Source organism: Vidua macroura, chromosome 12 (genome assembly GCF_024509145.1).
Source record: "Vidua macroura isolate BioBank_ID:100142 chromosome 12, ASM2450914v1, whole genome shotgun sequence".
NCBI lineage: Eukaryota > Metazoa > Chordata > Aves > Passeriformes > Viduidae > Vidua > Vidua macroura.
Window position 1 is genome coordinate 17,746,217 of NC_071582.1, and position 72,089 is coordinate 17,818,305.

The following is a 72,089-nucleotide window of genomic DNA, read 5'->3' on the forward strand; positions in this document are numbered from 1 at the left end:
TTCATGCTACCCTGACTGCTATGTCTCTTTTTTGTTTCTTCTCAGACATGTCCTCTGACACCAAAAACATTCTCTGCTGAACGCGACATATCATCAATTTGTGTATGAGAGCTGAGGTTTCTTAAAAATTGCTCATTTAAAGGCGTTGGACCTCCCCATATGATTTTCTTTACTGCTTCTGTTCTGCACTGAACAGACACAAACAGAGAATGAAGAAGGCAGATGTGAGGAGGAAAAGATATTTTATAGTGGAAAATATCTCTGTGGAAATGATGAAGGTGTCCATCATCAGGAAGAAAAGCGAGCTGAATTTTTGATGTATAAACCTGAGATACAGTTCTGCATGTGTCAAATGGATATGTCAGAAAAAGTGACAGTGGTATTTTTTCACTTTATGACCCAATCTGATTCTTATCAAAGTCACATCCAGCCCATAAAGATCATGGACATCAGCTACTCGATAGACCTAATAAGGCAGCTTTAATCTCACAGTCTCAAATGCATTTTATCATTGAAGACCTAAAGCACACTTTAAAAATGTTGCATATAAAGCAATGTAAGCCCAGGGTATAATTTGATAAGACATGCTAATGCTGGCAAGATCCTCACTATGCAGACAATTTGTTTGTAACAGATAATTTCACAACACAGAGGTTTGGTGGAATAGCTGTGGTGCTAAACCAAAACTGATTAACCTTTAAATACAGAGAATGCTTGAGTTTGGTACCACATTTGTGCTACTTTTCCACTCAACTCAAGGTCCAAGTTTTACATTTAGTTATTATTCCCTTTTCTCCAGAGACACAAACAGGGACAGGCCATCACCATGTGAATTAATGAATTGCTGCAATAATTACAGTTATAGTTGACAGTCACACTATGGTGTTACTCATCATGGCACTATGAACAATACCTGAGAGGAAGAATTAAATTCTCCAGAAAGGAAAGAATGGGTTAAAAAGCCATATGGAAATTTACACTAGGGATAATTTAAAGCAACTGCTAAGATTAAAAAATAAAAAAAAGTATAATCACAAAATGTCCACCAATTAAGCCTCAAGAAAATATCCTTTTTTTTTTTTTTTTACTTTTGTGTTTCGAGATGCAGAGTTCACCCTAGAGCGCTGAATTTCCATTCATGAGCATAGTACATACATAATTAATGCAATCTGCTGTCTGTTATGACTAGAGATGACAGAAATTTATGTGACAGCTACCAAATATGTATATATTTGGTTGTTGTGTATATGGCTGTTAATAGGTTTGACTGTATCTAGCATTGATAATATGCCACCAATGTGGTGAAGTTAAACCCATCCCACGTCTTCCAGGCCTGGTGTGTGGTAGGGCTATCCAATTTGAATGGCTCCTTTATGTTCTTTTTCAAACCAAACGTTTTTATTTTTGTCAATAAACTGTGTCATTTATTATAGTTAAGAAAACTCATGTTGTTTGAGGTCTTTATCAGAGTTCCTACAAATCAGGTTAATTGGTGATCAACAGAGCTTTTCTGCCTTTAATGAGCCCTGGTAGCCCAAGGCAAGGCCCAGCTCTTGATAAGGGACTTTCCCTTTCCTTATTCAGGACTCTTTGATCACTTTTTTTTAACTGGGAGAACAACCACCGGGAATGTCATTGTTTTTTAATTGCCTGATTACCAAATGTTGGAGATAAAAGATAGATGTTCTCAATTAATAACATTTACATAGATTAGCATCACTAACAAGCCTCATTAGTAGCTGCTGACTTTTGTTTAGACTGCGTCCCATGTCAGTTGTGTTCTGATAGTGCACTGGTAACTCCATTCTCCATATTAAAATATATTTCTTTCTAACCTCTTTCCATTAATCAGGCTATATATATGACATTTTAAAGCAGAAACAGGCTTTCATTTAAAGTTAACTCTTATTTCCCAGAGCATTCAGAGAAAAACTGGATATATTAGGAGGCTTTGCATCAAAAAAGCCCTGCCTTCAGGAATGGGAGTCAGGCCTGAGGTATGTTAATGTATTTAGAATAATAAACAAGCCACTGCAGCCAGTTGCTTGTGCTCCTCTGCAACTTGTTTTGCTGATTTAGTTATTAATTTTGAACTGTCAGATCATTAGCTTTTGCTGTGCCTCGGTCTACTCATCCATGAACTGTTTACAGTGAAACATGTTCTCCTTAAAGGTGCTTTGAATGCAAGGGCAGAAAATACACTGGTGGCACACACAACATATTGAACAAATATCTGTAGTGAGAAAATAAATCTCCTTTGCACCATTCTGTTGGTGCAAGTGTTATCCTTGAAATCTGACCTCCTCCTGAGGCTGTTCCTCAGCAGAGAACCTCGGTCCTAATGATTAAATCATAGATGTCAAGGTCCTTCAGGTTTGCACTCCTTGGATCTCACCCTGAGATTGGCTTTTCCATCGGCCAACGACATCATGAGGGCTGTTGGGGTAGCAGGAGAAAGCTCTCTCTCCCCTTCAAGCAAACCCTCATCAAGTTGGCTGTACTTTAAACACACTTGATTTTTGGCAACAAAAATCTTTTTGAGAACTTGTGCTTTTCTGCTTCAAGAGCAAAGCAAGGCACATATCATGCAAAAGAAAGAATACAACATGAGAGCTCTGTTAAAAAAAAAAAAGGCTTAACATGTATAGTTTTTCACAAGGGAAGGGAGAATGATATTCTGACTGAACTGTCAATGAAATCAAGCTAAAAGCTGAACTATATATAGAATGCCAAATACTTTGGGAGTTAGAGACACACTTCTGCATGTCTTTGTGTGTGTGTGTGTAGAGAATTGGAGATACAAACAGGTATGGACTTGTGCAGATTAAAAAATGCTTCTATCTATTATTTTGATCAATGGTCCTCTTTTTTTTTTTTGTTATATTTTCAACAACTATTGCACTGATAAACACAAACCCAATATCTTTTACTCCATCAGCTTGAAAATCTCTAGTGTCATGGCCTTTGCTTCAATGTTGAAGCTGATCTCAGGGTTGCATAAAAAAAGTAAGCTCTATAGTTCAGTCAAGCAGCAACAGTAAAGTGCTAAAGCAGAAGCTTCTGTGCTATCAGTGAATGGATTAAATAAAGAAATCAATCAATAAAGGATATAATCTTTAAAAAAATCTCTCTTTTCAGTAAAAACCAAGACATAGAGTCCTCTACCTATAGTCTTTAAGAGAGAAATATCTTTGTTGACTTCCACTGTGATGTAAGATATTTCTCCCTTGTCAGCAAAGGATATCAAGATATAAAATCAAACAGAACTCAGGAGGGATAGCGTGTTTTGATTTGTCCAATTTTCAGCCTTTTGGTCACGTATATTTAACTTTAATATTTTTTAATAAGGAAGAAAATAGTCCTGATCTTTGTTTTATTAATGCACGTTTCAAAGGGCAATACAAAGATTGGAGCAGAAAACAAAGACAAGAAAGATATGAGATATTCCATTTGTGGGTTTGCAGCATAAGATGACAGAACTGTGATTGCAGGTATGCACATGTACTTATTTTTTAATTAAGCACCAGTTTGAGAGGAGAAAAGGCAGTACCAACATCCCTCGTGTGCACACTACCACGACTGCTAAGCACCATCATGCAAAGTGTCAGAGCCTTAAGATGACAGATGTGTTCAGAGAGTGAAATTCATCTTTGTTTGTAGGGCCAATGCGGAGCCTGTGAACCACTGAAACCCCGATGTGGGGAGGGACACGGCCCACAGACCCACCAGCCCTGGGCCCCTGGGCAGCCTGCGATGGCCACTGCTCCCCACTCCGGCTGGGCTCAAGCTGTTTTCCCAGGGGAACTGCTTTTGTGCCATTATCTGTCTCCTGGACTATCTACTCCACAAACACAAGTTGTCATTCTTTATATTTTAGTACTTTGTGACCAACAATAAAAAAAGAAAGTTGAGAGGAAGATACGTCTAAATAAGCAAACCAGGCCCTTTTCTATCCCTACTTTTTGAGACCAGGTAATTCCAGCATTCTGGTCCTCCAAATATTTTGATTCATGCTCAGTCAACCAGAATATTTTCTCTCTTGACAAGGTATAATTCCAATGGAGCTGTGTTTTGTCTCTGTATGATGCACTTCATATTTTTCATGATTTTGCATCCCTCACACAAGACTCTGTCAATTAAAATGATAGCTACTTATGTGGGACAATAAGTGACTATGAGGGAAGGGATTTGTGGAGGCAATTTACAACCTCTAATTCAGCTCCAGGGATGTGCTCCAGCACAGCTACCCTGCGGTGGCTGTGCCAGGTAATTTGCTGGAACACTCCACTGAGGCATCAGCCTGTTGATTGCCTGATGTGTAAGAGGCCTCAGACTGGGTCATATTCCACAATTAGTTACAGTGAAAAAAATTGAGAATATCTCTTTCAACGTTTGTTTCAAACTATATTAAATGCTTCCACATTGCAAGGGTTAAAACATGCAGAAAGTGGGAAGCTGAAATAGAACACTAAATAAATTAAATCACTGCTTTGGTTGAAACAAAACATTGGAGATTTACCTAAGATCATGTTGTTTGTTGCACTGCAATAAACCTTTACATCTGTCCTTAAGTACTGACGCAAATCCTATTTAAATCTTGACCTTCAGATGCAGGAGAAAGAAACCCCAAACAACTATTTATCACCTAGATCTAATTTTGTCCACATTTTCTCCTTAGCTAGTAGAAAAGAAACTGATTTCTAAAAAGAAACAGATGGTTTTAACCATCTTTCCAGTACCAAAATATAAAACTGGTTTAATTAGTGTGCAAGCAGTCACGGCCATGCGCTGCATGTGCAGCTTCCCACAGCATCTTCTCTCCTCCGTCGGTGAAGCGCCGCTGAAATCCTCCCGTTCCCATTATTCCCATAAACCTTTAGCCCAAATCTTCGATTATATCTTCTCTGATATAAATCAGAGAAGCTCCACTGAGCTGGATGGAGTTGTGCCAATTCGTGGAAGTTGAGGCTCCGTGCTCATGGCTTAATTTTTTGCTTATTTCCCCCCCCGCCTCCCCCGCCAAATGTATTAAGAAAAAAGGGGAATATAGATGGAATTCCGAATGTGGTAGCCTTCGTTCATGGTTTGGCCCTTTCCACAAATGCAAATAAATGCACCAGAATGTTTTTTCTTTTCCCCTGAATACTGTTCTCATTTACATATGGACTTTTAAATAAAACAGGAGATTTGCTAATGAAATGATGCAATTAGAAGCATATTCTCAGAGAATCTACAGCAAGGAGAACAGCAAAGATGATCAATTAAAACAAAATAGCTTTTGTAATTGTATTTTTCTCACAGTATTTTATCCTTTTCTGGTTTCTATGGAAATTATGGGGTTTTTTTTCACCGAAACAAACTGTTCCAATTTAAACCTCACGCCGATTCGGGGCAGCTTAATAGATAAGGCAGCCAGAGCTCACGGCCAGGACCTGGGCTTGAACCAAGTGCAGGTTATAACCTAATTGGCTTCCTCTGCTGAGCTCAGTGTCTCCAGGTTGGGCCATGGAGTGATGCCAAGGCATTAGGGAAACTTGCAGCAGAGTTGTGTGGCCTGGAGATAGACAACTTCACTTACAAGCTGTGCCTGGCCTGACCCTGATCCTTCCCTTGCATGAATATCCTCTGCCTGCTTAAAAGAAGAAAGAAAATCCACGCTCTCCCCAGATCAAAGCTGTCGTTTCTCTTTGCTTTGCAAGGGATCCGGACGAGGGAGAAGAATTAAAAGATGGTTTCGGTTTGTTTGGTTGGTTTTATTTTGAATAAGGGGCAGAGCTCTGGAAAAAAGTAATAGAAGTTAAATCAAATTGGTGGAAATATAATGTTTATGTAGTGGCTTTAAGGCAATTGGACCCACGTCATCAAAGATTTATGGTTTATAGGAAAGAAATAAAAGAATAGGTCTAAGAAGTGGGACAAATCCAGAGTCATCCATTATCCCAGCTGGAGCTTATTCTTATTATTCAAAAATAAACAAAAAAGGAAATCATAGGATCATTAAGGTTGGAAAAGACCTCTAAGATATCCAAAAATTAACCTAAAATAATTCATTAATTCTTCTCCTTAAATTTTGCTATAATTGGACTACATCCATGATGGAACTGGTTTCAATGGAGCATAAAATTTGACACTCAACAGCAGAAGATTGACACCAAAAAGGTGTCAGCAGAGAGGGACATGCAGTAGATATTGTTTTTTTAAGAAATCAAAATTTTTAATTTAGTCCCCTGAAATATCTCTCTTGGTATATTAATTTTTTCTCCTAAATGAATAGTTACCCAGTGAAGTCTTTCCATGTTCCTTCATGGAAGGGCTCTCTTTCAAAAAATCTTCTATTTTTTTTTTTTTTGGGTCTGTACATTAAAAAAGTAGATTAATCTCTTCAGCAAACTAGTACATAATTTAAGACTGATTATAATTTGGATTTTTTAGGCACTTCTTTTTTCTTAAAGTATCTTTTGAGGACTATTTTTAATAGAGGCTATGTACTTATGAGTGAATAGGCTGGCATTCAAAAAATACTTCATTTTCTACAGAACAGTAGAATATAACTACAAAGCCATCACTTGAAGTTGAAATTTTAAAATTCTATTATCAAAGTGTGATTTTAAAAAATATTCTGGAGTTTTATATCTGCATGGGAAAAAAAATGTGCAAAAGCATGTTAGTGATTTATTTTTCCTTATTTTAAACTCTTTTTTCCCCAAATTTCTTTTTGCTCCTTCAGAATTTTTAAGTATTTTCTGGCTCTTAGAAAGTGGCTAGAGGAAAGAGGAAGATATAGTTTAGTCAGAATCTATTTCTTTCCAAACTGAGGGAATATTGAAGTTTATGGAGTAGAAAAACAGAGGTGAATAAGAAAGTAACAAAGTAGAGCCTTTCAAATAAACAACACCAAACCCACCACATAAAAACAAAACAAAAAAGCCAAACCACAAATCATGTTGTTTCAGATGCTCTAAAAAGAAAATAAATGCCAAAAAGGGGAGGAAACTTTTTTTTTGTATTTTTACAATAATAAGTTGCAGGATGTGAACTAGGGTGACAAATATTTTGGGGAAAAAAAAAAAAAGGCAAATTAAGCTATGAACAGGGTCTCATTTTACATTTTTCCTAAATACTTTTTCTCTCCCCTCCAGCATTCTCTTCTTGCAACTCTTTTGCTTTGTACTGCTTCTAATGACAGTGATGTTCAGTTTTACAGGGTCAGGTGTGCCCCAGTTTAACCAGTTTATACTGGGACATGGAGCACGACTCCACCATTGCATGCCCTGGGACAGCCACCACCACAGAGCACATCCTGTGAGAGCACTGGGACAGGTGATGTGGGGATGGAGCTCCTGGTAATTCACCCAGTGGTCATCCCAAAGTTGGCATAGCTGGACACCAGTCACAATAATAGTTTTTGGCAGCCTCAGCATCACGTGGAAGTCATATCTGCGAGATCTCAGCCCTGACCTCTGCACCAGCTGAGAGGTGAGTTAGACTCCCTAAATCCCTGTTTTCCCCAGAAACTGAAAAGGAGGAAAATTCTCAGTGAGTGAGAAATGCCTGCCATGCCATGGCTCTGTTCCGTACAAATCCTCCTGGAAGACACCAACAGGACACTTCAAATCAAAACCTAACAGGTAGCGGGTGCCTCTTACAGTCTTTAATCCCATTATCAGCCAGGTTTGGCATCTCAGCCCTGTGCCCTTGGCACGGGCACGCTGTGACAGCACTGCCAGGTGCACATGCCACGGGCTAAGAGTCATCTGTCATCCACTCGCCTGGAATCAGACAGAAATTATCTTTTGTTACATTTGGAATCTGTCATTTGTTAAAACCAGACACGCTTCCAGGCTGGGAATTTTCTGAGTTCTGTTAGGAATATTTTTTTGAGTAATTTTGCATCATTTACAATTTCTGATGTATTCAAATACTACACTAGGTCCCCAGAGCAAAACCTCTCTGTCAGTACACCTCATCTGACAGCAATCGTGGAAGGGAGCTTTAAAACTCAAGCACTACTTCTGAATGCTGGAAAAAGCTGCCCAAGAGATAAGAAAAGAGGAGATAACTGGTAGTTCTCTTAAAAGTGCTTCATGTCACCCTGAGAATCTCTTGAATATTTTATAAAAGAAAGAAAAACCATAGCATGAATCAATTCAAATTAAATACCATAGAAAACATTTTCTAGATAAATCAGAATGCCTCTTACATAAATTCGAACACCTCAAACCAATTTTTCCATTGTGTGTTTTTCACCATATGAGTGGGTATAAAATGCTCCATGGATACTTCTGTCATGTTTCCCTATCACATTGCAAATATATTTATACATGAGACTTTCTTTTCCTACAATGAAAATAAATAGCGAATGTTCTTTTCTATTCACCATGTTATGTGTTTTAGAAACTTCCAGAAATAAGTCAGAACAGCAATATTTATATAGTTAGGCCTGGCATATTTGTGTATATTAGGTAAACATGGTTATTTGGAACCAAGCTGTGCCTGTATGGTTTCTTCATGCTGTTTTGTTGTCTAGAGGCACAACGAGGCCAATTTTTTAGAAGAAAAATGTGCCATATAATTGCCACTTTGTGATGCATTCAGCTAAAATTATGGAAAAAAAGAATCTCAGTTCCCCCTTTGATGCATTGTGCTGTTGTTCCACTCTAGCTTTTACCAGCTTCCCAATGCAACTGTCCTGTTCAGTAGGAGAAAATACCTGAATTACATACACAAGTGCACGCACATACACACACAAGCATACTGATAAGGTTTGTCTAACCCCTGACTTGAGCACACAGCTCAAAAATTGCCACAGAGAATAGGATATATTTGTTTGAAGGGGAAGAAAAGCAACACTGTTAAGAAAGGTGCAGCTGACATGGTAAATAAAAGCAACACAAGTGAAGACACAGTTGGAGCGGGAAATAGTTGGGAGATGTGATGCAGCACTCAGGCTGGGAGATTATGTTTAACATGAAGAATGGGAAATGTAAGGCAGTTGCTCCTGCTGTATATCCATTCTAATATGGCAAATGGAAAAATGAGGCACCAAGCTCCTTTTGAGACCAGTGTTGAGGCCAGTGCCACAAAAAGAAAAGCCGTGTAGCCCCAGGTTTTCCACAGCACCATTAGAACTGCAGGAAAACCAAAGGACTCTGTCACTGGTGCAGTAAATCACTCAACACATCCACCCAATGCTCTGTGGCACCAGGATGATATTTTAAAAGGGTGCAATTACGTTTTCTGCAAGACAAAGATGGCCCTCTGCAAAACACTGAGCATGGCTTTTGTTTGACGCTGTCACAACAGAAAGGCAACAGCGAGTACCTCTCCCCTCTGCCCCTAGACACTTTATTTATGCACAGAGAAAATAGGAGCAATGTTTGGATATTTATGTTTAACATCAAATAAAATTCAGGTTCAGGCCAGCAGACAGGAAAAAATTGCTGAAAATCTGCTTGTCATGGAGAGGTTATCTCTGCAGTGCTGCCCAAGGCAGGAAAACATTGTGTTACCTGTGATGTGATTGCCATCGGAGTGAAGGGATGGAGGTACCTTGGCTATGCTGCTATTTCTGCCAAAACACTTGGTGCATTTGTGGTGGTTTTACTTCCCTCTTTTTCTGGCTTCTTTGCCATTTTCCCTTGCAGATCATGCTGGGAAATGCCTTCAATGTATCCACAGTCTTCCCAAAAATGTCACCAGAGTTCCAGTACCTGCATTTTGTTCCAGCAGGATGGTCCAATACCTGTGGACTAAAAATTGAGAAAATGTCTGTAAACCTGGAATTTAAATGCCATTTTGTTTCTTCCTAATTTGGGATGAAAATGCAGAATTTCAAATCTCAAAAAAAAATGGACACATTGCAAATATTTACCTTTGAAGGCATCAACGTAACTGTCTTACAACAAACACTGAAACAAAACTTTCTGTGTTGAAAGCATCATCTGAATGTTTTCTGGTTTAGAATTGAATATCCTTTTAATAGAATATATTTGAAAATTCCTGGTTGAAAACGTAACATTTTTCTTTCCTAATTATTGAAAATTTTCATGCAGATATATTGATATGGCATCATCTCATTAAAGTGCTACAGGAAAAAAAAATCTCTGCATGTGGCATCATATGCCAGAGGATATGTAATTTAAAACCAAAATATTAACATTTAATCAGAATGGTGAAGTCAAAGTGAAACAGGAAAATCTGACAGATGATACATAAATAAGAATAAAATGAAGTATGATTGCATTTTATAACCAGTCATGAGCACTGTTGATAGAGCTGGTAAAACTTACAAGCTGGTTCAGCTGAAATGAAATGACATTCTTTGCATAATTTTTTTCTGAAATTGTGCAGGAAGTTATATGAATTTAATTTCATATGAAAATGAAATTCCCCTGAGTCCAGAATCCTGCTCAAAGCACATACTCATCTCTTGTCACGAAACACGAAGACATGAAAGACCATTGGACTAGTTTCAGCAACCGGAATTTTTTCCTGATGGCTGGACTCTGACCACAAAGAAATGCACATTTCTAATGGAAGAACCATTCTTTAATAAACAGTTTATTTTGTTTTTCTTTTCTAATTACCTGTAATTTTCCAAATGCATGAAATGAGAACAACTTCCACTCCTTGCCATTGGAGAGGAGTAGCCATGTCTTAATTTTGTAGGGAGGATGGCTTGAGCTGTCTGCCAGTAATTTCACAACCCACTTTAGATCAGCCACATCAAGGAAAACTTATGCTTAAATTATTTTTCATATTTGAAGAGACAAGGTTTATGATATTCCTTGTTCACAGGTGGTCAGTTCAAGGACTCATTAAAAGTTATACAAGTTTCCTATTGATGAATATGTGGGAATTATAGTCAAACTGTCTTAAGAAGTCACAGCCATTAAAGAACATGTGCAGCATTAAGGGAAATAACAAATTATTATTTAATGAGATGACTAGTCTTGCTATTGTTGCTTTATTTTCAAGCAACACTGAAATGGGCTCCCTGGTGTTTGTAGTTTCTGGCTATCCTTTTTTTCCTCCTCATTATTAATTCCTTTTTCCCCATGCTAATCAGCCAAAGCACTGTGTGTTTGGAAGACTGATTTTCATACTCCATTCCCTTTGGATTTAAGGGTTACTTGTCAGCCTAGCCAAAAACTTCAGCAGTAGGTAAAGCCAAGGGCACTCCTCGTGACCACGGCGACACCGCTCACGCGCAGAGTTTATGCGGCCGCCACACCTCCGGGTCAGAGCTCACCGAGGATTTCCATAAATCCAATGGGTAATGTGCCAAATAAGATTAGAGAAGACTTCACATTATTGTACAATCCAATGAAAATATCATCTGCTAAGCTCCTTCTGGTGGCGACGGGGAGGAGGTGGCTAATATTAGCAGGTGTTTGTCTCAGAGGCAAAGAGGAGGCAGGAACACCTGCCCGTGCCCGTGCACGTGCACAAGGTGGGAGCAGCCATCGTGACTTCACCTGTGGCAAAGTCTTCAGTAAAATTGCAGTTTTTAAGAGCTGAAACTCTGATCACTGCCATGTTGTGTCAAATTGTTTTCTCTACCTTTTACTACATTATATTTAATCTCACACTGTTTCGTATTCCCAAATGTATCTCTATTCAAAATTCTTTTTAAATTTATCTAGCTGTACTTTTATATGCTACCTAATTCCTGACACTGTATTTTCACATGTAGAGTTGCATTAATAAATGGAGCAGGTGGATTTTTGCATCTGATCTGTGCCTATTTTATCTATACACATATTTTTCTTTCAAACCTTGACCTGAAAGAAAGCAAGAAGGAAGAGTCATCTGGCAATTAGGCAATAATCATTCAATATGTTTGTATTTGAGAATAAAGGAAAATGATTTTTTTTTGTTCCATGAGGCAATAGCAGAGGGAGCCTCAAAGAGGCAAGTGCATTTGCATTCTGTATTTGTCTTCTTCATAAATGTGGTTAACTAATTGCCTCTCCTTTCATCAGTTATCAATCCTTTGTTCCTGAACACAAGAAGAATCAGATTCTGATGCCATCACTGAACTTGATGAGCTCCTGACTCCATTAGTTATCCTCTTGAACTCAATGGTCCAGATTCTCAAATGGAATAAATCAGCATAGCCCATCCCAAAATCAAAAAAAGCTGATTTATGGAGATAATCTGGGGAATAAAGTCCTACATGATGAGAGTAACAAAATCAGAATCATAATGTTCTAAAATTTTATGAAAAATCCTTATCCATAGAACCTGACGAAAGTAAAGTGGGAATAAAAACATTTGGAAAAATTGTGTCATTCTTAGTTAACGTGGTTTGATAGAACATGATCTGCACTTCTGCTCAGGAGTAAAATGAATATATAACATGTATAATATGCTGACACTCATGCATTTAACCTGTTTAAAGATTGTCCATTTTTTTCAATACAACATTTCTTTATAACTGTTGGATACAGTGTTACTAAATGTTACTCAGTATCTGTAAATTGTGAATGTTGCATTCTGAGACCCCCCCAGAACTGAGATGCATGGCAGATGCAAATAAATGATACTGTTACAGCAGCCTGTTTAGATGGACTTTATAAATTGCTGTGTTTGCATAAAAATGAGTTTTGCTTCACTGCAGCACAAACCTGACTTCAGGCTGCCCACTGGCTGGTAGCTTGTAACTGTACCAAGAGTGCAGCTGTAGCAATGTTCACAAAAAGTTGAATGGAGCAGGCTGAGTACAAGATCCTGTCTAGAAGTGACCAAAATGTTGGAGTCACAATAAAGGAACAGTGCCCAAGCCTTAATCCTCTGATGTTGACATGGAGGAATGATGAATTTCCACAGTTGGTGTGCAAAAGTAATGTCCCCAACCACGGCCTTGGCAATCACTCAGACCTCAGAGCAAATTAATGCAGTCTACAGCTGTTCTAAATTTTGCCAAATCAAAAAACATGAGGAAAAAAAAAACAAAAAAAAACATGTATCCCATTTCTGGCAGGATTCTCATTTGCTTGTTCTCCTTCTGGCTCACTGCCATTTGCCTTCCAGTGACTCTTACAACAAGGAGGCATGGAAAACATCTCTCATCTCCACTTCTCCCAGACCTTTAATAGTGCAGTGGCTGGGAGAGACATGCAGAAAGGGAGAGATTAGATTTTAGTCTCTGCAGGCTCAGGAAGAAACAGACTTCAGATCTCCCTTTGGAAGCTCCCAGAAAAGGGCTGCTGTCCCCAGGGCCATGGTCTGTGGACTTCAGCTCGGATGGAGGGTGTGGAGCTGCTCGGCCAGCACAAAGACACCGCGGCACTCACGCGAGTCACAGTCACGTGTCCCTGCGCTTGGGAATCTGTCCCCTCGTGTTTTGAACTACAGAACAGATACTACACAATTCAACATCGTTGACTACTCTAGAAACACAGTTAATCCACTACTGAGTGTTTGTAAAAGACCAACCTGGTGCATGGTGAGGAAATGCTACAGAAATAGAGTTCTGCTCTTTTCAGCTGCTTCCAAAAGTGCCATCCTATCAGTGAAAGTGGGAAAGGTCTGCCAAGGTAACACATCCCACATCAGGCAGAGATGGAGATTCATGAGACACAGGATGAACTTTATAAAACACTTTTAATCTTTGGCCTTTAAGCAGCATAGCCAACAACAGGTTCACATCAGGGTAGTGGCATTAGCCAAGACAAGTTTACAAATCCCTCAGTGCGCTTCCGTCATCCTGAGCTTGAGATATCTGTCAGTCCATAGCAGATGCTGCTGTTGCTGTGCATGTGTCATGTTACTGAAACCCCTAGATAATGATTACGACCGATTATACAAGATGCCATGTTCCTTAATCATATCACTTACATTTCTGCTGAACGGCAGTGACAAGGTTTTGAAAGGAGAAGATCACAGCTGTCCAACAAAAAAAAAAAAAAAAGAAAAAAAAAAAAAAAAAAAATCAGATAAACCACACAGTGTTTGCAGACAGAAGATTATGCTAACCTGAAAAGTAGCTTTAGTGCTGTTGATATTTGCACTCTCCCTAACTGAGCTGAACCCTCATTCATCCTCTCTGTTTGGCACCATGTCTGAAATGGAGGCAATTGATGCATGAGCAGGTATATTTCTGATTTTTTTTTTAATATGTGTGTTATTTACAATTTTCTTTTCTCCTAGTGGGCATGTGAGCGGCTATTTACTTTTTTCTATATTTCCCCCCACCCTTTCCCTCACCAAGATTGCAGGTCTCAGAGTACCAGGCACTGAATACCAGTCCCAAAGCAGACAGCTGGAGTGAGAAAATCCCCTCCTTGCCCTAGAGGTAACCCCAGCTCTAAGCTGAAGACATTCCTCTCCTTCATACGCTGGCTCATTTTGGAGTCTTGCTTGTGCAGAGGCTGCCAACTGTCCTGAATTAAATGCAGTGCATTTTGATATGAGTAAGTGCCTACTAATGACTGAGCAAAACCAGTGTATTCATCTAAGCAAAGGGTTCAAGCAGGGTTCCAGGAACGAGGAGCCGTGTGCCCTGCTAACAAAGCTATCTAGTTCAGTGCACAATCTCAACTATGCAAAAGAAAGGACCTTCTTCATTTAAGCAGTTTTAATGCAGTTCTACAGCACTTAGAGTTTTTGGTGGAAAAGTCAGATGTAATTACTGCTCAACACAAAGGGATTTTTTTTTTCCCTAGCTCTGCTGACGTTCTATTCTAAATAATTAAAAGTATAATTTAAAACTTAAATTGATCGTTTCAATAGACCTGATCCTGTCCTCAGAGGGAGCCTCTTGTGTCATAGTTAAACTGTTGATCAGCCCAGTGTCACTGTTTCTCCTTCATCAGAACATGTACCATCAGATCTATAATTCTTTTTTCCTTATGATGGCAGAGCTCCAACATGGGTGTAGTTTGACCCAGGTTAAGCAGATTTAGCTAAATGCATAAATTGTTCACATTCTGTCATGTGAAAGATGTAGGCCTTGAGCCAATGTTGGGAAGAGATAGCTCACCCAATGAAGAAAGTAATGTGTTTACTAATTTTCACACGTCTGGACATTACTCTCTTTGACTCCTAATTGTCCAAAGGAGCTATAAGTTCTAAAACAATGTCTTTGATTTTTAGAAGAGCTTCGATGACTGTGTGTTCTGACATTAACATTCCTTGGAAGCAAATTTCCAGGCTGTACAACTCTCTGAAAGTGAGCTTTCCATCCTCTTTTGGTTCTCCTGGCCCATTTCCACCAATAAAATCACATGAAGAGTAAACCCATAAGCCAACTAGTAACTTAAAGGATTTTCATGGCATAAATCACAAATCTAACAGGATGTCAATGCCCTGCAGAGCAGGTCCATTCCTCTGGATTTTTTGCACCATAATATGGAATCTGTGTGTTTTCAGTGCACTTCTTTGGTGGAATTGTGCAATCAGACATGTCCTCCAACACCTGTACTATATTTTCACACTAGCTTTCATGAATGCAAAATGAAATTATATTTATCCACACAGCATAACTTCCAGAAAACAATACTGAGCCATGAAAGCATCATTTATTTGTGCCTTAAGCTACAACATTAAACTATTTTATGTTATACTTTCAGTTTGATGAGTTTCATTCTCCATCATTTTCGTTCTATAGAGCTTACTAAGGAAACTTCTTGTCCAAATGTCCAAGTCATAATGTAAACATCTATAAAAAAACCTGCATTTAACCTGCGATAATGATTGAACTTGTTGATCTTAGAGGACTTTTCCAACCCAAAGTATTCTATAATTCTATAAGCATTAAAACATTCCCCCCCAAAAACAATGTTCCACATGATGAAGATTTGCTCTTTTCCCCTCATCTCTGGATTCTGGACTTCACTAAAAATCAGGAATATGTATCTACATTAAGATATATAGCCCTGTAATTGCTCTTAAGGAGGTGAGTTAAACCCTCCTAAATAAGGGAAGCTGCTTGCCTATGGTTTTCCTAAACCCCCTAAGATGACATCTACAGCCCATATGTGACCACATGTGGTATAAATAAAATGGAAGTTTAAAAGAGAAAAGAGATAAACATATAATTAAAACCAGCATAGCAAACACTTGTGCTCATTCATTTTAATGACTGCGTGCTCCAGTTTACAGAGCAGTTGCAGACCCAGGCCATAATAGCTGGGTTGACCACATGCCATAAAATACATCAGTGTAGGCTGGGTCCAAATTATCCAACACTTGTAATAAATCCATCCCATTAACTGGATAAATATGCACAAGCAACAACTCTGGAGATAATGCTGCGAAGTGGCCTGTTGTTATTTAGCAGCAATGCCAGCTCACAGGACCTGACAAATAGCAATGCTATTGCATTTTATTATGAAACAAACAAACAAAAAAAAAGATCAATTTAGCTTTTAAGATCTCATAACTATGTCCCTCCTTCCGTTATCTGTAACTGGAACTGAAAAAAGAGATTGTGGCCTTGAAAGCTTCAGTTCTGATTAATTTTTTGTAAGCCTAATAAAAGGCATCAGTCACACCATGTATTTGTGAAAATGAAATCTTCATATATAGAAGGTCAATTTTAGTTGAACTAATATAATCAGTAAAAGTCAAGGTTCCTTTACCATTAAAATTGTCCATGCTCTGAGTCTTTTGATATTCTGTGCTTAACCTTGAATCATGCTGTGTGTGTGGTATGCAGGGAGGATGGTGAATTCAAGTTATAGTATAATGACTGAGTCATCCTGGCCTTGATTTTCAGCTGGGCAAAGCAGATATCCAACAAACACAAGACTTCTTTAAAATTATTTTGAAATTAATACACCCTTGAAGCACTTCCTCTTGCCTCAGAATAAGCAGCAGGTCACCCAAAGTCTGCAAACATCTCTTTGCTACAGTTTTATGAAATATTTAATATCACTCCTGAATATATTTCTGGAAGTTGAAAGACGATTACATGTAACTAGAGCAAGTATTGATATTGAGAAATGCTTTGAGGTTTGCACAGAAGAAATCATCACACAATAATCCTGATGGGAAGGTGTAGCCAGGTAGGAGTTGGTCTCATCTCCCAAGTAAGAACTGACAGGACAAGAGGAAATGGCCTCAAGTTGCACCAGGGAGGTTTAGGTTGGATATTAGGAAAAATTTCTTCCCTGAAAGACTTAAGCACTGGAACAGGGTGCCCAAGGAAGTGGTGGGGTCACCATCCCTGGAAGCATTTGATTGGTTCCAAAACTTTTCCCTCTCTCTACCTCTTCCCTTCTCAGTACAACCATAAAATAGGAACCTGATAATTTGCACTGAGGAATGAAAAGGCAAATCAGTGTGATACTGCCAGCCCCAGATCAGGGCAGGGTCAGGCTGGATGTGAAGGACATTGACCTGAGAGCACTGGCAGGGCAGGGATCATCACAAGCATGAGTGCCACCTGATTTTTGAAACAGAGCTCTAATTAAAGAACACATTCAAATCAGTTGGCTCAGAGATGTGTTAAAAGCATCACACACAAAACTGCCAAAAGTAAGAAGCAGGGCAGGTTTTCAGCAGTGCCACGCTGCTCACTCCAGTGGAATAAATTCTGATTTTGATCTGTGCAAATGGGATTAGACCAAGGCCTGAGTCTTATCTCTCTGGAACTGGATATATGGAGATGACATAAAAATATCTATTTTTGATTTTGAAAGAAGTCCTGCATCAAGAGAGAGTTTGAGGGATTTATGTGCTGAAAGACCTAGAGAAAAGGTGTACAATGGGAAGTGAAAACTAAAGATATGGATGTACAGGATGAAGTGGTCATTCTATTAATGATGGCTCTGTTATAGCAAAAGTAATTTTTAACCTGATTCCTTAATTTGTTTTTTCTTTCCCAAAAGCCATTCCTGTTCCTTCTGAGTAAATGATTAACTAGAAGCAAAGGATATGTTGATTTTAGTATTGATTATCCACTTCTAAATTTTAACTTTCTTTTCAAAGTGTCAAGTTTAATGGAAGGTCAGAAGAATACTTAATGACAAACCCCAAGCCATCAAAGACAAGTTTCTGATGCAGAACTGAGAGTTAATCAGAAAACAACTCTTTGAAAACCTTTTTCAAACTGGCTCAAACTTATTATTATTATTATTATTATTATTATTATTATTATTATTATTATTACTTTTCTTCCCCCAGGATATTTCACTGAAGAAGAGGCAGTGTCAGCAGTCTATAAATAGCTCAGGACAGTATAAACTTTTGAATTGTGAAATCTGGGGGATGTAATCTTCCTGCTAAACAGAGGCTTACAGCAGATATTTAATACTCTGATAGGAATGTCACCAGTGTTTGAACTATGAGAGGAAGGGAAATTCTGAATTATTGTTAGCACTGTGCACTGGTGTGGTAGTTCAGGTTGGTTTGGAATCCCTTGTCCCAGCTGAATAAGTTTGTTTTTCTGGGTGCAAATTTGTGCATAAACATACTGCAGCCCAACAACAGCATTACCTGCCTTGGATCTAGAACAATTAATTTAGCAGACATTTAGATATTATAACATACTCCTTAAGCAGCACATTTGTTTGAAGAAACAGCCTGTATTGCTGTTTTCATCACTTTTTGTGGAGCAGTGCTGGTTTTCATCAGCTGAGAGTTTGTCCAACGGGAAGTACCACTGGTAAAAGCTCACAGAAATTTCCCTGGTGCTCTTGGGCTCCTGCCTGTCACACTTGGAGCAGATGCAGGACAGTGCCACCTTCTACACAAAAGGAGGCTGAAAAGCAACATCACTTCCCAATATGAGTATCATGCTATAAATTAACGTCCCTGTCATGGCTAATTCCACAGAGCACTTGTGCTGTATGGAGAAGCTGCTTTTCAATGACATGGGCACTTTGTGGGAAAGAGAAATGACCCCACACTGGGGTTTGGTTGTGTAAAAAATGAAAAGGCAAGGGTGGCAAGTGTAATCCTTTTTTTTTTTTCTCCCCCCTCTGGTAGCACCTCTGTGTTTTTGGAGAGAAATATTTTTTCAAGTAACCACCAAGGGATGAACTGGACTGTAAACACATAGACCTCTTGACTCTGGAGCTGGGAGTGTCCACAGCAAGATGATGCAGTGTGGGGGACATCTCCCCTTTATGGGGCCAACAGCAATTGGAAACACCCCCTTTCTGCTCCCACAGCTGCCATGTGGGTGGGAGGTGCAGGGTTTTAGCTGAGACCCCACCCTGGCCTGTCATAAAGGAGGTGAAATGAGTTCCAGGATGGTTTGGCTGCTAGAGGTGGGGGTTGTGGTGCTCCCTACTGAGTGTGGACATTTGTGGGGTTGCAGCAGGATCCTGTTGGGGCTGGGCTGCTCAGTTCTCCCAGAAGTCTCCAAAAGGAAGAACTGTGAACAGATAGAGCAGAGCTTCCTGCAAGGCCTGGTTCCCTCCATGGAGAGATGCGCCAAACGTGTGAGTAACCCAGAGTATACAAAGACTTTTTGAACCTCTTGGTTGTGTGAGGGGCTGAACGTGCCGGGGTTGTTGCTGGGCTGAGGGCTCTGGGCAGGGCAGGCTGGAGGTGCTGAATGCTTTCCCAAAGCCAGCAGCAGCTCTGGGTGCTCCTACCCTTGAGATGCTCATTTTTGGTTATGCAAAGTGCTTTAGTGAGAAGTGGTGGGGGCTTAAAGCTGGCACACAGCTGTTGGAGACATGGTTGTTGGTGGCTCTGGTGGGGCAGAGACAGCAACCTTTGTGTTTTCAAGCTGAATGTTTATTTGTCCTCTTACACAAGTCTTTGGGTTGTGTTTTCTGTTTGGCCTGGTGTTGTGGCCATGGTGGTGCCTGTGGTGGCCCTGTGACACTGAGTTGTGTGGCTCACCCTGCCAGGGAGGGCATTTGCCACTCCCACACAGCTTATGGCCATCGTGTTCATAAGGGCCTCAGGAAAAGGTTTTTTTGGGGAAGATGATCAAGTTCTCCCTTTGTGAACTGAAGCTTTGTGATGAAGGGCAGCGTGAGTAAGGACCTCCCCTCGTTAGTGGGCCAGGCAGGGATTTCTGTCTGGTACAACGGTGTCCTTTGGGTGCTGGGTTTCCTTGGTGGGCTACAAGTAGAAAACAAGTCAGATGTGACACAATCATGCCTAAACCTCAGCTTTGGAAATCAGTAATGGCTCTGCAGACCTCTGAAATATGGTCCTAAGAAGTGAATGCTGATCTCTCCAGTGAATTTGCCCTGCAAATTGCTAGAGACAGGGTTTTACTTACTTTACTTCTGTAGCTGTATTGATTTTTTTTCCATCTTTCTTTTTAAACCTGAAGGAAAAATTCAAATAAAACCTAATGATGTCTCTCTATTTCTGAACAGTTTTGGAAATTGCAGAGCAATCAATATTAAGTACACTTTACACCAATTTAGAGCCCTATTCTGTTCAGACATGTGCTTTACAGAGCTCTGATTTTTGAGTAATTTAGGCTGAAAAGTAGGGTAATGTGGATTTTCTAATTAGCTCATGTTAAGTCAGTGTTCTTCCACCTGAATATTTTTAATAGCTTGGTTTTTAAAAGCATGTGTGTATATATCCAAAGCAGGCGAATAAAAAGGAAGATAATCTTTTCAGAAGGATGAAAGACAAGTGGATTAATGCAGAGTTTGAGATTTTGTGAGAAATTCAGGCACACAGGCTGCTGCTGCAAGGAGAGCTTCTACTTGTGAAACTGTCACTTGTTAATTAAGTTAATGTCTACGGTGCTCTGAAAATGTAAAGCAGTATGTAAGTGCTAAGTATTATTATTAATGGTGCCAATTTTGACAGGTTTACTGGAATAGGCTTTGCAGTACAATATAAGCTAATGTTCTAATGCTTTACTCATTTACAAAAAGACTGTTAAAAATAAGAAAGTGGGAATAGAAGGCCAGCAAAGGCCAGCAGAATAGATGGAGTCCCTCATTTGGTGTTGTCCCCAAGTGCTGCCTGGGAATGAGGTCAAAGATAGCGTGGGGCTGTCTCTCCATCTTGTAAAAAACTCTTGAGGGAAAACCTCAGGTGTGTGATGGTGGGCTGCACCAGATTATGGTGGCTTCCAGTTGTCCTTTTAGGACGTGTGCTGGCCCTTGGAAGCTGTAACACAGGGTGTAGTATCCATATGACCTGTGTGTCCTGCCTGTCACCTAAAGACTCGTTCCTGTCACGGGCTGCAAGAGGGGAACGGAGAAAGGTGTCAGCCCTGTGTTCCCTAAGACTGCTTGCTCCTCTAAGGGAAATCCCCGCTGGCCAATTAATTTGGTTTGTGGCCCCTGCCTCCCTTGCCCCAAGCTGCAGAAGGAAACAGTTCTGGTGTTGGCTGTATTGGTATTAGTGCCTGAATAGGTGCAGAGAGCTTGTCAGTTATATATATATATATATATATATATATATATATATATGTAAAAGCACATATTAAAAGAAGTGACTAAATTACCTTTCACATTGCATGGAGATGTAGTAGTTTGCATGTCATTTGGATATGGAAGCACAGCTGCACGTAGGCATCTGACCCAGTAAATGGAGTAGTTTCCTAAATGTCTTTGGTGTGTTTTCTTTCATGCTTTTTCTCTGAGCAAAGCTATCAAATCTGCCCTGTAAAAGGGACAGCCTAATTTTCAGATGTTTTAGATGCTATTTAATTAATTTTCTTCATTACCAGGCTCAATTCTCTCCTGTCTTTAATGGCCTCCAAGTGAAGAAAGCATTTAAGTTGTATAGGAGTTGTATACTTCTGTATCCAGGTCGTATAGGAATTGGAACTCAGTGTTTTCCTGCAGGTGTGTCTTTCTGTGTGTTCCCATTCAACCATACAGTAGTTTCCCCACAAGTCCAGTCCAGTGGATGTTCTGTTGGCACAGTCAGGGTGGTCTGTTTGGCTTAATTGCTGCAGGAGAAATCGATGGATTCTCTTGCAGTCGGGCTGAGTTCTGCTAATATGTCAAGAGTGCACGTGCACACACACCTACACTCAACAGTTCCAGCCATATGAGACCAGCACTCCAGTGCCTAATTAAATTCATTTACTGGCTGGCAGACACTCCACCTTTCAGTGCCATGTGGATCCTGGTTGCTGGAAGAACTTCAGGGCCAGTTGTTTTGTTGTGTGTTAGAGACTGAATTGTTGTGTCCTCATGTAATATGAACTTTGGTATTGTGCTGCATTAGTCAAACAGTGCAGGCAGTATTGGAAGAGGGATGCTATGGTTACTTTGGGGGCCTGAAAACTTATTTCTTCAAAATGGACTCTAATAAAACTATCTTCTTGCCTCTTGCTATGTTGTCAGTTACTTTAGTGTTGGGCTTGACCAAAGGCTGCTGGAAACCAGCCAGGACTCTGTCCTCATGCATCCAGAAAAGTGAGAAGTTGTATTTTTTTCTTTTTAATGTTGGTCACTGATGAAGTGTTATGAGAATATTGCACTCTTCACAAGATGGATCAGTGATCTGAGTAGAAATGGCTGTCTAGAATCAATGCTTTGATCTGTCAAAGTATCTAGAAAATAAGTCCTCCTCTGCAGGCAGGTAACAAGGAATGCCTTGGGTAGAAAGGTCTATCAGTTCACCCCATTTTCTTCCCATCAACCACCTGTCAGGTGTTAATCACCTGATTAACATAAAATAGTCCTGAAATCTTCTGAGGGCAGCTTTGAACTGCAGCTGCTTGGGCCACAAAGAGGGGTTTCTGCCTTGGCCTCCTCGGACTGGCTCAGCTCTTGATACCCGGCTGTCTCCTGAGCCAGTTGGTTTCCTAATCACAGAATTGCAGTGCTGGGGTTTGCAAACTAAGTAGGTTCACACTATCCAAACTCTATAGCCTATTCCCCATGCAGAAAAGAAAGCAAAGCAACACAACAGAAATAAAAGAACAGACTCCAGAAGTTGCTGCCTTTTTAATATGGAAGAAGAGGTTTAAAAATCTAGGGTCGATGACTGGATGTTGATCCTGGAACTATATTAAATATCAGTTGTATTGAGAGCTGAGACTTTCGAGACACAACCTTAAAAATTATAACCTTAAAAATGTAACAAGGGCAAGCTTCTTGCCCTTTTCTAAAGTGCAGTAATAGGCAGTAATTCTAAAGGAGGTATATGGGTATCTTCTTTGGAGGCTCTAGTTACAGAAAACGGTGCAGGTAGTACATCAACCCTGTCATGAAAGCACAATAGTCAGAATAGAGTCCTTAAGGCATCACTGTCTATTATAAATCAGTTAGAATAATTCATGCTATAGATTTCCCAATGCTGCAAAGCCTCTTATTCAGCAGCGTACAAACATATATCACATCTTATAGATTTTTTTCCCTCCCTTCTTGGCATGAAACAGACGTAAAAGAATTATGCAAGAGAACAATGCACTGTACAGACAATTCCCTAAAAACTTTCATAAATAGGAGGTGGAATGGAAAGATATTATTTATCTCCAGGATCATTTTAACAGCTCCAGTCACACCTTTGTTATTAAGTTTGGAGCATGTTGTGTAGGAGCCAACAGTAAGCCTGTATGTGGAGCATACAGGGGCTGTGTCTGGAATCAGGCTGAAAATGCAAATAGGACTATCTTTTCTGGTTTGGTTTCTCAACACAAGTTAGAGCAGCTTGCACCAACTGGTAAAGGCTGCAAAGGGCCATTTTGCCAGCTGGGAGGTGCAAGGGTGTAATAATGCTGCTGGCTCCTTGCCTGTGCCAGCCACAGGGAGGAGAGTGGCAGAGAAGCCAATGTATGTCTCAGTGCCACAAACCAGGCTTAAAGACAGCTTGTACCACTTGGGAGTGGGGCATTATGGATCTGAAGTATCCAAAGGCCTGCCACGAAATATTTATGCTGCAACTTCCCATATTCTTCATATCACTTACAGATCCCTAACATTTCCAGAAGCCCCCATTAAAAGGATCTGATTTAAGTCACGAAGCGCTGGCTGATGCACGGTTCTCTGGGTTCTGATAAATGGCCTCGGGAGTGAAGGAGTTAACTGACCATCATCAATTACAGCATCAGAGGGGGTGATTAGGACTGAAATTGCAGGGAGGTTTTTAATTTAGCAGAGTAGAGGAGACTCCCCCAGCTTAGCCAAGCTCATCAGATCATGCACGTCTTCCTGCTTCATCCGCTTACCACGCGCTGCCACTCAGGGCTATTGTGCATGGAGAGGGCACTGAGCAGACTCCAGCATATTATATTATTCCCTTGTCCAGAAATCCACCTGAGGCTCACTGACACTCTGCCTGCCTCACAAGTGCCTAGTGTGCAAAATTCTCAAAGACCCCAACTCAGGAATCAATCAGCAAATTATGTGAAGGAAAAAAAAAAAAGGTGAAATTTAAAGCTTAATATGACCTAATTTGTCTGATTTTTAAAAGTTTTTGAAGTAGGACTGTTTCTAGGACTAAAGATGCATTTAGGATTATGTGTTAGGATCAGGGATGAGTCTGTTGAACTGGTGTTTTGCCTGGCTCTGTGTGTACCAATACCAAATAAAGTCTATGGAATGCAATGTATAGACTGCTTTAACTTCTCTGCTCTGTTTTCCTGGTAAAAGTGGTTACCTGGGATGCTTTGGTCATTGCCTTGGGAAAAGGGCAGAAGGCTTCAGGCCTGAAGAGTCACAGGAGTGAAAGGAAAGGACCTGTAGCCCTGACATTAAGTTTTTTGGGGAGGTGTAGTCACAGGCTGCTGATGGGATGAGCCTCCTTTGCCTGCTAGGACCCTCTTGGTCCCCCTGGGGCTGCTTTGTTCCCAGGACTGGGGGTACCAGCTCCATCCTGGGGACTGTCTTGGCACATGTTGCTTGTCAGAGCTGTGAAATGCAGGAGAAAACTGTCCTTGACATGTACCCAACCCCATGGTTTTCATCTGCTCTTTGTATTTCTGGTTTCTACTGCTATTACTATTTTCCTTGAGTATTTTGCCTCTGGATTTTAGAAAACTGGGGGGTTTGTAGGACGAACTACGAGTGGGCACTGTTGATGGAGGCAGACTTCATGCTCCTCATGTGGCTTGGAGGAAAGGGGAAAGGAGGACAGCAGTAATCCAGCTAGAAAATGTTCAGGATGGTCCTGACTCAAAATTCAAAGGTAGCTGGGCTTTGGTGATATAAAGATAAATTTTTATCTGCTTTTGCATTCTGAAGTCTTGAAACAAACCCTCTCTTCTAGTGGAAACTTGAGAATAAGAAGAATTGGGAACAGGGAGGTGCTGGTGCTGTGTTAACGGTGTGGAAGCAGTGGGAAGCAGCAGCCCTGTGTGCTCCTTCCCTTGGGTTTTGTTGCTTGTAATGTTGCAGAGCCCCTGCCATTGAAGCTAGAGTTTTCTATATGATCATGTAATTAAAGATTGACTCATAGTGTGCAGGCATATGGAGGCTAAAACAGTTGCCCGTGAAGCGCTCGGCAGCATTTTGTGTGGTGTTTGACAAACCATTTTTATTTTGATTTTTGTTAATATGGCACTTTGTGCAATCACGGAGACACTTAGCATAGAACATCAGTCACCTGTGTAATCCTAATGAACTCATGTAAATGGAAATAAGGGGCTTCTGAAGACTATTAACAATGAGGTGCCATGATGCTGGAGGAGACTTGGCAGCCCTCTCAGCCCACCCCTGATTTTGAAATGTGAGAGCATAGCTTTCCCCATTGCTGTGGAAGAATAATCAGACCTAGTCCTTGAAATGGTCTGTAGTGAAGCAATGGATATTTTAACTCCAGGGTTATCATCCTTACTCAAGCAAGTTCCTATTGATTTCAGAGGAGTTATGCCTGAACACAGAGAAGTGCAGGGCTTGAGTAAGCCTTGGTGTGACTGCTTCTGTTGTGTTTCTCCTCCAGCCTGCAGTGGCTGTGAATGCTTGTGTTATTAATACAATAATTTGGATATATTGATCACTGTCAGTTCCCCTTGTGTGGTAAAATCTACATTATTCATATGAGGCAGCTGGAAAGGAAAATCTACCTCCCAAACCTGAGAGCAGCTTGTGGGGCCACAGTTGCTTTGCTTTGGGAGTGCTCTGAGCACTGTCTCTGTATTGTTGTTTCCTTTTTCTGTGCTCTTTGCACAGGTGGGAAGCAGATCCTTGCGTAGGCAGGTAGAATTTAGGGCTATTCAAGCTTTTTGCCCAGGGCTGAGTGATCCACTGGATGTGGGAAATTTTATAGCTAGAGGATGTAGAAGTGTTTTCTATGTTAGAAGTAAAGAGTGAATTTTCTGGGAATTGCTACGAAACAGGCTTAATGCAAAAAGGGTTTCAAAGTTGTTAAAGAGTCTGAAGTGGAAATTAGAGGTGTGAAGTGTTTTCTGGAGACTTGAGCCATTTCTTCTTTCGTCTGGCATTTAAGTTACATTTTGTAAGAAAACATGACTGCTTTGTGCCATTGGACACCTTGTGGGTCCTCTGCACTTCCTAATGCCCCCAGGAGGTTTTGCAGACCCCCCCAACACAAAAGCCACAACATTTCTGGGACTCACCAAGGAGCCTCAGCGAGTGAATCTTTGACAGGTCCATGCCCAAAGTTGCTGCTGGCTGTTTTTCAGCTGTCTGCTTTTATTGTAGTCTGCCTTGCTGCCCTGAGAGCTACTGCATGTCACAGCCCTGGTGTGATGTGTGCACCAGCTGCTTCTCCAGACCTGTCACATTTTGTGGTTTTTTTTTTTTTTTGGGGGGCTGCAGCTATTTTTGTGCTGCTGTTGAGTAGGAGGGAGTTGCACCCTGGGCTAAAGCCAGCAGGGACCTCTCTGTGCAGGTTGATGTTGTGTATTTGGGGAAAGCTCCCTGGGCACCAATATTTCTGCAGAGGGACAAGGAGGAAAGAAGCCACAGTGTGCCCCAAACTACTCAAAAGGGTGTTTCTGTAAGGGCAGCCTCCTAGAGATTGTTCCCTACAGAGCCTTAATGTACAATGAAAAGTAGGACTCTAACCCTGGGAGCAGGCACATCCTCTCATGCTGTTTAATGTCACTGATGCTCAGGCAGTGATAGCAATTATTATTATTAATCCTAAAATAGATTATAAGAAAAAAAAAATGAAGCTACTGCCTGAAAATTAAAGTAATTGTGGCAGAAAGTCAAGCTGCTGCAGTTCTTCAGTTTGAGAGTAGCTCAAATCAAAGGAAAGAAATTCTGTGAGCCTGTTGAGGATCCTGGTCTGAGCCCTGCTGAATTCAGGGGCACTGTTAGAAAGATTTTGGTCAGATTGCAGGACAGGGACCCAGTGAATATTTTTGTTTTGTCAGAAAGGATTTTTGCATCTTAGTTTGCCAAATAGATTAATACTTGCATTTTCTAATACCAGCATATTAGGCATCCTATACATTTTTCATCTTTTCTAATTTATCTTATTAGGAAAAATGGGCAAATAACAAATATGTAAATATATAATGGTATACTTTAATATAAGCTGTATGCTGCCTTCAATAATGAATGTTGTTGACTACAGTAATTAAGTATGATTCCAGCTCCAGTTATTTACTGGAATTGGGTTCATCTAAAACTGCAGGCAGCTTTCTGTTTCCCATATATTGTCTAAGTATTTGCTAAAATATTATTTAAGCCTAAAATCAGGATTGCAAGTGTATTTCAATAATCTAGTTAATTTACTTTAATTTTGGAATTCTGTCTCTGCATGGGAAGAGAAATATGAAAAGTAATTTCATCTCTGTATAGTTGATTTAATTGTATGTACTTTTGATGGATTAAGTTTCCAGCTAATTGTGGAAAATGCAACAACATTATAAAAAGAGGTTTAAAATAAAACAATTGCTGTCTGCTTTGCATGCCATTTAAAAAAAATGTTTAACATTATTAATTTTACAATGGTAATTTATAAATATTCGTTACATCTTCCCACTAAGCCCCCCCCCAAGTAGATGATTTTAATCATACTTATTGATATTATCTACCTAATTATTTTTCATTATGCAAATATGTCTCAATTGCTGTGTAATAATGTGATGGAAACAGTTTTCAGTGCTTTAAAACACTTGCTTAACTAAATGCAGGAGACAACGGAAAACTGGTGTGAAAGCCAGAAAAAATTGGGCAGAGATATTTTTTTTAATGGCAACAGTGTTTTTATACCTTTAATATTTTATATTTTGAAATCACCTGAAAATTCAGTAAACAATGTAAATGTGAATGAGCAGTAATGGGAATTTAAGCTTTTAGTCATGCTACTTTCTATCCTCAGTTAAAAATGACACTCGATTAAAACCTAACAGATTTCTAGTAAGTGACAGGTTTTGTTACTTTGTACATTTGCAAAAAATGTAAATAACCAGTTTCTAATTCACATGCATTTCTTAAAACATCGAGGGTGTCTTTTCCCAGGGAGAAGTGATATCCAGGGTAAGAAGATTCTGAAAAGTTTATTTGGAAGTATAATTGACAGAGCATATTAAAAAAAAAAAAGGACATTCAAAAATAGAAAGAATTAATTTTACAGATTCCTCTGCTTGGAATTTAAAGATTGTTGGGAGAAATATAATTAAGGGGGTTGCTCAGGACAAAATTACAGCATTAGATCTAAGTTCTCTGACTTTTCAGGATAACTGTATGATTGTGAGCTTAAATAATGTAGGCAGTGCTTTCTTTTGTTAGAACAAATTATTATAATTTCTAGCACTTGGTAACTTGCAGTTTGTACTTTTTTTTTTTTTTGGTGCAGACAGTTAAATAAGCAAATAAGACAGCTTTGTGTTTTTATTTTTTTTTGTATATGGACTGTAATGAATTCAGGGGAGTTTTAGTTTTAAAACAAAGTAAATGGTTATTACTCCTGGTGAAAAAAGCCCAGGGTTGTCTGAAAAAATTGATTGGACATATATTCCTAGTGCATTTTTCTTATAAAACGTTGCATTAGTGCTTTATTGTTTTGTTAAAGAAATGTATACATTTATGTAAAACCCTCCACATGAAAGTGTTGCTTCAGCCTTTATTGGAGCATCACTGTCTGCAGCTACAATTTCAGCCCTAAGCTTAACTTCTTTTTTTTTTTTTGCAAAGTATGTGGTTTTCCTTAAACCTGTAATTAGTATAATTAATAATTATTCCCTAATTGAAACGCAGGTTAACAAACTTCCATATGTAAAAAGTAAAGGGGGGAAAAATGTCATTCATTCACACTGAGCTTTATAAGCCTATAAAACTCTTCAAAGGACTTCAAGATATCAAGCAATCTTTTATTCAGCTAAACCTACCCCCCACCTTCCCTCTTACACACACTTAAATACGCAGTATGCTCACAGCTTGGAAAAAAGCAAGAAAAGCCTTAATGGATCACTGATTTTAAGCAAAGAGGTAGGTATGTATTCCATATAAATGGTTTCCAAACCATTTTGGTGTTAGTATTAATAATTTTCATCAAATGCAAACAAGCGTCTGGGCGCTATAGAAAGCGAAGCTTTCAGCTGTGCACTTATTAACACAGCTTTTATTTCAAGCTCCAAACATCTAAAACAATTACACTGGAGCAACTGTGTAATTTGCTCCTTTCTTTGCTACACAGGTAAAGCCTTTTAGACAGAGGCTAATAAAGATTTAGGGGTAAAGTGGTGAGTTGAGGTCCAAATTTTGTTCGTCTTTATGCCCGTGAGTAATTAAACTCAAAATGAATAGACTGAGACAAATAACATCAGGAGAGGAATTCACATGTGCATAGGTTGCAGTGCCCAGTTTGAGTTAGATACTTTACAACTGATATAATAAATCAAAGAACAGAATAATTATTTCCCAATTTGCCGTGACACAGCTATCTTGTCATCACCCTGGTTATATGTACCTTTAAGAAGTGGTGAATGCTAAAAATCTATTTAGCCACATCAGTGAAACAGAGCTAACACAGCAGGAAATATTACTTTGTCTTTTTTTTTTTTTTTTTTTAATGTAAAATCACTTGTCAAGATATTTGCTCATATTAGAAACCAAATATTTTCTATGGGGAACTGAGGATCAGATTTTTGTACCTAGGACATGACTATTTGTTTTTAGGTGTTAACTTATTTAAATTATTTAAAACATTTTGCTGTTGGGGATATTTTATGTTCCTAGAAAAAAAACGAGAAAAGTCCTATATTTAGTTATGTGCTTTGTGAGCTGATATTTTTATTTGCAGTTTAAAAATAGATTGTCTTAAAATTTGCACAAAATATTTGTAATTTAGATAGGAGAAGTCTGAAGCGCAGGTATAGACACCCTCAATGCGAGCTTTTTCTGCGGGCATTTGGAACTGATGGAGTTATTTGTTCAGAAATATTTCTTCAGTCATTTTTCTCTGCATTTAAGAACACAACACTGAGCTAGAATTTAACATTCTGGTAAACAAAAAACTAAAGTGTACCCTTAATATCAAACTTTAATTTAAAAGTGGTAACAAGTCATGGAGAAATTGCTGCTGTGAGGTCCAGCGGCGGGCACTGAAATATTATAAGCTCTGCTTTCATAATGCTGCCTTTCAAAATCAGTTATCTGTAGTTATCTTAAAATTTGAGTGCTTTCCAGAACACCAGATTTAAAGTTTCTCAGGAGAATATACTGTTTCAATCAGATAGTTTTATAGAGTGCACGTTAACAAAAATCCTTACAATTCCCTGTTATCTTTGTCCTTTTTTAAATGGGAGAGAGAATGCAGAGGGTAATGACTTATGCTTGAATGCAGTTCAATGTATTTGTGTTTTATTGATAAAAATACACATCTATATATATATAAAACCAGGCAGAGGTATATGTTTATTTGTTATTAACTTAAAAAAAGCTCTTCAGTTCCATCACCAAGATTTAGCAAGTTTGTCCTACTTGCACATTACTGATAAATATCAAATCCAGCTCAAATAATAATCAAATTCTCAGGGTGACTGAAACAGCATCTTTTCCTGACTTAATCTGTCTAAACAGGTATGGATGTATTAAAAAATAAAAATCTAAAACCCTCGCTGTCCCTTCAGCTTCCCTGCTGATGCCTGTCAACTTTTAAAAACAATTTTTAAGCTGGGGTTGGGAAGGCAGGGAGAGAGTAAAAGCTCTTTTCAATTACAGATGATCACTGAGAACTGTGACATGATGGTCAAGCTTCTTTTAACTCTTAAGGGTGTCCTTCATAGTTCACAAATATGTTCAAACACTCAAATGTGTTTGAGATGTGTACTGGTGGTAGGGGAGAGTCACATCTCTGCTGGTATTGAACTTTTTTAGAGTTGCTAACAGGTGATACCCGTTTCTACAGCTGAATCCACACACTGCATTGCAAACTGGGGACCAAAATGTAGATTTATTGCATCTACAGGATCCTGCTGCAGTGTCCCCATAGATAGCAGCAGTTTATATTTTTATTTCTTGATCTTACTGCAGAAGTTTGTAGTATGTGCTTGTTACGAACTCCAAACTTATTTCACAGAATGGCAAATATCTAACAGCTAGAAAATTGGTAGTATGATCTAGTCATGCCACTTAGAGACGTGTGTTCTCTAAAAATCAATACAATAAACTTGCTTGTTCATTGTCTGACTAGTAAAGTGTCTCAATAGGATTTCATTTACACTGGGTAGGTCACCCAGGAGAGAAACAGACCTCTTAGTTTACTACTACATTTTGCTTTGATTCTTAATTTGTGAGTAATTACAAAATATGCTTAACTATTAGTTTTCTCATCTGAAAATAGCACAAATGCATTTGAATGCATCTCTTGCATAGATTTTTTTCTCACCTAAATTGTAAAGATGGTGTTTTTCATTTAAGGATATAAGTTTAATCTATTACTTATAATTTGTAGATGGAATTATTCAAACAGTGACAAAATCTCTGAATAGCCAGAATGAGGCATTTTTGTCTCCTTCTGGTTCAGTTTCCCTAATTTATTTTGTGGAGTAATTTTAATTTTCAGACTAGGTCAGTCTGAAAAAAGTATTTTGCAAAGTAAATTAACTATATTTTTGTGGCAGTACAGAGATCTCATAAAGGGCTGAATCTTCCAGCATTTTTCCTTGTAAGGAAAGTAAGGTCATATATGTGTGAATTTGCTCTTGTGCCAGAGTTGGAATGCGTAGGTAGGATACATATGCACATATTTCAAGTACTGGAAAATAAATCAATGTAAAATAGCAATTATTTAAGGTAGGGCATAGTCTTGACATATATCTAGGAAGCATTTAGTGTCTGTGGGCATTATCATAGCAAGAAAATAATATTGAAAATTAGCTTGGATTAATTTCACTTGTATAGCTGATTTTTTTGACTGCAAAATACAAGGTTTGAGCCCTAAACGTGTATTTTCCAGTATGCACTGCTAAATATTCACCTTGTGCACACAAAACGCTTCTGCTTTAGTTGGCAAAACACTTATTTCTACAAGAGGAAGATGCAGCCTACATCAAAAACATTCTGATTGCTCGACAGCTTTCAGCACTTAACACATCTCTAAGCGTGTACTGGAAAACTACTTGGGAGGAGATGTATGTGCATGCATCTTACCCCAAAACACTCTAGAAACTGATTAATCTGTTTTGTTAATCAAAGATTTCATCTTCACACTACAGCACAGCCAGATTAGCAAAGATGTGATGGTGGGACACAGGATAATTTGCTAAGTAAAGTCAAAATTAATGGCAAATAAAATCAGTTTCCCTTTGTGGTTATTTCCAGCCAGCTGCATCCAAATATAAAAGAACTATCAAAGGGAGTAAAATAATCAACCCATTAATTATTAACTCAGAACAACTTCAGAAAGCACTTCTTAAACCTCCATTGACATCATCCTGACAGGCTCCTAATCTCAGAAAGTTGTTGGTAAGAGTTGCATTAAACTCAGCATGCCACCAATTCTGAGTGGAACAACTGCAACTCGAGATGTGCTGCAGCAGAGATAGGAACACATGGGACAAGCTGGGTCTCTTAAGACATCTGTGAGTAACATTTACAGCCCAACATGCTGCAGAATTCCCCACGTAGCTCTACCTCTGCTGTCAGCATAATAGAGTTGTCAACAGCCTAATTGCAAGATGCAATATGTAGGGGGGTCATCCAAAAAAAAAGAAATCTCAGTGGAAAGTAACACAAATCAGCTGTCATTATTATAAAGCTGGACCAACCTTTGGCTAAACCATTTAAACCTCCAGATTAATCCCTAGATTTATCTTTATAGATTGGATCAAACTCAAAGTTTGACTGCAGATGAAAGAGGAACTTCAAAACGAAGGCTCTCATTTATGCCCATTAGACAATGCATTCGGCTAATGATCTACAACACACATTAGCCTGGCAACAGTGGTTTTAAGGCTTAACTGTTGCATCTTTTTTTTTTTCTTTTCATGTTATACTTCAACCTTCATTTCCAGCTTTTATTTCTTAAAACATTTTTGTCAGAAGGTGAAAATATATTTTTTAATGGAAAATTTATTTTTTTAATTTCTGCCTTTGCCTTTCTGCCAACTTACATGATTAAATATCTGGTCTAGAAGTTAACTTGGAAAGAGCTTATTTGATTATGTGGCATCACTACATCTCTTTATTGAAATATATATATGCTAAATCAATCAGTTAAATTAATTTGAATATTTTTTTTTAGAATTTTACGTCACTGCTATAAAATACAAGCAGCAAAAAAACCCCCAAATAATTAAAACCAACCAACGTTGGAAAAACACGAATTCAGTGACTTGGGTTGGTTTTTATAATGGTCATCTGAAGCTATTAAATTTATTCCTATGCACATTAAAAACATCATGAGGCAATTCTACCTCCACTGTTTCTTTTTTGTTTTTAAAAAAGCCAAGCAAACTCAGTCAAAGCTATCCAGCCCCCTCCTCCCCCCTGCTGAACAGCACAGGCTAGTAGTTTTTATTCTTAAAAAAAAAATACTAGCCATTCTTTCATCTTATGGGGAGACATTTAAATTTAGAGTAATTACAAGACAACAAAAGCAGCACTGAGCCTGAATGACAAAATGCAGCTCAACTTGATGTTTTAATGCAGTTTTCCCCTCTCATCAGGGATATTAACCCTTCTGACTGCTTCACTGAAGATTCTTACCCTTATTTCCCAGACCATAATGTGAAAGCCAGCTTATCAGAATATTAACAGTTTATAAGCATGGATGAATGAACAAAGAGTTCAAGTATATATTTTTCATGTACTACCTCAAATTTTAAGACTCTGTATGTCTTGCTGTTTATGATATAGGCCTTGCAAGGAGCTAGGCAACAGATCTGTTAGAATTGTTCCTGGCTGGATGTAAAGAAGAGAAAAGCAAGTCTACTGCCTTATCTCAATCAAAATAATTAGTTTCAAGAAAACTAGAATCAATATAATTTCCTCTTTTAAAAAATAGTTTCCTACCTTTGCTGGCCTGTTTCATCTGTTTCATTAAAGGTGCAACTTTTATTGATGCTTCTGCTCATCCTATGTTTTCATCAGTGTGAAACCTAAAATGCTCTTTGCCTAAAGTGTAGGTTAATATAATAGCTACTTGAAGCAGGAAACCTCTGCTATGTGTCTATAGTTGTCTTTATTTGGGCCTGTGCAGCATTTTGTTTGTCCTCTAGCCTTTTACGGCAGCTGGACCCTGACCTTCAAGTTCTTAAAAAGAGGGGGGGAAAAGTATTCTTTTCAGATTCCAAGTTCCTCCCTTTTTACCCTCCCACTGACACCGTCCCATTCAATACTAGAGATAACTTTATTCATCTATACATCATTGTATCAAATTCAATGGGCAAACTGCTTCAACATGCTTCAGAGCTGGACAGGGCAGTAATGTCTTCATTTTTTCTTAATGCAATGAGTTTCTTATCGCAGTCCTTTCAAGCACAAAACAAACACTGTAACAAAAAATGATCTCCAAGTTTTTCCCACCCTGCTATTTCACCATGGGCTTATTTCTTTGTTCCATCTTTTAGTGGACAGCTACAGATACAAAGATGTAAAATTGATTACATGCATACCTACCTAACAGGAGTTAAGCAGGGAATTGAAGGGGGGGAAATCTTTTATAATTAAATACTGTACTGAGAAGATTTACTCTGGGCTCACACCAAGAGCGTGGAAGTAATTTGTTCCTGAATCAGCTGTCATCCTTTAAACAGGATACCAAAATTAAGTGGCATCTAAAAAATCCAGTAGGAATTCCATGTCAACTGCAAATCTGGCTGATCACTATCTGAAAAGACAGACCTTTTTCCCAACTCTAGTCAGTGTGGATTTATACACCTAATGTTATAAGCTCTCAGCCTGTCATTAACTGCCAAGCTTGACTTTAAGCCAATGACAGCAACTCCATGGGTGTTAGGAGAGCTCCAGGAGCAAGAAGTCCAGCTTTTCCTCGTTTTTCTGAATCCTGCTCACCTGCAGATGAGTTTAAAGGAAGGAAATTGAATCCTTGTCCCACACGTTCATGTTGTAGCGTGGTTTAAGCTCGTTAGCTGGGCTAAAAAAATATGCTATGAACATACTGATAAGAGGGATAGATCAGTATTTTAATGAATCACTTCAAAGGTTTTGTAGTGCCTTTTTATTGTAGCATGAAATATGTAATATTAGGATACCCAAGTCAAGCTCATGTCTCATTGACATCTTTGTCTTTTAAATGGAAAGTGAGGCTGGAGGGGAAAAAGTTGGTTGAAATACAGAACTTCTGAAGTGCTTAAACCAGCTAATGGTACTAGATCTCATTTTAGATTCCAGGGATGAAAAAGAAAGAAATAAAAAAATCAGACTTACATCCCTGACTGGGTGTTTTCCACTATAGGCCCTACATGTTTATGTAGAGGGTATTGCGAACGTTTGGAGGGATTTGGGAGTTTCAAAAGGAAGAAGTTTATACATTAGTGCTGCAAGTTGCAAAACACTGTTGATATTCAAATGTTTATTGTGTAAAATCTGGGATAAGCTTCAGCATGAGAGCTCCTTTAAGTGCCTACAACTATTGCTAATTCCCCTCAGCATTGAGGCTTGCACAAAGGCCTTAATCCAATTCCACTTTTTTTTTTTTTTTTCAGAAAGCCTATGCTATTTTCTCTCACATAAACTAACAACACTATCCCATCACACTGCAGAATGGGTCAAAGAAAAAGGGCTCTGTGTTTATACTTCACCAACACTTTGTGTTTCTTGGCCAAGTATGGCAAGAAACTTTAAGTGGGTCCCCCAGGCCCCACGCCATCTTTAGAAAGAAAAATAAGCCTTCAGAGATTGAAAACACACTATTTTAGGCACTAAAAAACCTATGAAATGTCAACTATTCTTTCAGTCACTATCCCTGGAAAGAAATTGATCACCCCAGCCTCATTCTTACAGCTCTGATTTAAATTATGAAACACAGGAATTGCTTTGATATGATAGTGTCTTCTACCTAGCATATAAAATCCTTGGAGATATTTTAAGAGTGTTCTCAGATAATATTTGTGAGTGCACATTTTACTCTACTGCAACACTGGTGCCTACTCATTGAAATGGCTTAAAACAGTAAGTTCCATCAGGGAAAAGAAATTTTATAATGTCTCTAGGTTTACTTTTGTGAAGTGCAAAAGAATCTGTCCTCCTTTATAAAGCGTATTTGTACTAATATATCAAATTATTCATCAATAATCTGTTCTGTACAGGAGATCCCAATCCAGCTCCAAGTGGTCAGGTATTCCCTGTGTATAACCTTCACTTATTTCTGACAATGCCAGTAGTGTTGTCAAGGTTTAAACAACAACAAAGCCTGGGCTGCTTTGAGGATTGACCTTCCACTGGCAGGAGGGGAGAGGCTGGTCTGGCTCCCATCTGATCATTGAAAGCCTACAACAAAAATTCTGCTATAACTAGTGAGGGTGCTAAAATGCTGGAGCATAAACCAGCCTTTAAAAAGGAGAGGAAAAAAAAGAGTTTGGTTTCAAGCAAGAATTAAAATTTATTTTATAATCAGGGCTGCTTCATTTATAGCATGAGAACCCAGGTATAGCACCAGTTGTGCTAATTTAGACAGCATCAATTCCAGTCTCTAGAGAAAGCTCATAGTTATTGTACCAGAAGGAATTCAGCCTGGAAGGGGAATCACCTACTGAAGGTTTTGGCAAGATTGAAGTTATTCTCCTGTTACACGGATTTTGCTCTCAAACATGTGTCTTAGTGGCCAAGTGAAATCTTCCTGTGGTGTTTGGTTTGGTTTTTTTTTGTCTGTTTTATTTTTTTTTGTTTGTTCAGTTTTTTTTTGTTGTTTGTTTTTTTTGTTTTGTTTTTTTTTTTTTTTTTTTGCTCCTCTCTGATTATTTTGATACAGCGACCACAGCTAGTGCAGTAAACTCAAATGAGTTTTTGAATGCCTTTCAATGAATTATTTTAAATACACTTAATGTTCCCATGGGTTTTGCTTCCCTGAAGAGCTTTAGTTTGTCCCGGGGACCTGTTTTCCCTCACCTCTCTGAGGGTTTGTCCCCACTGGGACACTCAGGAGGGAGGGAAGGACCTGCTGCCCTCCTGGCCTCGCGCTGCCCCCTGCAGCCCCGTGAGCCCCGAGCTGTGCCCAGCTCCCGTTTCCCCCAGGGTTAGAACAGTGGGACATTCCCACAGATGTGGTGAGCAGAGGCTGTGACATCTGTGGGCTCCGTGTTGTGCACGGCAGTGGGGCTGCAGCAGGGATCCAGTGCATGTGCTCGTGAATTTACGTGACCTTAATCCACAGTCCCATCAGAATGTGATCAGATGCCGGAGACTGATGCTGGCTGCTTTGAGGCACTATTTCTTATTAAATACTGGAAAATGCACATTTCCCAGGGTGGTTTATTTCCTTCAGCACTTTTTCTGGAGTAGTTCATGTGTTTCCATGGGCTCTTCTCTCCTGACTGGCTTTTAGCCTTTTGGATCATGTCATACCTGTTAGCACACATGGATTAGCTGGGTGCTGAAATCACACTTTGAGGGTTTGGCTTCTTTCTGAGTGGCTTGCAAAGCTGTAGCTGTAAGAGGGTTTTATGGGGGTTAAAATCATCCTGCATATACATAGCTAACACAAAACTTAATTATTGCCTGGGTCATGTTTAATTTAGTTTGAGCCTTGTGGCAGGGCACAGCCATGGGGTTTTTCCACTGAAACTTGTCCCTAAAAGGCATATTTCTGGGACATCCTCTTGTTTGTTTTATCCTTTGAGAAAAAAAATATCGTTGTGCAAAATAAAAACCCCTGATGTGCTCCCCTGTAGGACGTGCATTAAAGTTAAACCCCCAAATATTTCAGAATAGGCATCCAGATTCTTAATGAGATTTTCATTTTGCTCTACTGCAGAAGTTAAATTAAACACATGCATTTATATCCACAAACACATGAAGAAAAGTTCATTTTGCCCCAGGAAATAGAAAATCTGTGGTTTTTTTTTTTTTTTTAGGATCATCAAATGACTAAATCTTTCTGGTGAGAGATTAATTTCTTCTGTATTGTGCTGTGTGCAGTGCTTATTGTGGAGAATTTATAAGAGTTGATATTTTAGTTGACTGACAAGTCTCTCGATGTATTTAACAACTTTAATTATACTTGTCATTTTCAAAATGAGTGAAGAAATGTACAAAACCAACAGAACTATGTCAGTTGGTTATTAGTTACAGCAAAGTCTCTCTTTTATCTCTCTTCTCTCGGGTGGAAACCATCCTTTCTATTAAATAGGAAGTCAGTTCAAAAACTTGAGACCCATCACTGTCTTCAGGGTTTTTAATTACTCCTCTGCCTTTTTCTCTTTCTTTCGGATTGTTGCTGTGTTAGATGACTTCTGCGTTTTCAGATTTCCTCCTTGCCTTGCTGTCAGCACACGGCGTCTTTCCTTTATCATGTCATGCAATCCAGATCCCTGGTTGTCTCATTTTGGTGCCACACTTGCTCGGCAAACATGTCCTTTGTGAGGGGGAATGAGCCTTGTCATCACGAGAAAAGGAAGGGAGAAACGAGCGCTGGTACAGGGAGCGAGGAATTAAAGGGGAGGAACTATGCAGGAACTGGTGGCTGGGCTTTTTTGCCACCTAAAAAAGTCCCCTGGGCGCCACTAGTACTCGTTAAAGTGAATATCTTGCTATTTTATAAATTAACTTTCCTTAAAGGCTGCGTTTTCCTTTCCCCTCTATTTGTGGCTCGGTCTTTCCTGCGTGTGCAGGTTCTTTCTGCTGTCACTGCTGTGCTTCACTGAAAGGTTTCCGTGAAATGTAGATGTCTTAGAGGGTTTCCTTTTGGCCTGGCATGGTGCTTGGAGGTTCCTTCTGTGAGCGCTGGAGGTTTGGATCTAATATCAAAGGGTTTAAAGCTAATGATTTTAAGTATGGTTGAATTTTATTGCTCCTCTGGTGGGCTAAAACCTTCAGCAACTCTTTGACCTCTTCCCAGTCAATCCAATTCCATCTAATACTCTGTGACTAATATGGTGGATATTTAATCTACTTTGCTGCTGAAATTACTTTTAGAGTCACTTTTTTCCTGAAATCTTCCTCTTTAGAGAAATTGCTGATCGTAAGCTCTAAATATGTTGCATGCTACCACATAAGTTTTTTTAAAGAAAAAGCTTTTATTTTAGTAAAAGAAAATTAAGGGATGCAATTTCTCTTTATAACATAAATGAAATGAGGAGATATAACTATATTATGAAAGTAAAAGCCAGGTTAAAATGAAAAATTGACAGAAACCACTCTGATGATGCTGGTAATAGAGATACTATGATGAATAGCCACACCTTAGCCAAATATTTCCTGTAATGTAATTGAGCTTTGAAGAGAAAATTAAAGAAAGCTCCTAAAGACAGTATTTCCACTCTCTAGGTAGTGCTTAGTTAAAATTTAGAACATGGATTTTTTAATATAAGAAACTGTGCTGAATTTTGCTTGTACCTTTTTTTTTTTCTTAAAAAGTGACCAAACTAAATAGTTGAGGCCACGGTTGAAAATGTACCATAGTGCCTGTGATACTTGGCTGCTTTTCCCTGTTTTCATCTCTTAAGACATCCAGGATTGCAAGGATTCTGCAGTGTGCAAACATGAGCAAAAGGGATTTGCTTATCTGATTTATGTGAGGACCCACCAAATTGGGTCATGGATAATGATCTCTACATCCACAATCCTGTGCCTTATAATTTAGTCATGGGCATAGGCACATTGAATTCAGTGGGCTTGAGTAATTTGAATTTAATGGAATTATTTATACGCCTGAAATTAGGCATTTAGGCAAGTTTTTGCAGGATTGTGGCATTAACCTTTTCCATATGTAACCTCTTTAAATAAATGTACTATTGCATCAGGTGAAGCAGTGCAGGGTTCAAGTCTCAACTTTCTCTCTGAATCCTGAGCAGGCTGATTTAATAACAAAGGTGATATGAAATGAGATTTCTGGTCACTAAGAAAGATGGACTTGCTGTACCTGGAAGCTGAGGCTTCCACTGCAAGGAGGGAATGGAAAGAAGAATCTTAATTTTCTTGCCTGCCCATAAGACCAAGAATATTATTGGTGCAATAACATGGTGCTATAATAAAAGGGTGGCAGTGAGAACAAATCTTTGAACTGTTCCAAGGGCGAATCTCAAAGCAACCTGAGAATAGGAACAGTGGTGGGAACAGAGAAGGTGAACCCTCAAGGCAGAGAGTTCTTGATCAGCCTGTGGAAAGGAACGTGTGGTCTGCAGGAGCTGGGAACTAGTCTTGGTGATCCAGCTCAGCTTTCCTAAAAAGTTATGTCAAGGGATGAGATGCATTAAGGTAACAGTAAAGGAAAAGATTGTGCTCTGCTACTCTTGCAAGAAAGTGAAGGACTTCACTCTTCAGAGCTGCCCATATGGCAAATTTCACATGTGCTAAAATTAAGAGAGGGGTGAGGTGACCCAGCCCACATGTACCAAACATCCGTCCCGCTTCGCATGGAAGCGTGTGCCGAGGGAGTTGGCGGAGAGCCTGGGGCGTTCTGTGATGCAGCCTTGCTGAAACAGGGACCCTGGCTCACAGGAGCAGGGGGCAGGCCTGGGGTGTCTTTAGAGCATGTAAGAAATACCTGGGATCTGTGGATTTCCTTCAGAAAAACTCCCAGTAAGAGTTTAGCTGCTGACATGAGTGCTGATTGCTACCGGAGAGCATGAAGGAATGGTTGGTGTTGGGATGGGATTACTGTGTGGGTCCTGCTGGATGATCTGCCCTGCAGACCACTGCCACTAAATGTTCTTCTGTCTGTAAAATCATGGAATCAGAATGGTTTGGGTTGGAAGGGACCTTAATGGTCATCCCTCATCCCCTCTCACCACCTGCCATGGGCAGGGACACCTTCCACCTTTCTGTCCAGCCTGTCCTTGGACACTTCCAGGGATGGGGCATCCACCACTCACTTCAGACATTGGTATTTGAAGAGAGTTCAGCTCTTGAGATGCAGTAGAAAGAAATACAGGGTTACTTTCTCACCTTTTCTGCACATGGTTGATGCCTTGGGCATAAATTGCATATAAAAATGCAAAAATACGTCGCTATGTTTATACTCCTCCTCTTTTTGTCTGATGACTTAAGCTGTAATTGAGGAAACACAAGTGATGTATTAAATTTCTTGAACACATGGATAAAATAAGCCAATGTGAAAACCACCATGTGCAGTTAATTTATAGACAAATATATTTGGAGCAGGTACAAACAAAGGTGTAAAGTACTATGTTTTAACAGATTTTCATGCCATATGCATTTGCTTTTACTGCCTGAAGGAAAGAAAAAATGATTGAACCAGATAGCTTAAAAAAAAGTTAAAATACCTTTTGAAAATTAACTTTTTTAGATTGCAGGAACACTACTCTTCATGGGTTACTAGTAAGTTAACAGTTTTAACTATTTTAGATTATTTTTAATAAATTAATGGCTTTTTCTTGGCCACTTATTTAAGAAAGCAAATTCAGAACAAAAAAAACCCTGAACTTTGACATACTTCCTTGTATTTATTGCATATGTTTGGAAATTACCTAATTTTAGCAGTTCACATGAAAACAGTGGTCACATCTCGTCATTTGAAATTAGGTCTGACAGCTCAGAAGTTGAACCAGTTTAGCTTATTTTAACAGCTACACTTCAGTGAGTCTGGGTTATTAAACTCTTTGGGAAACCTTGCACACTTTATTACGGAAAGGAAATTTATACAGTGGTAAGAAGAAAAATATATGCAATTGCCAACATATACATAGTAACTCTGGTAATAACATCACTTTGGATGGATTGTTAGTATCCAGTACAGAACTGTGCTTTTGTGTGAAGGGAATTATATTGGCATGACCAACAGCTTCCCCTAAAACAATCCTCAAGGCAAACATGAGTGACTCTTTTGGGAAGCTAAATTCAGTGAAGTGAATTTTACCCAGAGCATTACTTCTTCAGACAGAATTCTTTACTCCAGCATATATATTAAATTTGGTCAAGGCCTGCATCTAAATCTGAACATGAGGTTTGTCCCCTGCTGTGGTGGGGCTGTGGGAGAATATTGAGAATAAGGTTCATCCTATCTCCTGCCACAGCTCCTGTCTCACACTCTGTCCTCTGGAGGCCACAGATGTGTTCATTCAGCAGGATGTGATGTACCTGTAAGGATCATGACTCTCTTCAGAGAACAGAAAAGCATCTTGCTCATCAGATATATGATGTTTTTACCTCAAAGTCAGGCAAACTCTTCAGGTTTTGTATACAGCCTATTTAGATTGATATATTAGATTTCTTCCAACACAGCAGCTTTTCCAAACCTTGTCTATGTCTTTAAAAAATTCAGGGGGAACAATCATAGTTTTCTATATCAAGTAATTTGTTAATGACTGAATATCACTGCTGCATATACTGCTTATTCTCCCTCCTTAGTTTTTTATCCCTGTTTATACATCCAAGCATTACAAGCAAATTTTAGTCACAGCTGGTGATCCAGCATATTCTTATCTACTTTGAAAATTTGTGAGTATATCCCTGTTCTATTTGCTCCTGGTTTGTTGATGTGTACACTCTGCAGCAGTAGATCAAGACAAGCTGTGTAAGGCACATCTTCACAGAAATGGCTGTTTTTTGACTGATTCCCTATTAACAACATGTTGAGAGCCATCACCCAGTTTTTAAACCCCTTAACATATGCACAATTAGTTTTAATAAAAATATCATGTAGTATTGATTATGTCTGTGCATTATCAACAAAACTTGAAGCCCAAAATATCTCTGTCAATACTCTTTGCCAAGGCTTATTTTCAGTATGTTTGCTGGCCAGTGTCAGGCCAGCACCCTTGCCCTGAAGTGAATGTTTTCAGGGCTTGTAAAATATTTCAAACTGACAATAACTGCTAATATTGGCTGGTAGAAGATAAGTAGGAACATATTTTGCTGTGTTTCATAGTTTAGGTAAATACCAAGGTTTCAATAAGCATTCAAACAAATGCTTAGTTGTCTTCATTATTCCTCATGAGTTATTACTCTTAGATTTTAATGAAGAGCAGTGACTTGGGTGCTGATAAAGAACTTCAGGTGAGGCTTGCTGCAAAGGTGTGAGGAGCATGTTCAGAAATCCCAAGGTCACGCATGACCACTGTTGCACGACCTAAGCTGCTCTCCTGTTCAGTCAAGGTAATCCATGAGCTAAATGACAATAATTTCTATTTAAATGCCCTCTAGAAAAGCAGGAGAGTGTGTGAAAACTTTGCTTGATGGTACATTTTCTTTCTTTGATCTATCTGAAATAAACGGAATGCATTAGTGCTGTTTAACTTTGACACGAACTGTCAAAAACTGGGGGAAAAAAAAGCTGTCTGTAGTGTTGATTTTCAAAATTCTACTGCCAAAGGTTTTTCTTCTTCAAGGAAGAAGAATGAAATGTCATCTTCGCTGCCATGGTCATTATATTTTATTTTCAGAAAATTATGCTGTCTCAGTACTTGAAACTTTCTGTACTGGTGGGCAGTGTGAGTGTGATTGCAAGAGATCATTCCAAGCAGCCCATGTGAAGGCTAATTATTAGGACAGGAGAGAAGAAAGACAGTTTTAATGTACTTACATATCAAGGGCTAGAGTTATTACAAAAGCTGCTTTTGGTTTGGAAAAAACACATATCATGATTATCATATCATTAGAGCAGCTTTCAGTGCCTAAAGGGGCTACAGGAAAGCTGAGGAGGGACTTTTGACAAGGGCATGGAGAGCCAGGACAATGGGGGAGTGGCTTTAAACTGAAAAAGGGCAGGGTTAGATTGGATATTATGAAGAAATTCTTCCTTGTGAGGGTGGTGAGGCCCTGGCAGAGGGTGCCCAGAGCAGCTGTGGCTGCCCTTGGATCCCTGGAAGTCTCCAAGACCAGATTGGACAGAGCTTGGAGCAACCTGGGATGGTGGAAGGTGTCCCTGCCTATGGCAGGGATGGAATCAAATGAGCTTTAAGGTCCCTTCCAACCCAAGCCATTCCAAGATTTTATGGTGATGAGTATGGTTTTAATACTTAGGCAGATGTGGAGAATGCAGTGTGATCAAAAGGTGAGTGCTGATAATTTCTGGGATGTTTGGGGACTTAGAATGGTGAGGATAACTGGAGTAGTGTTTTTAATCCCTAGTTAGCAAAGGGAGAGGCAGAAGGCTGTTAACCTCATGAAAATCTATGGAGAAGTGCAAAGATATTAAAACATGACTCTATATTTGCTCTACACAAGGTAAAATTCTAAGACTATGCAGAACTAATTTGGGGAAAAGAAAAAAAGAAACATTTGAAAAAGACTTCCATAATGTGGCCCCCAAAAGAGGTAAGTGGAGCAGTCAGCATATTTATTGCAGATATATATTTGGAAAAGAAACAGAATAGTGAAACTGTGCCTTACCTCAGAAACATTTTCAGAATTCCTGTGTCTGGTTTAAGAATGAGGGATCAAATTTGTGAAAATGCAATCAATCATTTGGCAGAAAAATACAATTTTCAAACTTTAAAGATGACTCCTGGATGTTTGCATTCATGGGAGTTTCTCTTCAAATCAATTTAAAATGATTGCTTGAGAAAACCTGATGTAATTAGGTTTACAGCATACTTCCAGGTTTACCATAGATCTTTTGCTTAGAAAAATAAGTTGACACAGGTTTTCTCTTTGCAGGCTTCAAATGTAAGAAGCTTTTTATCACAGCTGTTATCACTTGGTTCTCTTCTCCATTAGTGCATCCAGTAAAGATTTAAATGGCAACTTTATTCAGGAAGTTGGGATTTTAGAATCCTTTTGGATAATCCCTTCCTCTGACTAAAGGCAAGGTGGCAGAATTCAGCTCCAAACTCCCACAAGTGCCTTTGAAATGCTCTCTGTGTTTTGGTAGGCGCAGGTGTATGTGTGTAACAATGCACACAAGGTCTCAGTGCATGACTGGATAAAAAGCATGTTTCAAAAGAATATATTCATCCTGTGGACCATCTGAGTTGTGAAACTGAAACTTACTTTGCAAAGTAAAGTATACTTGAAATACATAAATTACTTGAATTATCTGCCATTCAAACACAAGGACTACTTTTTTTGTTTTTATGAATGAAGCATTAGGCTTACAGTGATGGTGGTGGGAAAGGCTTTAAAAGAGAGTCACACCAACAACTCAGTGGGAAATACTGGTGTCTTCCAGCACAGGAGCCAGTGCAGTAGATAAAAGCACAGGGATGTAATTAAGGCACTGCAGCAGCATTATTATTGTCTCTGACAACACAGTAGGACTTTGCATGTAGTGTGAGCCCAAAACTGGACTATGTTAGAGAGATTGAGATACTGGCAATTAGGAAAAAAAATAAGGTAAAGTGGTTTTCAGTGCCAAACTATTCCCTCCTGAGCCTGGTCAAATGCCCAGTTTAACCAGTGCAGACATTCATTGACTTTGGTAGGCACTGGAACAGACTCTGTAATTCAGGTTTCCTCTTGGTTTATGCTGTTTATTTATCAGACTGCTGCCAGAGTGACCTTGAAAGTGACCTAAAGAAAAAGTCAAATTACACTTCTGACTTTTCTCTTATTTTGTTTTTAGGCAAGATAAGAGAATCAGTAATAAGCAGAGGGAGAAGAAACTACATGAAATAGTCTCCTCCTCCCAAAATGGGGAAGGAAAGAAAGAACTCTTAAGTATCAAAGGCACAATAAGATGCTTCCCCAGGAGACAGGGATTTTTTTCCTCCTTAACACAGATGTAAATCAGAAATGGCACACTGAACCATTTTGGGTTATATCTGTAGGGATTCAGCTGTAGTGCTGAATTCACTTTTGCATGGTGTGAGGGCCACATGATTCTCTATCTCTTTTTTGGAACACACAGAATTTTTCACCAAGGCAGACCTGATGGATGCTAGTGAGACCTCATATGAATGTCCTGGACAGGTTCAAAGTGGCTGATACCCCACTTTTGGGAAGTTTTGGCATAAGTACTGATCCTCAGCTCTTTTTCTCAGGTTCAGTTACGTGGAGTGGAATTTGGCTACTTACCTTGTAGATCCATTAAGGACTAGAGTAGCCTTTATGTGCTAAGCAACATGGACAACGTAAGAAAAACTCAGGATTAAGCAGTAATCTATGTTGTAGTAGCAGCTATATATTAGTGGTACATGTAGTGACTAAAACTGCACCAGGGAGATTAAATTTCAAGTCTGCTGAAGGCGTCCACAATCTGGGCAATCTGTTAAAGGACTGTACATAATGAATGTTGTACTTCTTTGTAGCTGAATGCTTAAAACTCATTTTCACTCTCTGTTCTCTCAAACTGAGGTTGTCAAATTGGTGCCAAGCAAGACAAGTTTATAATATCCATTATGTACCTTGGAAGTTGGTGGAGGCTAGTTCCACTCAATTTAACCGTGTTGCTTTTGAGAACAATTTGTTCTGACCCGGCATGTGAAGCTGTATATGAATCAACTGTTTTACATATGTCACCAAAAGAACTTGTATGAATGATTTTTTTTTTTTCTGTTAATTCAAGCAAGTCTGAGGGGGCTGGGAGAACATGGTTTGCACAGAACCAGTTAATGAGAATGTGTTCACCTACTGGTTGATTTGCCTCCTCCAACTCAGCTGAAGAAGGATCTTATGTTTAAATTACTCGAGTTGGACTCAGGAGAGGTGGGATCCATACCTGTGGTGGTTTTTCAGCCTCAGTGTAAAACTTTGGGCAGATCACCTCTCTCTCCTGTGCCTATTTTTTTTTTTTTTTCTGCTGTATAAAGTGGGGAAAATTGTAATAATCTTTGTTATTTTTGGAAATATTTGAGCTACAGGCTCAAGAAAGCTTGTGGTATTAGGAAAGCAGAATGAGATCTGTGTGCTGAATAATGACACATCTGAGAAAACTGTAGCCTTCCATTTGAAAGATGCACTTTGATTTGTTGTTGAGGTGTAATTTGGCCTGTGCACGTGTATCCAGCACTTTTAATTTGAACTGTGCAAATTAACTATGTAGATTTTATTGATAAGAGCTTTGAAATGCATGTGGCCATGTGAGTCATATGACATTCTTGTCCCTGACTGTGAAAGCTAACTCTTAAATTTCAAGGAAAAATGTTCTAATTTTCATAGAAAAAGTAGATGATTAAGAGAAGTTTAAACAGTTACAGTTCTTCCTGGGTGGATTTTCTGTGAGAATACTCATAAGTTAATGAGTTAGGCTGTATTCATTTCATTTCTTTTGTGCAAAGCAATTCTATATAATTTTATTTGACAGCTGTGAGTTTGGATACTGCTTTGGTTTATCTGAAAGCTTTGGAGCTCTGGTTAAGGTATTTAAATACCTAACTCAGAGTACAGAATAAAGTGCTGGCAAGCAGGGGAGGAGACCCCATATTATATTTCTTAATTTGGGCGTTGGGGGGTGTATTACAAATCTATAAAATCTATGTTTATCAAGACACCATTCTCACATGAGTAATGATTAGATTAAAATGTGAAGCCAAAATTGTGTAACTTTACCACACAAGATCTACCTCTGAAATGCTGGGTATGTCCTGCTATTAAAGAGGAAACATCCAATCCATCTAAATGCAATAAAACAATAAAAAGTCATTAGCTGTGTTTGGTGACCTCTCAGGCACAATTAGATGTTGTCTGAGAGTCACCTGTGCAGTGTTACAAGGAGCTGCGTTGCAGAGAATACAAACACACACCACTCAGGCTGGGGATGAATAGTTATGCCAATTGCGATTGCACTCTGATTTTCTGTTACATATCCTCTGAGGCACTGCAAAAAGAGATCTGCCATTTTAATGAATCTTTCTGGTGTGTAGAGAAAGACAGTATAGTCAAGCATAGGTCATCTATAGCCCTTAGTATCAGCTGTAGCATACATGGCATTATATCATAATACCATTTTATCCCTCATGATCTTTGATCAGTGCTAATGATCAAAGTTTGCATAGCAGCCAAGAGAATCATGAGACAGTAGATATTTATAGCTTATGGCCAATTCTGATTACTCTATAGCAGCTTTCCCAGTGTTCTGTAGTTTGATTGATGTCATTGGCATGCTCCAGCATTCAGAATATATCAAATAAATTTGCTATGCTTTGAACATGAAAGGGAAGTAAAACACTGATAATTTAAGAAACCAGAAAAGTAGGGAAGATAGGAGATACACATTGCTGCATGTCCTTTGGCAACTAACGCCACACAATGCTTTCAGCAGTACTGTGCATGCAAATTGCCAGACATCCTCTCTGAGGCAAGGCTTTACTTCCACGGTGAGAGCTCTGCTATTCAAAGGGGCTGGTAAATGAAATCTGAACTGCATATGCTGCAATGGAGAGGAGGACAGGAGCAGGAGACAGCTGTTTGGGGTGACTGCTTTACAAGCAGAAGCCTTTCAGTTCCATCAATCAGACAGTGTGAAAGGCCCAAATCCACAGACACCAGCATCCCACCCCCTTTGATCCCGATCCTAATAGCGTGCCAGTCACCGATGGAAATGCATTACAAAGTGAGAATGGTCCATTTTCTTCCTCCTTTTGCTGAGAGTCTGAATTTATCAGATTTAACTAGTTAATGGTTCTGCCCTCTCTCTCCTGCGTGCCGCGAGGAATCGCGCTGCGGAGGTGCCAGTTGTTTATTGTCACCGGGCAGATGAAGCCTCAGCAATCGCTGGGATCTGAGGGAGAGGTCTGGCTGAGACCTGCAAAGGGTTAAGCAGCAAAATCAATGGCAAAATGGTTTCTGTGTTTTCCTCGTGGAGACAGGGTTTGGTTGAGCCCCGTCAGGCCGTGCTGTGCGGGGTGGGTGACACAGATTCCCGTGACAGGGAACTGGTGATGGCCTCGTGCCGAGCCCGCATCTCTGGTTTAGGAAACACATGTTGTGTCTCTGCCACAGCCTTTGTGCCTCTGTCAGCACTCTCTGCCAACAGCAAGCCCAAGGTTGCTCACCAAATGGGTTTTTCCCTACCTGTGAGGCTGCAAGCACAGCTGCAGCGTGTCCTTGAACTCGTGTGGTGCCTTGTCTGCCCAAATCCATCAGCCATGTCCCCATGTATGAAATAGCTGTGAAGATGCTGGGGAGGACAGACTATGCAGGAGGTGAAGCATGCCCTGTTGACAGGTGAGAGGCCATGAAGATGCTCTGAGTGATATAAACTAGATGGTCTTAGGCCTCAGGTTTTTGTGGTGTAAGCTTCCATCTGTGAAATGGGCTTTATTCCTTTGTCTGTCATGCTTATATAAGCTTTTTTGGATATCTGGTACCTAGCCCAAGGGCTCTGATTCCAAGCCCTGCAATAATGAAAAATAGTACTTCTGTATAGAAGGCTTGTGGAACCTGTCCCTTCATCTGTAAAAGTCACTGTCTCATTTTTTTCCAGTGTGAAGCATCTTATTATCAGACTTTCTTACTGATTTGCAAACAGGAACGTTTGCAGGGTAATAAAGAAATGGGCAGCACACTTGGGTGATCTTCTGCTTTTTTCTTCTTTAAAAGCAATTTTCTTGGCAGTGAGTACGATAACAACAGAGTTAAGCTATGTCATTAATTTCCATAGATGGTAGATGGAGAATGTTAAATTCTAGGCACCTGAGTGAATCATCAAACTCTTCTACCACATAATGACTCTAAATAATCGTATTCATCATAATTAGTACCGTTAATAATGTTAAAAATAAACACTTGTACCTCAGACCATTAGTAATAGTAATCTTGTCATCGTCCATGAAAATTGCTAGGCCTGGTTATTTTTCACAGTGGGGAGCAGATACATGAGGTATGTAATTAAAATATTTATTACATATTTGATAGAGCTTTGACTATCATTATTGTATTACCAATGGCCTCATTATTATACTTTCAATATGTTACTTTGTATATATATTGTGTTTAATAAAGTGTTAAAAAGTAGCTTTGGGTTTCTGAGATCAATATATGTTAGATAGAAAAATGTACATGAATCAAGAGGTATGGAAGAAATGGGATTCAAACTGTGGTTAAATGAATTTCTGTCATTCAACCCTGTACTAAGAGGTGACACAAAGCTGACACCAAGCTAATCCTAGTGATAAATCCCCAAAATAGAATTTAAGTGATACTTAGGTGATATTTAATGGTTATTTTTACCTGAGTAGATTAAATGAAAAGAGTACTAGTTAGCTGAATGGGAGAGATGAGCTTTAGAAAAGAACAGTGTGTTCCAATTTTTTTTTTTGCTCTTTTAGCTACAAGTTTTTTTTCCTGGTAACCTAAACAGGAGCTCTTCTGATGTCCATAGGGGCAAGCAGTGCTTTTGCATGCTAAACTGAATTAGTGTGAGCAAGGGGCAGGTGTAATTTGAGTGTAGATAATAGTGACAAAGCACATCTTATTAAAAGAGATGCATTGAAGTTTGCAAAATCTTTTGTCAGGAGGGTTTTTTTTTGGTTTGTTTCTGTCACGATTAATTGCCAATTTACTTCTTGCCTGTCTGTAATAGAGTTTTGCAGGTTTAAGTTTGTAGCCATTATTTGAAAATAGTGTCATCATTTTCCTGTAGTAAGCTACTGTTTCCATCTGTTTCAGATCAGGACATACTTACTCTAAAAGTAAATGCTCTAGAACTAAAACAGAGCCCACTATGATGCCTGTATCCTTAATCCTGAAGGATTTTGAGGAGTTCTCTAGGATGCTGGTTGTGCTGTCTGCTCCTGTTGCCTTGCTTTGCAATATTCAGTGGATTTTGTGGTATCTTTCAGGAACAGAAAATCATTTTGGAGAGAAAATGATTTCACTATGAGAATGGACCAGAATTTGTTTTTCCTCTTTTTAAAGGTGTTTTTGCAAAATTTTCAGTATTTCTTTTAACTGTTGCATTTAAACACTATCAAAAGAAACAGTTTCGAGTCAGGTTTTTTTTAGTAATTTCTTGAAGAACCTTTAATGTACTTTTATTACAAAACACCTCCACACCTTCTGAAGCTTAAAAGATAATTAAATAATGAAGTTACTAAACTTTAGTTTAAAAAGGTAAAAAAAAAAAAACAGCCCCCAACCACCAAACCAGGTTATATCTGTGGAGGATAGTGGAAGATGTTTCCTAAATATGAAATTGTTTTGCATGGACAAAAGAGAGTTCTCTCCAATTCCTATCAATGTTGAAAAGCTTGTTCAAAGGTGTGGTAGGGAAGAGTGACAGTGTCCCTTTCCTGGGAGCAGATGATGGCTGTACAGACCAGGCATTTTTGATTTGCTTATTCCTAAACTGGAATGAAGGAAACCCCAAAGATGCCAGAGTTGTTTTTCCAGCCTGTGTGGCTGCCATCCTAACACCAGTTTCAGGTCCGAATTCTGCTATTCTGGTGACTGAGCACAGTTTATGGGGATGTGACCCCTGTCTTGCTGTGCTGCAGAGCACTGAGGCACCCACACAGGGAAGTCCAGTGTCTGTTTTTGCATGAAGCCAGTTTCCATGTTCAGGCAGCCACTTTTCACCTCCCACCCATTAAAGTTTGAACATGGTGGAACTTTTTGCCCTCCTTCTCCTCCCTCTCTTGGAAAGTCAGATTTCCTACCCAGCCTAAGGTTTCTCTAATGTACAGCTTTACACACATGGAAAGTAATTTCTTTCAGGAGTAAGCAGCAATAATAAAACCTTATCATCTGCTCCGTGCCAGATATTATGAGTATAGTTGTAAATAAAATGTTATCACCTGTTTTAAACCTGACAACACAAGCAGTGATCACACCAGGATTTCATTTTTTGGTTTGACCCACTTTACTGGCTTTATTTAGTGAGACAGGCTAAAGCTACTTTCCCCCTAAACACATCTCATATTTCACAAGGTTTTGGGAAGAGGATGCTTTGGGTTATAAATTAATTTAGAGGACTCCTTTTAATAGTGTGGGATATCTCATCTGGTAAACCATTAGCCAAGTCATAGTCTGTGTGAGGCAGTCACATGAGGACAGTCAATACAAAGGTCTGGGTGCCTGACTGTCCAGAAAGTAATGAAGTTTTTTCAACAGCTTGGGAAAATTAATAAAGCTTGCCAAAATGCTATTTTGGATGCTTTCTGCGCTGTGTATTACTCTCACACTGAAAATGCCTTATGGACATTTTCATATTATTAAAACTCAATAATTTTTACGTTTACCCAGAGCTACTCAAGAATGACATCCAGTGGCAGGGTTTCAAAATTTAGGGCACAGACAAATTTTGTCATCAAATGGAATTTTCCTTGTAGAAATGAGATGTTTATTCTCAGTAAATTGAAGATAATCTCTTCCAGATTTCAGAGCTGTCATGACTGAAGGCCTGGACTTTGGAGGAAGCTGATGAACCTAATAAAACCTCTGTGAAAAATTCAGCTCTTCATTAGATCCTCCTTGTCACTAAGGCTTATTTGAGCCGCTTATTTGGGATTAGCACAGAAGACAGAATGTGTTTAATATATTATTAAACTATTTAGATTTAATTTTGTCCCTATTTGTTGTACTGAGTCTATCAGGGAAAAACCTGAGTTGTTCTGTATGTACGTGATTTTGTTTTGCTTAAATAAATTTGATGTCAGATTTTTGTTATGCTATCTAAGGCATAATTTGGGATTTTAAAATTTAATGTATAGATTATTAGATAATTCCCATCTTCCCAGAAAAGAAACAAAACTTCATCTTACTGCATCCCTTGATAGTCTGAGGTGTAGCTACTTAATACAGGAGTTGAATCACTTATGGATTCCTCACAAATGGTATTGTGGCAATGTGTAAGAATAGCAACAGCATATATTAAAACATCTTTATAATCAGAATAATAATGAAGAGCCTGTAGATATGAGAATCCCAAAGTTTTCCCAGTGCTTTAATAAGTACTGAGCTACCGTTACAATTCCTGAATTATTCAGGGCTATAATTTGGAGTCACAAGGCTTTAGTATGCTGTAGATGTAGCACTCAGGCTTCCAGGGTCATGGTAGATATTAAAAATTGTTATGGAGAGATCTAGATTGCTAATCACACAATGGCAGAAATGTTGTGGAGTGGCCTAGAATTACAAATAATTTAACAGGATCCAACTGGTGCTAAATCCCCTCTCTCCCATCCCTCAAAACACAGGTTGTACACAGTGCTTCTGTGACACTAAAAGGGATGCAAAATGTCCTCAAGTGTACATCTGAAGAATCCTATGAGTAATGGAATAAGAAGAGCCCAGCATATACGGAAAAAAAGTCTCCTCATGGACTGGAATGGCAGCAACCAACCACTGCAGTGAGGTTATAATTATAACTTCGTCACAAGACTAGGGAAGTCAAGGTTTCACAAGGAAAAAAAATCTATTTACAGGAAAATATTATGCTTTTCATTTGATATAAAAAGTAATTATTGCAAAGGGACCCATGGAAGATCTTGAAGACAGTCACCCTCCTTTTAATAAGTGCTTGTGGCAGCTAAGTGGGGATCAGGAGTATTCTTTATCAGGTTTGCATTCAAGTAGTACTAAATATATGCAGGTAGGAATTAAATAGTATCTGAGTTTAATTAAAATTATAAAAAAAAAAGAGGGAGAAGAATGGTTGGTAGACTGCTCGACTGCATTTTAACCAGTAACCTCAGACCCTAATTAGAAATGCTTTTCATATCTCCTCCATGCAAGGGCTTAATCTGACGTGAGTCTGTGAGCGAGGGCTTGGGGGACCAGTGTTAATTCTGCATTCGATCTTGGTTTGTATGGAGGCAGGCAATGCTGATTGACCGAGTTGCAGCACAGATCCCATGACCTTGCTGGGATTTTCATGTGAGGTGTTAATTGAGAGGGTGGGTTAATCTTGGAGCATCATTGTCCCCGAGCTGAGGACAAAGTTTGTGCTCTCTGTTTCCTTACTCAACAGTATATTTGATCTCTACCTCCTCCCCTTTATGACAGTTTAGCAAGCCTGCAGAAAATTCACTTGTGATAAATTTATTGGTGGGGGATTATCTCTTGCAGGTTTTGTTTGATTTTTTTTTTTTTTTGTAATGATCTAGTTGTGGAGAAAGAGTGGTTAACTGGGCTGAAAACCAAAAAACCAAAATATCCTTCTCCTGACTGTCCCCCCACAACCCACTCCAATGAGACTATCATAGCGGGTGGGGGGAGTGACATCTTGAGATTAATTATACTGAAGAAAACTACAAGGCATGATTTCAAAGTTATTTCATCAGAGTGCTGGGGAAATATAAGCTCTTTTTATTCCTCCTGAGTAGAAAGCCTAAAATAATTACAAAAACAAAGAGATATTACAGGCGACAGAGCTTTTATAATAATATACAGGTTAGAGTTTTCGTACTGGATTTGTGTAATGCAAGAAAAGACAACCCTGCCGTTCTGCTTTTTTATAAATAATGAATGGCTTTTTTTATTCATGTTTTGTTTTACAGGCCTGTCATTTTTAATGTAAGGGGGAAATTTTTACTCTGGGCAGGACTAATGTGTACTGGTTGACCTTAAATATGACTCCCAGGGAGCAGGATGGAAGTTAAAAGTGCAGAAGCAATAGAGCTGTGAAACAACAGTGATAAAAAAAGCATGAATGATATCTGTCCTTGACATGCGAAGAATTTATCTTGTTTTACTGTAAAGTACAGGCAATTTGTGCAAAGCCCATCAGGGAGCTCTGTGCCCTCTGCAGGCCCCAGAACTCGTGGTGTGGGTGGGAAGGAGACAGTCCCATGGTGGGAGATGGTGGGGTCGTGTTGGTCCACTGGGGAGAAAGAATGGTGTTTGAGCCTGCTTGGATGTCTGTGGGATCCAGTAAAAAATGGCAGCTGTGGCTTTGACATGCGTGATTTGGTGGTGGTGTAACCTTCATGAGAATATTTTCACCTGAGTGGTGCTGTTGCGTATGCCAGAATAATTCCAGAGGTCTCTGGCATGGTGAGATGTTCCTGTGCAGGGCCACAAGAACAAGTGGGATGCCTTGATGCCACTGCAGACCTGGCCTCACGACTTCTAAGTTTTCTTAAATAGTTCTGAGGCAAAAATCACAATCTTTAGGTAATTGCCTTTTGAAGGAACACTGGGAGATTTTTTTTTTTCTTTTCCTTCTCAAGAAATGGCGCATTACTGGAGAGTAACTTAAATCAGCAAGAATTTAATAGCTTCCTTGGCTGGGTGAAAAGCTACAGGTCAGCCCTTGGATTTATATCCCTCTGTAGGTTCCAGTTGTAGAGAGTTTCTTGTAGCAGTAGTCAGCAGTCTTCTAGGGCTGTTACACCAGATTGTATTTTTCTTTTTTAAAGTTTAAGAATATTGATAGAAACTCAGTGGGAGCTAGGAAATGCTGGCGCTCGCTCCAGTGTCTATATCTTGCTTTGAGGAGAGGCACTGGAGCTCGCCTGAGCTTGGGATTCACTGGAGCCAGGAGCTGGGAGTGCTGGTGCTCCACTCTTCCCTTAAGATGCTCCGACTCCACGATCCCGCCCTTGCCCCCACCACACTAATGCTATTAAAATCCACCCACGTGTTATCTGTAATTGCTGACCACTATCTTAAGCCACCCTGCAGCCTTTGAGGGAAAAAATTAATTTTGGAGCTGTGAAAGAGACAGAAATTTTGTTTCGCAAAGGATTTGGAGAGTTTGAAATCTGGCTTCTGTTCATCCTGGAATGAAATGTGACATTTTCAAATTCTTGGCAGAAGAAAAGTCTCAAAAAAAGCTGCCTTTCAGATTGATCAAAATGGTTCATTCTGGGTTGGACTTGCTTGATTTCATAATTTACCAGAAAAAGCCTGAAATAAAAGTCACTTCAAAATGAAAAATCCAAAAGGTCAAAACAAATCCCCCTCCCCAGAAACTCAAGGTAAATTGGCAGGGTTCCTAAACCCACTTCAGTTTTTTTAGTCCACATTCTCAAATTTGAATGGAGACTATAGATATTTTGGGGACTTTTTGGGTTTTGTTTTGATTTTTTTTTTCTTTGTTTTTCCATAAACACCCTGAGATTATCCCTCAGTTGCTTATGGAGGAGGCACTGAAATGAAGGTGGCATCTTGGGAACTGTATTGATACCCAGGTTTTGATGAATTTCAGTAAAACATGTATTTATGGCCTGGTTGTTTGCGTTGAGAGGTGAGAATTTCTGGTGTTTGCAGCAAAAGCAACTTAGGGGCTACAGAAATGCAATTTGCTCTTTGTGTTAATCACAGACAGTTTTCAAAAGGATACCCTTAATAATTGGGCTGATGTTAATATTTTAAGGGTTTCATAATAGAAACAGTTATTTTTAACGCTATAATTAACTACTGTCTACATGTAGCTGCACTGTTTTAAATAATTTTATCTTGGTATAAAGATGTATTTGGTATAAAGGTATATTTGTCTTGTCTAAATGTAGACAAGACTTTCTTCCCTAGGTTTGACGAAGCTGTGGAATTCTTAATGACTTCAGATGTTTCCCTAGGTAAGACTCAGGGCTTGTGCCGTCTTTCATTAGGAAAAGGAAAACTGTGAACCCTTCCTGCCCTTGCTGGTGGCTACTCACAGACCCTGTTTATGCTTTGGGGTAATTAGGTGAATTTTTGAAGTTGATAAAAGGAGGAATGAGGATGATGAGGAAAGGGTTGTAAGATATTTTCCCTTTCCAAGTGATGAAGTCATTAAAGGAAGAAACCAATTGCCAGTGTGGCATTCCCCAAAGGAGGAGCTGCTTGCTGCTCCAGGCTCTGTGTAGGTCCCTGTGATCTGCTGTGTAATTTTGTGTGGAAGAACAATTCTGTGTTGCAGTTGGTGAAATGAAGTGATGCAATGACCTGCAGCTTGAGGGGTTTTCTGTGTGTGTTGTGTTTCTGTAGGAGCATTTTGATTTGGCCCTTTCTATAGTCAAAGGGAAGAGGGATGTCCATCAACATCATCTTTATGGACTGGCCATAGCTCTATTAATAGGCAAATATAACTCTATTATTAGGCAGATAATTAATGTTACCCCATGTAATTTTGGACAAAGTACAGAATGACTCATGCAGCAGATGAATTACCAGTTTCATCTTTGGGGCTTTAGGCATAACGGTCTTATGGTGGTTGTTTGTTGTTTTCAGTCGCTGCCTTTAATCTGTTTTTTAAAAAATTCCACTGATTCTGTATTTATAGCAACCGCTTCACCTCATTGCTCTGGATGATCTTACCAGTTACAATATGTCCAGCCTGACATAAGGAAGCGGTCTTCTGGTACGTTCCATCTGTGTGATGTACTTTGTCTGTAAGTAATAACAAAAGGCTTCATTAGAGAGCTAATCAGCTCCCTCACCTTTGAGACCTAAAGTAATCATGTATTTCAGATGCACATCTATAAGAATGAGCCTGGTAATGGTGGAGAGCAGGAACTGTCTTTAGGCGAAGGCGGCAGGTGCTGCGCTCGGCTTCCTCCTCGCCGGGCTTTGCCTCTTAATCCTGAGCCCCCTCTTTCAATAAAGTTTTACTTTGGCTTCTTGCAGAAAAAAGGTTTCGGAAGCTGGGTAAACAGAGCCTGAGCCTGCACGAAGGGGATTAAGGAGGAGAGGCAAGAGTGGAAGGGAAAATGAGGATATGACAGAGGCCATAGTGAGTTCAAACAAAATTTGGCCTGCAGAAGGCAGAAGAAATCCCACTGGTGACAGGTGCCATCTTGTGGGTCATTCTGCCACTCTGCCTCCTGCCACTTTTTATAACGAGAAGAGATAAAGGAGGACTGGGTTCTTAGAGGCTTCGAATTGGAAAAGTAATTCAAAGGGATGTGAGCATGGTTGGCTTCGGGGTTTGCATGATACTGTAAGCATCAATACTTTGCTTGTCAGCGCTCTATGCTATTTAAGAATGTTAAAGTCCTCTATGAATAGAGACTATGTGCGTGTCTAGAAACATGTAATCATAAATAGTACGAATGATAATCAAATTATTTTTACTTTATAGTAACGCAAATAAAATATTCATACATCATGTAGGCCTAGGAAAGGTTACAGCCTGCAAACTGTGCTAATTAAAATATAATAGCACCGAGGAGTATATGTAAGAGTTACTAATGTCCGTATTTTCCCTCTTTCCTTTAAGATCTTATCTTTAATGAATACATAAAAATGCAATGGTTAGCTGGTACTTTATTTCTGTGGGTTTTTTTTTTTTCAGGAAATTTATTTTGAAAGGATGTGCAAAAATAATCTCAGCATCTACTAAGCCAAAATCAAATATACTATGATAAAGTACATATGATTCTTTTTTTTTTAAAGGAAAAACTAGTATTTCAGGCATGATCCTGAATTCAGTCAAAAAACTACAGCATGATTCATTCTTAAAGACTTCCCAGTTTAAAAGAAAAAGAAATAGAATGGTATTCATGTCAAACACGATGGCATACCTCAGTATTATTTTTAAACCAAATTTGAGGGTCAAATTTTTAAGGAAGAGAAGTTTTGAATTATAAATTACTAATTTTAAGTACTGTCAGACAAACAACCCCAACTTGGAATTAGCCTTAATTTCCTTTTCCCATGTTTATACTCCTGTCTGAAATAATGTTGCTGTTTTGTGGACGTTTATGAAACAAAATTGCATTGGGGTGAAGGAATAGCAATGAGAGGAAACTTTAAGCTGATACGTACAAAAATTCTAAATATGCCTCATTGCAAGCATTAATGCCAGAAGTCGAGTGAGGAATCTAACATTGTCTGGGTAGGGAACAGCAGCAGTGCCATCCGAGAGCGCCCATCACAGCTCTAGGTGAGCTCTGCTAAGAATTCGTCAGGAGAAAGCAAATCCATGAAAGTACCAAGTAAATTTGACTGATTAATGCATTTGAAAGGCATTCTTATTCCTTGGCGAGCGTTCCGTTGTTATGAGGAATATGAAGATCATCGAGTGCATTATTCTGTCCCCACGATTCACTTATCCCCGGTTGTGAATCAGTGCATGAGACTTGACTGTCAATGGCTGGAGTCAATGGCTGTATTGTGCATGGGCAGAATTCCCGGCCATGCAAACCGAGCTCAGGCTTCATATTCTTTAATCACCTAAACTTGGGAAGTTGCATAAATGTGGCTGTGCTTGAAGCGCTGTGAAACTCATCTTTGCATGTAAAAAATAATAAAAAGATTATGTATATGTTCAGATGAGCTTAAGGGCAGTGAAGAACTTTGGGCTGTGCCTTTCGGTTAGTTGTTCACGAAATTAAAAAATTATTTGTAATAAAACTTCTCGGTGGTTAATTATGACATTTTAATGGGGCGAGCTTGAATTCTTTAGCGGGGTTATGAAAACAAATTAATGTTAAATATGACATTTTCCTTCGGATTTATGACATATGCCCTGGCCCCTCCCTCACCCCACACAACGTGTACAAAAGGAGGTATTAACAGAAAAACAGAGATGTTGTGTGTTCTGTTATGAACAAGCTTTGTGATCTCATCCCAAGGTTTTATCCAAGCTTGAACCATCTGGCTTTGAGCTGGGGAAAAGCATGTCAGGCTCTCCCCCAGAATTTCAGTGTCAGGGAGAAGGGGCAGAGTGCCTGTGCTTAGTGCCAGGCCCCCTTTCCTTCCCTCCACAACCCTGCGAGAAAGACAGGAGTCAGGCATTGAAAAGCATACCAGGCATTTTTAAACACAACCCTGACATTTCCTCAGCATTTCCATAGCTAAGGCTTTCCTTTTCCCCATCCCCCTACCCTCTTTCAATCAAATAAGGCACCCGCTCTCTCATGCCTAGTGCAAAGAAGGGAAGGGAGGGAGGGGGGGGGAAAAGTTGGCAATTTAATTCAAACAAAAGAAGCTTGAAATCTATAAGCACAGCAACTCCGAGGCTTCTGGCAAATAGAATTCTAATTAGTATGCTGCTATTTTTCTTTTAGACAGATGAGGGATGCCCCCTATTGACTCTAGCAGGCAGGCTGGTTAAAAAAAAAAAAGGGAAAAAAAAAAAGGAAAAAAAAAAAAGAGGGGGGCAGGTGGGGGCTAGCCAGCAAACACTGCAGATTGCAAATTATATCGCAAACCCTGCCAAGTCCCAGCTCTTGGCATCAGATTTTTAATGACACCCTGGAAAAGGGAAAAAGAAGCCCTCAGCTAAGGGATAAAAATGAGGGGTTTTACACTGTGATAAGTCTTTGCTTAAAACCCAAATGGCCAAGCACACATTAGGGTTTTAAAATATTCATAGATAGAAGTGAAAATGAGGATATGAGGATGTACATTTGTTGCTTGGTCAATTGACAACTCATTCTGCATATTAATAAAAGGGATGATCTAATTTTAAAGGGACAGTCTGTCTTTTTCAACCATGACTTTTTGAGTATTATGAGCTGAGGGCAAAACATCACAGAGGAGGCCAGTGATGACACAGAACGTTGTTTTCTTTTGATGTAGACCTGGTACTAACTACTACTTTGCTCAGGAATTCTGGGGTCTCTAAAAATACGATACCCTTCTTGTATAGTCTCTCTGATGTATGGCTGCTGAACACTTTGATTTTTTTTTCCCCTTCTCTCTCCTTTTTTTTTTTTTTTTTTTTTTTTTTTTTTTTTTTTTGCAGTGCATGAGGCCTTTCACAGTTGTAGGATTTTATCCACAAACAGTCAGACCATCACAGAGATGGAAGCCATTTCTTTTAATAATTAGGCCACCTTCTGTTCCACAGAACTGCTTTTGGCATGCCTACCTCGAAATAATGTTTTTTTTTAATATCACAGTATATCTCCTCCCATCCAATACTATACAGTAAGCATTCACAGCAGTGTGAGCTCGTATTAATATTACATACACTACCTTAGTTTTACTAAGAGAAATCTCTTGGTCAAAGCTTTAAAAAATAAATCTGGGCCCGTGCATCTTAAGTACTTCTGTTCAAGAATCACTTGAGGGTTAATTTAAAGAAGAAAAAAAGGCACTTTGATTTCATTACACCTGAAAATCCTAGTCACAATTAATGCCATGGTTGTGTGTGCCTATCCTGAGTCATGGTTAGGCAGTTAAATACCAAAGAAACTCTGTCTGCTTATAATTAAAAACGCAAAACTGAGCTAAAAATTATTTGCATTTACAGAACTGTAGGCACTACAAAGTGAGGCTGTGTTAATACCAGTCTCAAAAGTCACAGCTAATATTAATTATCTTTAAATACACATCCGTATACAAATGAAGCTTTAACTCAGATCATGTAGCTCACAGTATTTCTAGCGCAGGGCTTCAGACATTCCGTCGATTTTTAGGGCATCCTTTAGACTGCAGATGTACAAAAATGAGGTTTTACATAATCATTTGCTTTACCTGTCAGTCCCCTCCTAGTGCAGTTGCATTTCTCAGCTGAATTTGACAGAAGGGCAGAAATGTCGGTGATAATTAAGTTCTTCTAAGTTTGGATAAAATCGGTGGAGGAGAGAAAGCCAAAGGAGTGGCCCCACCGTGGGGAAGGTGGGCAGGACTCAACCCTTCCACGCTGGCTTTGGGAACAGCTGGCGGGCTGCAGCATCTCCTTGTGCTTCCTGAACGGTGAGGAGATAGAGGAGCAAGGGCTAAAGGACAGAAATCTGTAGGAGACCGTGCTAGCAGAAGAATGTAGATGTGTGGTTTTCAGGAAGAGCAGCTAGCTTACCTTCTCTGACATCAAGCCTTTTTCCAGAGCAGTAATTGTGTTGGCATTGTAAGGAAAAATTGCTGCTGTTATTTAGGAGAGTCTGCTGATCACTGTTAAAAAAAAAAAGAGTGATATCCCTATAACAAGATTATAGTGCTATTAAATGGGTTCTTGAAGTTTGTATTTAAAGACACTACAGTGGGAAGTTTCCAAAGTGGGATGCTTTATTATGTGGATCCCATTCAAATGTGGTTTGAAAAGTGACTTGCACTGTAGAGTGAATGACACAAAGAAACCTGTGTTAGGTTACCAGTACTTGTACTCTCCCACTGAACAGATTTTTAAAGAAAAGGAACTGAAATGCAAGAAGCTAAAGGGGAAAGACTGCAATAAGATGGACCAGAATGGAATTTCTCAGTACATTGATGAATTAGTCTTGGTGCAGAAGTGTCCAGGCAGTGACACTGTTTGCATTTAGTCCTGAACAGAAGAAAACCAGTCCATAAAGCTCCTATTGATTTGTCAGAAACTTTCCAGGGTGACCTCTTGGCAGGAGCTCATGGTGGTACCTCTCTGGTAGCCGTGGCTGTGAGTCAATGGGAACCATTATAGATGTTAGGAGAGTGTATGGTCTAATCTGTATAGAGTGACATACAACCTAAAAAAATAGAGCTAAGGCAAAAAATATGGTGTGGTCCAGCTGATTTAATTGGGAATGCCATTGAATTCTAAAGATACGGGATCAAGTCCTTTGTGTAATTCCTGTAGTTACCTGATGATTCGTTTGCTTGGTAGTTTGAGAGATCATGAAAAGACATCACCGCTATTGTTGATATACGCAGAAACAAAACTAAAAAAACCCAAACCAAACTCCAAACTTGAGGTTTTTGGGTTGATTGTACCTACTGCTACTGAGTGTGAAGCAAATTAGGAGTGCTAATAGAGGCAGGGTGGCAGGAAGAAATGTTTTCTTTCTTTTGGCAGTTGCTCCAATATTAACTGCCCATATCTATGTGGAGTTTTATGGTCAGAACAGTAAGCTCAAGTGTAAACTTGAACTGGATGTCGAACAATAGGCATCCAGTTAGTAGATAAATTAGATTACCAAATTAGATTAGACTACCAAAGGAAGAGTTGAAATGGCTCTGTCTTTAATGATCCAGCCCAGTGGGAAAAAACAGGAGGTAGTTTGAAGATATCATCAAGAATTCTAGGTAGGAGTATCAAATATTGCTCTCAGGTGGTTCAGAACTGCTGTAGGAAGAATCAATGTCCTATCAATTAGTAAAAATTGCAATTACTACTTTCAGGAAAGGTTTTTGGTGGAAAATAATTTCCCCCTCCTTTTCTTATGGACAAGTTACATTCAGTCTGCAGGTGCAGGAATCTGACAAGTAATTTTAGCACCCAGTGGCTTAAAGGAGTTCAAATGACCACTAAAGTCATATTAACTTGTCAAATTGACCAGTATTTTCTGCCACTGAAACAGTAGAATGGATGGCTGGAGACAATAAAATTGTTTCAATTATACTGCATTAAGCATCTTCACGAAGAAGTGAAAATGCAGAAAGCAAATAGGAAAGGATCTAAGAGACGAGCTCAACAATGACAAGAATTTCTGTGGGACTCTTGAGTGAATACCCCATTAAAGAGATATATTGGAGGAAATATCTCCTGAAGGTGCACGCAGCTGATTTGTACTTAGAGTTGTAGAATCATGGATTTGTTTAGGCTGGAAAAGACCTCTAAGATCATTGAGTCCAATTGTTTTCCAGCTCTGCCAAACCCACCACCAAGCCATGGCCTGAAGTGCCATGTCTACACTTCTGTTAAACACCTCTAGGGATTCTGACTCCACCACTGCCCAGGGCAGCCTGTGCCAGTGCTTGACAACCTTTTTGGTGAAGATATATTATCGAACATCTAATCTAAACATCTCCCAGCACAGCTTGAGGTCCTTTCCTCTCATCCTATAATTTTTTATTTGGGAGCAGAGCCTGACCCTCACCCTCCCTCCAGGGAGTTGTAGAAAGTGAGAAGGTTCCCCCTGACCCTCCTTTTCTCCAGGTTAAGCCTCCCCAGCTCCCTCAGCTACTCCTCAAAAATATAGAGGCAGGAGCTTCCTGTTAAATATTAACATTGGTCTAGGAAACAAAAGGTCAATATTCTGAAAAATGCTGTTGGCCTTTAATATGTGACAAAACAAATGCTTTTGCTGTCCAAGAGTTGTCAGACTCAGCATTTCCTCAAGTTTCCTGCTTGGGAGAGGTGTTTTGCTCCCAGTATATACAAATAAAAACTTCAATGGCCAGGAAATTTGAGAGTCAGTTGTAACTCTCATCTGCACATAGGAAAACCCTTATGCTAAGTGCTTTAGCAAATGAGGTTTTTTGATTTTGTTATGTAATGTAGAAGTTTTTAGAGCCATAGCCATGCTTTCCATATTCACATGATGATGTGGAATGAGGAAGACCAAGCTCTTAGTTAGCTGAGTAGAGCTTCATTAAATTCATGTTGAAAAACACCTGGACTAAGAATTGTCCAACTGTAAAGTTGTTGCAGGATGTGATACAATGCAATCAACGGTACAGCTGATTTTAAAGAAATAAAGCAGCTGTGGTGCTTTCTTTAAATTAGAGCTATTGCTGAGGGGTGGGGCGGTTTCAGAAAGAGGGAAGGTACGGGATAGAAGTTAGAAGAGAGGGCTGGAATAGTTTTGGGGATATTTTAAATGAAAGTCATGCTAAAGGTTTAAGATACTAATGAATAGATATGCAACCTTCCTTCACTTCCATATGCCTATACAGATAGTTCCATGGATTTTATAGAAAGTTTTCTTCGAGGTGATGAATTTAATCCAAAATGTGAGTAGAAAATACATGAGATCACATTCTGCTATCCTCCTCACAGTGAGAATTTTTATAGTTTGCACCTTTTGGGCATAATCTGAGTAGGAACAGGGCAGGAGGGGCAGAATTGCTGATGGTAGAGTTTGATGCTTCTAAGGCTAAAGGGGTGAAGCCACCCCTTATTTCACACTGTGATAGGTGACACTAAAAAAACACACACAGGAACTCTGCCTCTTGTAAACTGAATACCCAAAGCCAAGCTCCAAAGAAAAGTAATATGGAAATCAACTCCTGCACCCAGTGCTTAAATAAAACCCCCAAATTGGTGTTAACTCTTGGGTACTTGTCAGCCCAAAGCTGGAAGTGTTTCCTTTGTGCTCGAGTGTATATGACTTTTCTTTACTCACTGGAATGCATGAGAAGAACATCATGGATAAAGTTCCAAATGGCAAAAGTGGAAATGAAACATATATTTTCAGAGGATAAAAATGTTACAAGCATCTACAAACAAGTGGCAGAGAGTTTGATATAGTAAGAAAATGATGACTCATGACCTTGCTCCGATTCAGTTCGACTTCTCACTTAAAACCACATTTCTTTTTATATGTCAGGTTATATATTTTACTCAGTGAAATGTTTGGTTTATTTAAAAAATACAGAAGTATAGCCAGTCTCACCATCCGTTTTTTCTTAGAGCACCCACTCCAGTCAGTGTGCTCCTCTGCAATGAATAAATCCAGCAGTAAATTATGTATGATTCAAACACACACACAGAGATTTATATTTATGCTTACAATGTCAGTATAATTTTACAGTCAAGACACAGTACATATACTCTGCTGTAAGTACTAGCTTGATATAGTAAACTCAAAAGAGCACGTTGGGGGTTAGCAGTTAGAGCTGAAAGTGAAAATCAAGAAACAGCAGTAGGACTGCTTTTGTCTTCAGCATGCTCTTCAAGATGTGAGATGCTCCAGTGGGTGGGAGACCTATGCACCACCCCCCCAATTCTGGGGATAACCCCAGCAGATATGCTTTACAATTACCTTTTCTTAAAATGCCAATTAACCCTTTCAGGGTTTTGTGGCATACTGTGAGCAAGCAGGAGAGGGGCACTCATTTATCCCTTATATTGAACATCAAAACCAATTATAAGGGGATTGGGGTGGGAGGAACAGGTCTTGTGCTACTGGAGATGTATCTGGAGTGCTTCCTGGGTTTATTCTTGTGGTTTTTAACACTTAGGAGGGTCTGCAGGTGCAGTTAAAAATGCCCTAAAAGAAAAATAAGTAAAAACCTACAGATAAAGGCATCACTTCATTAAATGAAATAGAAAAAAAAAAAAAAAGGCTTTAATTCTCTTTGGCAATATTGTTTGTACTTGTTAAATCTTACCAGCTCACAAGGCAATGACAGTTTTAATTTTATCAAATGTTCTAGTGTTTATGCTCACAAAAAGTAGCCACTGGTGTAAATTAAGCCTTAACTCTATCAGAGTAATTAATACCAGGCCACAGGCAGACTGAAATTTCATAATAAAAATTACCCAAAAATATTAAGGTTCTTAGGGGAAATAGAATAGTGCTAGGATGAACTAGAATGAAATATTGCTAGAATAAACCTAGAATGGCATTAATTAACCTGAAGATTAACTTAGCCCATTTAAATATGTTTTGCTACTTGGACTCTGATCCTTCCAAGTCTCACATGGAGACTGACTTTTCCATGGGGTCTCATTAGAGGAAGTGCTACTGAATGTGAGTAAGGGTGAAGGAAGCAGTTGTGTTGTACCTTGTCACATTTAGGCAGTGTACACAGCGGGTTGTGGGTTTTTTTGGATGCGTTCGGTTTGTAAGTTGTTGGACAACTTTGTGAGTGTAAGTTATTTTGTTATTAACATGAAAAAGGTGAGAAGGAAAGGGTGTTAAATTTATGAAGTGATTTTTTGATACATAAGTAGGTAATATTTTAAAATTTCTGGTAGCTTCCCTTAAACCGTATCCATAACCTTTGCACATCCCATACCTTCTGGGGTCAGAGGAAAGAGCAAGACCCTGATGTTTCTTATCACAAAACCTGCTATCTTCTGATTCAGGGTAAAACACTCCACAGAAGCTCTGTGATTGCTAATAACTGAGGTCAGACTGCCTGTTTGAGTCAGGAAGAGATGATGCATATGGAACTGGCTGGTTGCAAGCTTTGAAGGAAAAGCTGGACTGTGACAACTTCTGTTGAGCTGGAACAGAAAGAATATGGGAAGATGTAGACTGTGGGTGTCTGCATTGGCAGCTTCACCTCCTGGAAATGATTCCCAGGCTCCCATTAAGACAGGATGAGTATCACCCTTACCAGAGGATGCAGCTGTGCTCTGTTCAGATTTCTCTACACATTCAGCTTGGAGGAGAGGGAATTTGGCTGAAGTAGATGAAACTACACAAGGTATGAATTGGACCTGGACCAGTGAAAGGAAGGTGGCAGTTAGGTGGATTTTTGAGTAAAATAACTTAATTCAGCTCAGTTTCATCCAAAATATTTGCTTGTCTTTGTAGAAGTGCAGTTTTCAGCTTGTCTGTGGTATTGGATCAGGATCTCAAATGACTTAAGGATATGTTTTCCTTCTTGTCTTAGAGGACTCAAGGCTGAGCACTACCAAGCAGCAGGAAAGCAATGCCCTCTTTTGCACTGAATGTTGTAGCCAGTGTTAAGTCTTCAAAGGTAGATACTTCAATTATTTGTTATGCAAATACAAACTTTTGCTGATGCTCTGAAAGGAGAATTTTCATTATTAAATTTTTGCAGTCAGCAGTCATCAGGTACTAGACAACAAATGAGAGCTAACATTGGCTTTGTGACACATTGAACATACTGAAAAGGTAAAATACACAAAATTCATCAAAATAGCCATGATGGCACCAAAGGCTGTCTTTGGGACACCTGCATTTTGAGAAGTGCAGCATCTACTGAACAGGAGATTTGCAAGCATTTAGGCATTTAGTTATGTATGTGTCCTTTATATACACATATGTATATATATTTATATCTGGTTGAGTGATTAGGTTTATATAAACATACATATGCCAGTTTTGAGCTGCATGTGAGGTTGTTTACTGCACACTTTAGACATATATCTTTAAAATAAAATGGATGTAACCAAGACAAAAGCTGTGTACCTTTGCTCTGTCCAAGTCTCTGCCTTTTACCTGCTGAGCAGGAAGGTGAGGAAAAGGATTTAATACAAAGCAGAGAAAGCGCTATTAATGTCCTGAAGGAAGGAAGGAAGCAGTGTCTATCACTGTTTAAATTGCTTTCTGGATGTCCAGATGTAACGCAGCAGCAGAACTCTGGGTGATTGTACACGCTGCCTATGGTGCAACAGTGAGGTAGAGCAGGGCAAAGGAAGGATAGTTTTAGCAGCCCCTGACAGTGCAGGTAGAGAAATAGGGGTCTGTTATAATGATTTCCCATGGAGGTGAGTGCTAATCAAGAGGGGGAAAAGAACCTCTGAAGGTCATCGCCAAGGAAAATTACATGCTATGCTGTTTCTGGCATCCAAGTTCGATCACAGTGCTCAAGAAAATAGCAGGAAGAGATGTGTACTGGGCACACACACCTATGTGCATTGGTTTGCTGTGTACTACATAATAATACCTGGGGTTTTCAGCACCTGGGGTTATAATGGGTTCTCTCTGGACAAGCAGAGCAGAGGAAGATGAGGTGTTTGGGTCATGTCTTGCAGAGAGAGGGTGAGAGGCTGAAGATGGTGATTCTGCAAGATTGAATAACACAAACATAACTATAGGGTGGGAGGGCTGCTGTGGCAGTTGAAACATCCCTGATGGGTACTTGCAGGTTAACCAGACAATGAAGAGACTTGGGGAACACTTACCATTATGCCATTAGCAGTGTTACATTGTGTAATTGATACCTTTACGTCATTGCTTGGTTTGTGCTTCAAAGTTTTTAGCCAGGTTTCCATCTGTCTTTTTATTTTCTAGTTCCAGAAAATATTTAATGATACTATGTTTGTATTTTTCACACAATGCCTTTGTGTGCGATACTCGGATTATTTTTTGAATTCCAAGTTATGTGACTTTTTAGTCTGTTTGTCTTAATTGTTCTTGAAATCATTGTGCACCCTACAGAGAACTCTGTTTAAAAAAAACCCAGTGGAATTATCCTTAACTCCAAAAATACATAAAGATCACCAGGCTCTAGCACTAACTGTGTCATATATTCTGTCTCTTCACGCTATTCCTCCTCTAATGATTCTGATTTTTAACCAGTTAGCAAAATACAATTATCTCCTTGTTAAAATAAACAGACTTCATTGGGCTACTGAATTCATACGTATTTTGGAAACATAATACGTGTGTTAATAAGGGCACTTTAAAGAGAATACATCAACATAATATATAAATTATTTTCTCACTTCTCTGTGTCATCTCCCCTCCGTCCTGATACAAGTCATAGGTACCAACTAATCTGGATAGCAAAGTTGAGGAGGAAGGAAAGGTAGAGTTTTCTTTCCTGTCTAGAAAAAGCTTTGTGCAGTCTCAATGAAAGACAGTTTCTTCTGGGGAAGAAATGCTAATATGAAATTTTCTCTTTCTCTCAACACAGTCATACATTAGAGATATTTGTAGCAGTGGAGCTACAGACTGCAATAGGTGGATGGATATTTACCCAAGAAAATTTGAGCCATGCCCTTTCATTTTCAGAGAGCTGCTACCTAATCTCAGTGTAGCATCAAGACAAAGGACACATCATTCCGTTTGCGCCTGCCCTGCAAAAAAAAAAAAAAAAGGGAGGGAGGGGACTTGTGGGGGTAGGAAAAAACCTACAACGCTCTCTGAATGCTATTAGAATAATGGTCTGGGGAAAAAAAAAAAGATAAAATACAAATTTCACTCCGATCTGGGTTGGATTACTTCCCCATGCCCCTGCCTTTATTGGGCGATTTGGAGTTTCATTAGAATTCAGAATTCCTGCAGAAAGAAAAACCACAGTGGCACGGACTTCTCTTTCAGGGGGATTGCAGGCTGACCCATCAAAATGAAAAGGCTCAATGTTTTGCTGACAGGTCCCTGAGCAGGCCTGAGTGACAGCTTCATTTCAGCACTTCTCAGATGAGATTTGAATTGGGGGGTGGAGGAGGTAGTAGGAGAGAGACTTTGTTCCCTAAAAAGTGTCAGTGTCAAACTCTGCAGTTCAAGTTCTAGTGTCTGAGGTACAAAACCGAGTCAGAAATCATCTTCGACTTGCCTGCTTCCCAATTTATTATTAATGTCTCTCTGATATTAGCACGCGTGGAGCTTCATTTAAATCCTAGAGTTCATGTCGAGTGTGCGCTGTTCCTTTTATTGGAAGTTAAAAAAAGGTAGAAATCGATGGATTAAAGTACAGTGAACTGCTGTATAATGTCTGCATCAAAGATTACTTAGTGGCATTTTTCTGTTGTGATAATCAAAACATCAGTGAGATCTTGATCCCACCTCTTGTCTGTGGGAATAGCAATTTTTTTCTTATAAATTTACCTGGGTCTTTTTGCCTGCAAAATAAATTTGGATGTTTGATAAATAAATTTGGATATAAATTTGAAGGCATTCTCAGTTCAGTAGCAGCCTTGTGTCTACTTCACAATATCATCAATGAGCAACTTTTTATTGTTTATCTCAATAGAAAAAAAAGGTAAAAATGTGGCAAACCTGTCCCTGCTGTCCAGGCAAGGGGAACCAGAGGAGCATCTCAGCCTTCTCATATAAGGGAAGTAAAAGTCATTCACTTCCTGCTTGTTCCCTTACTAAAGGTTGATTTGGTATCTGCAGGGCCATTGGCAATTTTTTTTTCTAAAATTTATTTAAATTTCAGATATCAGTTACTGGTATTCACAGCTTTTATCTTCCTTTTCCTCCTGTCTTGTGCATGTTGATGCATACCTTGGTGTGAGTAAAAAATCCAGCTGGTGGAGTTTGCTTTTAAGAGCCATCAAAAAAAAGTTAACCCAGTTTTTCAGATAATATTGGAAAATTAAGTTTCAAAATGCAGATCTTCAAAGTAACATTGATCCTTATGCCTTATTCCTATACCTTAGAAGTCATCTCCTCAATGACTGTATCAAAATGAGATATTATTCCATAGCACAAAGCTGCTCTTCAGAATCAAACAGAATTTTATGTATTACATTCACTTTGGAATGAATTCCTCTCTAATTTATATTGCTGGAAAGCTGTAGTAATTCAGTAAAAGTACAGGCTTTACTGTCTAGGTGGGAAAAGTTTTGGACTGAGAGAAGCATATTAAGCTCTAATTCTTCTGTGAATGTGATGAACAGGGCTGCATCAGTGTTGTTGGATTGTGTTTCTGTTGAATGCAACAGCCAAAAATGGCATAAAATCCATGTAAATGATCAGAGTGTATCTTGCACCATCCCAAGAAAGCTCCATCTTGTCAACTTTTGCTAATTGCTCATGGTTTACTTTTCTTTGAAAAAGTGTCTGCGTTCCAAAACAGAAAGCAAAGATATTAGAACTGTAAAGCCTCCCAAAACAAAATCTACATCTTGTCCTGCTTCTACATTTTAAGAAATCTTACTATCTTTAGATTCTTCTGTTTTATTGAGCATGGAACAAAAAGCTTCCTATGCTCAAAACAAGCCTCCTTGTGTAAAAGGCAAGTGTCTGTTATGGAGAAGGAAATAATTCTTCCCTCTGATCCCAGGGAAGCCCTGCATTATATTCCTTGTATACTTTGATACTTATTTTTATAATCAAGTTTTTATCTCTTGTGAAACTTGGGGGTCAATTTCAGTTCTGCAACCAAAAGGTCTAGCAGCCTCAACACTTATCCAAGGGAAGAATTTGGTTTCAGACATTTAAAAGGATCAACTGAGCACTATCCTAGTTTTGAGATCAAATATGGAATGAGGAAAAAAATGTTCCACATGAGGTACAAATTCTCTTTGTGAAATCAGTGTATGAGTTCAACTGACTTTGTAATAACAGTAGGAGGTGGGAATGAGAGAGGACACATTTAGAAAAACTACTTAAAATATAAAATTATATATTGCACTTTGTGAGAATCTACATTGATACTCCAAGATATTTTTCAAGCAGTGGGGGTAGAAACAGGATACTAAGAACAGTAAGGCAAATGCTTAGAGAAACACAGAGTTAGAAGAAGACTATACAATCTGAAAATTAAGACAGATCAAATCCAGTTAAGGTAAGGCATGTACTGCATAATGGAGGAGGATCTTGTAAAGCCAGAATGGACAAAATATTAGTAAATTGCACTAGGAAAAATCCTGTGCTGCTTGAATTGCCTTTATGTCCTTTGCACAACTTCAAAAAGCACCAGTATCACATATGAGCA